The sequence below is a fragment of the Triturus cristatus genome, chromosome 11, assembly GCF_964204655.1.
Source record: "Triturus cristatus chromosome 11, aTriCri1.1, whole genome shotgun sequence".
In the NCBI taxonomy this organism is placed as follows: domain Eukaryota; kingdom Metazoa; phylum Chordata; class Amphibia; order Caudata; family Salamandridae; genus Triturus; species Triturus cristatus.
Window position 1 is genome coordinate 1149380057 of NC_140594.1, and position 72089 is coordinate 1149452145.

Below are 72089 nucleotides of genomic sequence, written 5' to 3' on the forward strand. Positions count from 1 at the left end.
TGCATCCTGCTGGCAGCAGGGACATGTGTGTAAACTGAGGGACCGCTAGCCATGGCCTGTGGTACTGCACCCTGCTGGCAGCAGGGACTTGTGTGTAATCTGAGGGACCGCTAGCCATGGCCTGTGGTACTGCACCCTGCTGGCAGCAGGGACTTGTGTGTAAACTGAGGGACCGCTAGCCATGACCTGTGGTACTTACTGCAGCCTGCTGGCAGCAGGGACTTGTTCGTAAACTGACGGACAGCTAGCCATGGCCTGTGGTATTGCACCCTGCTGGCAGCAGGGACTTGTGTGTAAACTGAGGGACCGCTAGCCATGGCCTGTGGTACTTACTGCAACCTGCTGGCAGCAGGGACTTGTTTGTAAACTGAGGGACCGCTAGCCATGGCATGTGGTACTGCACCCTGCTGGCAGCAGGGACTTGTGTGTAAACTGAGGGACCGCTAGCCATGGCCTGTGGTACTTACTGCAGCCTGCTGGCAGCAGGGACTTGTTTGTAAACTGAGGGACCGCTAGCCATGGCCTGTGGTACTGCACCCTGTTGGCGGCAGGGACTTGTGTGTAAACTGAGGGACCACTAGCCATGGCCTGTGGTACTTACTGCAGCCTGCTGGCAGCAGGGACTTCTGTGTAAACTGAGGGACCACTAGCCATGGCCTGTGGTACTGCACCCTGCTGGCAGCAGGGACTTGTGTGTAAACTGAGGGACCGCTAGCCATGGCCTGTGGTACTGCACCCTGCTGGCAGCAGGGACTTGTGTGTAAACTGAGGGACCACTAGCCATGACCTGTGGTACTGCACCCTGGTGGCAGCAGGGACTTGTGTGTAAACTGAGGGATCGCTAGCCATGGCCTGTTGTACTTACTGCAGCCTGCTGGCAGCAGGGTATTGTTTTTAAACTGAGGGACCGCTAGCCATGGCCTGTGGTACTGCACCCTGCTGGCAGCAGGGACTTGTGTGTAAACTGAGGGACCGCTAGCCATGGCCTGTGGTACTGCACCCTGCTGGCAACAGGGACGTGTGTGTAAACTGAGGGACAGCTAGCCATGGCATGTGGTACTTACTGCAGCCTGCTGGCAGCAGGGACTTGTTTGTAAACTGAGGGACCGCTAGCCATGGCCTGTGGCACTGCACTCTGCTGGCAGCAGGGACGTGTGTGTAAACTGAGGGACCGCCAGCCATGGCCTGTGGTACTGCACCCTGCTGGCAGCAGGGACTTGTGTGTAAACTGAGGGACCGCTAGCCATGACCTGTGGTACTGCACCCTGCTGGCAGCAGGGACTTGTGTGTAAACTGAGGGACCGCTAGCCATGGCCTGTGGTACTTACTGCAGCCTGCTGGCAGCAGGGACTTGTGTGTAAACTGAGGGACCGCTAGCCATGGCCTGTGGTACTGCACACTGCTGGCAGCAGGGACTTGTGTGTAAACTGAGGGACCGCTAGCCATGGCCTGTGGTACTGCACCCTGCTGGCAGCAGGGACTTGTGTGTAAACTGAGGGACCGCTAGGCATGGCCTGTGGTACTGCACCCTGCTGGCAGCAGGGACTTGTGTGTAAACTGAGGGACTGCTAGCCATGGCCTGTGGTACTGCACCCTGCTGGCAGCAGGGACGTGTGTGTAAATTGAGAGACCGCTAGCCATGGCCTGTGGTACTGCACCCTGCTGGCAGCAGGTACTTGTGTGTAAACTGAGGGACCGCTAGCCATGGACTGTGGTACTGCACCCTGCTGGCAGCAGGGACTTGTGTGTAAACTGAGGGACCGCTAGCCATGGCCTGTGGTACTGCACCCTGCTGGCAGCAGGGACTTGTGTGTAAACTGAGGGACCGCTAGCCATGGCCTGTGGTACTTACTGCAGCCTGCTGGCAGCAGGGACTTGTTTGTAAACTGACGGACCGCTAGCCATGGCCTGTGGTACTTCACCCTGCTGGTAGCAGGGACTTGTGTGTAAACTGAGGGACCGCTAGCCATGGCCTGTGGTACTTACTGCAGCCTGCTGGCAGCAGGGACTTGTTTGTAAACTGAGGGACCGCTAGCCATGGCCTGTGGTACTTGTCGTGCCCCGCGGTCATGCCCCTGCAGGCAGTGAGTATTTAAATGGCGAAGGGCGTGCAAACGCCGCTTCGCGTTCTAGCATTGAGCCCCATTTCCGTCCCGAGTGTTCTTGCCTGACTTCCTGTTTGACGCATTTCCTGTTTCCGGTTTCGAGTCGCGGACGAGTCCCGGCTGCTGAGTTGTTCGCGCTGTTGGTCCTGGTAAAGCGTGGCACTGGCGGTGTTCTATCCCCCAGGAGCAAACTGCGCGTATTGAGCCCGCTATCTATGGTTGATGTAGAAGCAGATGTAGAAGCAGCCGAAGTTCTATTCAAGTAAGGTCTGCTTGTCAGTTAGTTGTGCGGGGGTCTCCAGTCTCTCGTCGCTCCTTACGTGAGAGTCAGAGGTTGGTAGGTGGTTCGTGGGTCCCCCTCTCTCCAGCACTACTTTTCTTGGTGTATTCAGATTAAAGCCTTATCAGGCTTGTTTGTTGTTGTGTTTAGCCTGCTGTTAAGGCGACTCCGAATTTGTGTATGATTGGAGTCTTTCTTTGTGTTCTTACAACGCCTTGAGTACCGTTTACCTCCTTTTGCCTATACCCAGTATAAGCACCTCCGCTTCATATCCCTCCCCTACGTCCTCCTGAGCGCATATCAGGTATCAGGTGGTGATTACTGCGAGGACCATTGAGCATTGGGTTAGGTTTTCCATAGATCTTCATAATAAGCAAGGTACTTGTTCTTTCTAAACTTCGTCTATGAATGTGTGGAATATAATCCCTCCTTTGTTCATGATCCCTTCCTATCTGTTTTCCGCAGCGGCCCTAGAAAGTAACTACTTATATAGATTAATACCTACATATTCCCGCTGACTATTACCAGAGAGGCTGGCGATAACCCTGGTAGGTGCCTGGGGTTTAAAGAGCAGAAAGACCAAGGGTAGTGATACATAGATATTCCTATAACCATCTTTGTGTTGCAGCTGGGAGGCCCTCTCATTCTTCCTGCCAAAGTCCATCAAGTTCCTGCTATTCCTCCTGCCGGAATCATCCGTCAAGACCTACCTGTTCCCCCAACTATCCTTGTTTTGTTTCCCTGTTTTCCCCGACGGGTTCTCTGCACTCTAGAGTTTGATAGAGTCGGAGGAGCGTGGGGGACGACTGCGGACTTTCTCCACGACTCCAGACGCTCCTGCAGAACATCTGCGATCATTACAGTACTGCACCCTGCTGGTAGCAGGGACTTGTGTGTAAACTGAGGGACCGCTAGCCATGGCCTGTGGTACTTACTGTAGCCTGCTGGCAGCAGGGACTTGTTTGTAAACTGAGGGACCGCTAGCCATGGCATGTGGTACTGCACCCTGCTGGCAGCAGGGACTTGTGTGTAGACTGAAGGACCGCTAGCCATGGCCTGTGGTACTTACTGCAGCCTGCTGGCAGCAGGGACTTGTGTGTAAACTGAGGGACCTCTAGCCATGGCCTGTGGTACTGCACCCTGCTGGTAGCAGGGACATGTGTGTAAACTGAGGGACCGCTAGCCATGGCCTGTGGTACTGCACCCTGCTGGCAGCAGGGACTTGTGTGTAAACTGAGGGACCACTAGCCATGGCCTGTGGTACTGCACCCTGCTGGCAGCAGGGACTTGTGTGTAAACTGAGGGACCGCTAGCCATGGCCTGTGTTACTTACTGCAGCCTGCTGGCAGCAGGGACTTGTTCATAAACTGACGGACCGCTAGCCATGGCCTGTGGTTTTGCACCCTGCTGGCAGCAGGGACTTGTGTGTAAACTGAGGGACCGCTAGCCATGGCCTTTGGTACTTACTGCAGCCTGCTGGTAGCAGGGACTTGTTTGTAAACTGACGGACAGCTTGCCATGGCCTGTGGTACTGCACCCTGCTGGCAGCAGGGACTTGTGTGTAAACTGAGGGACCGCTAGCCATGGCCTGTGGTACTTACTGCAACCTGCTGGCAGCAGGGACTTGTTTGTAAACTGAGGGACCACTAGCCATGGCATGTGGTACTGCACCCTGCTGGCAGCAGGGACTTTTGTGTAAACTGAGGGACCGCTATCCATGGCCTGTGGTACTTACTGCAGCCTGCTGGCAGCAGGGACTTGTGTGTAAACTGAGGGACCGCTAGCCATGGCCTGTGGTACTGCACCCTGCTGGCAGCAGGGACTTGTGTGTAAACTGAGGGACCGCTAGCCATGGCCTGTGGTAATGCACCCTGCTGGCAGCAGGGACTTGTGTGTAAACTGAGGGACCACTAGCCACGGCCTGTTTTACTGCACCCTGCCAGCAGCAGGGACTTGTGTGTAAACTGAGGGACCACTATCCATGGCCTGTGGTACTTACTGCAGCCTGCTGGCAGCAGGGGCTTGTTTGTAACCTGAGGGACCGCTAGCCATGGCCTGTGGTACTGCACCCTGCTGGCAGCAGGGACTTGTGTGTAAACTGAGGGATCGCTAGCCATGGCCTGTGGTACTGCACCCTGCTGGCAGCAGGTACTTGTGTGTAAACTGAGGGACCGCTAGCCATGGCCTGTGGTACTGCACCCTGCTGGCAGCAGGGACTTGTGTGTAAACTGAGGGACCGCTAGCCATGGCCTGTGGTACTGCACCCTGCTGGCAGCAGGGACTTGTGTGTAAACTGAGGGACCGCTAGCCATGGCCTGTGGTACTTACTGCAGCCTGCTGGCAGCAGGGACTTGTTTGTAAACTGACGGACCGCTAGCCATGGCCTGTGGTACTTCACCCTGCTGGCAGCAGGGACTTGTGTGTAAACTGAGGGACCGCTAGCCATGGCCTGTGGTACTTACTGCAGCCTGCTGGCAGCAGGGACTTGTTTGTAAACTGAGGGACCGCTAGCCATGGCCTGTGGTACTGCACCCTGCTGGTAGCAGGGACTTGTGTGTAAACTGAGGGACCGCTAGCCATGGCCTGTGGTACTGCACCCTGCTGGCAGCAGGGAATTGTGTGTAAACTGAGGGACCGCTAGCCATGGCCTGTGGTACTGCAACCTGCACCAGGAAAGAGCAGATTGCAGATTTTCAAAACTGTGAGGGCAGGTGGAGCTCTCAGTTGGCTGATATACTTGTGTTTTTCTATTAATTTACAGCGTATGTCTTTGGCAGCTGCAAATAACGAAAACTGTAAATAGTGGGCCCAGCTTGCACAATGAGCTATCTCTGTGAACACCGACAGATCTGGTGTCTATGTTCTGTTACACGCCAGAACTGTTGCGTTGGCAATGTTTCCAGCTGCCACTAGCTTTGCTAATGCTTGTTGCTCAATTGCTCTTAGCAGGATGAGTCCTTTACAAACCATACCTCCAGTGTGGAAAGTAAAACTACAATTCCCAGCATACCGGTGGCTAAAAAGCCAGTTGGCCACCATGAATGGCACTTTTTGAGAATTGGTCCACTCCGAAATTCACTTCTTACAAATCCTAAATGTCAAGAAAAAAACGGAACAGAGCACTAACTACAGCCGAAAACAAGAAAGCACATTGCTCTGGCCACACAGTAAATATGGTGAAGTATGGAAGTTGTTTCTCATATTCAGACAACACAAGGCATGTTTTTTTATCACATCTGTTTATTCTAACTGCAAGACTCCAGAGTAAAAGTGAAAAGTCTCCCATCAACAGGCTGTGCGGCTCCCTGCTTTTATCTGCTACGGTCTGTGCGTGTTTACCTGTAAAATAAGATTTAAGGATAGATGGGGGGGGTTTCACCACATTTAGTGCTTCCTCCTCAAATTAGTTTTCAGTTCTCTCACATTCCAAGTTCCAAAACACAGAAGCTAGCATGTGTGCTCATTATTGCGTAACTCCTAAAAATTCATCATCTCAAGCAGGTATTGGCCACCAAAGCCCACCAAGGGGAAAACTAAGAAAGTGCTGGGATGTGTTATCCCTCCCCCCCCAATAAACTATGCTCTGAATATTTACCTGAATCTTCTTGTCTTCATGTGTATATTCTATTCCAGTAACAACCAGAGGTTGCTGTGACGTTTCAGGTTGCTTCTAAATAAAACACATGAAAGAAATAATATCTAATTAGGCACTTTTTATCAAAATCACAGCTGGAAATTGAGTTTTTGGTTTAGGTTGGTGAAAACGTATTCAATCAGGAACCACAGTCTCTGTCAGGGTGGACTATAAGTAAACCTCAAATTCACCTGTGCTTAATCCTCTGGTAGCGATGCACAAATGCAGTCAAGCTTCACTTAGAGACAATGCATAAAGTATTCATGCTGCAGTTCTAACAATAACAAAGTGAAAACAAAAAACAGGAAGAATTCCATACCATGTTAGAATGAATAGAGTAAAATGTAGTTAATAATTTGACACCAAACCAACAAAAATCCAATCAGTATAATCGGCTATATGCAGTTTTAAAGATTTTATGCAAGTAAACTACCTAAAAGCACAAAGCGTCACTCTCGGTTATCAGGTCATGCAAATCCGGGTGAAAGTCACAAGTTCAGGCAGACCATGATGACAGACCATGATGACAGACCATAATGGAGTGTGAGCTGGATACAGGGACCAGGTTTGTACCAGTGGGAGAGTTACCTTCAATGCCCAGCACAAAGAGTTTGGTCTGCGGTAGAAAAAGCCGTGATGAGCAGGGAGAACGTCTCCGATGATGTTGATGTAGCGTGAAGAACCTGTTGAATTATGGGTGGTTGTGCTTGAGCTTCACATTTGTGGTTACCGCAAGCTGATGATTCTGCAGTGCTAAGTGCAACCAAGCATCGCTGGTGGACGCTGTGGAGCAAAGAGTTGGGTTCACCGGAACTGGTGGCATGGGTGACAAGATCTTTGTGTGAACCGGCCTGTTCACAAGGAACCAAAAACGTCAGGCTCAATTGAGGCCACGACAAGGTTCCAGGACCTGAGGGGCACCATTTGGCAGTCAGGAACTCACTCCAACAGAGGCCAGCAGGGCTCATGAAGGTCCAGTAGCAGGTCAAGGCAGCACTTCAGCTGGGAAGTTGCAGAGGGTCTCTAGAGCTTCGTATGGAGGTCAGCTGGCTGACTCATGGAGTCTCCTCAGCCTGGGGTGAAGGGTACAGTTCCAATCTTCCTTCTCAGCAAACAGCCATGGCGTAGCCGAGTAGAAGGTCAACAAAGTGGCAGTCCTTCTGGCAGCAAAGCAGCTCAGCAGTCCTTCTTCTGTAGCATCAACAGGTCCATTTTTTATAATTGGTGCCCAATTTGAAGTGGGAGAAGTTTCTAGAGGTGAGGTTTCCCCTTTGAAGTCTTTGAAGTTTCATGCCTCCACTGACCTGGCTCCAAGCTGGAAGCATGGACAATGCAGTGGTGACAAGTTCTTTTGTGAAGGCAGGACACAGCCTATTCAGTTGCAAGTAGGACTGTGCCCACTCCGCACCCCTCATCCTGCCGGTTGATGGTCCATCCAGGCCCACCTAAACCCTCTATTGTGTGGCTGTCTGGGAGGAATAAACAAAGTCCAACTATCAACTACACCCAATCGTGTGACTCAGGAACAAGCTTTTAGCACCAGATAGTTAGGGCAGGAAAATGCCAACTTTCTAAAAGTGACGTTTTTAAAATTGTTACTTCAAATCTACCTTAACATCCACCTTTTTCATCAAAGAGGATTTTTTTATTACAATTTCTAAGACACCAAACATGACATTCTCATCTGCTCCCAATTGAAAGTTATCACTCATTAAGTGTAATACGTTAACCCAATGTTATCCTCTGAGAGAGGTAGGCCTCACACAAGGGAAAAAAGGATGGGGGCCAAGACAGTGCAGGTATTGCCTACGGTATATCAAGCCAAATGCATCCCAATGGCGATGTATTGGTGTGATGTGTGGGGTTACAAGGACATAAGTGCACTTCAAATAGTAGAAAATAATTTCCTGAGAAGATTGTTAACTGTCTCACAGGGAGTCCCCGCATACATGTTGCATGAAGAGACAGGTATGGGCCATATTTCTGACCTTGTAACTCTGTCCCCTGTACTGCGATGGATCAGGATATGGGTGAAACCTGAGTTGGAATTTAATCAGGCAGTCATTGGGGACAGCCGTACCTCAGAGGGTGTTGCCCGTGTTCCTTGGTTTAACCATATTAAGAATATAGTATGCACTTTGGGATGCTCATAACTATTTGGAAACACAAAATCTATTGTTAAAGAAGATGTAATGGGGATAAAAAGCGCTTTCTCAAACATAAGATAGTAGAGAGATAAGTGCTTGAAAGTGTGAAACCCTAGGTGCGGGCTCATAAGTCGAGAACATGAACAAAACATTAGAGCCTTATCTAGTGATGGTTTCTAATCCACAACATCAATTTCTGCTGTTAAGGTTCAGGTTTAACCTTACATTTACACTTTTGTCAGTGTCACATGGTCATTTTAGAGTAGAAGAGATGGGTCCATGCTCATGTGACAATTTTTCAAAAGAGGATAGTTTACATTTTGTAATTTTCTGTGGCCATTTTAAGGCAACAGTATATTGTGCCCTTGGTAAAAGAAAATGATTTTTTCCTAATGAAGTTGGCCATAATGTATCTGCAAATGCTTTCAATCTTATTGGTATGTTATGGAGTGGGTAGTTTTTGGGCGGGTGCATTGAGACTTTGGATAAAGCTGGAAGGCTAATTCAGATTTTAAGTATTTATGGATAAAAGACCTGTGTCATATATGAAATGGCAGTTATTTTCTATACTGCTATTTGGTTATATGTTTACTGTAATAAATTCCCTATGGAAGGACCTTTTATGGTGTTTTATGATTAATTTTCGGTATTTTATAATGTGCAATCGTTTAAATGGTGTATTTTTATGGTGATTTTATGCCTTTTTACTAGCTGAATAAAGTATTTGTTCACTGAATTGAAGACTTCTTCATTACCAGAACATGTAAAACTTAAAAGTACATGTTCAAATTTTTATGTACATTGCAACCTGCCCCATGGGCTGTTTAGGACCTAACCTAGGGGTGACTTATATGTAATAAAAAGGGAAGTTTGGGTCTGGCAAGGTTTACCTTCTAGTTCGAAATGACAGTTTCAAACTGTAAATATAGGCTGCATTGACAGGCCTGAAACATGTTTAGTGGGCTGCATAAGTGGGTGGCACCAAAAATACTGCTGGCCCAGTAGTGGAACAAAAAAATATAGTGGACGGAATGCTATACATTGTCAAACTTTGACCCCCACTACAGACATATGGATCTAAAAGAACAAATTACTTAGCTTCGGTAATGCATTATCTGGTAGAGACAAAGTCTAGCCTCAGATTCCTTAACTTTTGAATTCTCCCAAGGCATCAGACTGTAACCGGAAAATTTTAAGCAGTACCTCTGTGTGCCGGGAGACAGCGCCCTACAACTTTGTGATGACGTCGACTCCGGTTGTAAGTTCCGTGGAGACATATGAGTCCCCTCCGGCGCACGACCATTAGTTTCTTCTGTGAAACCTTCCACGCAACAACGCAGATTTACAATAGTAACTGGTTGTGGAAACAATGTGCCAAAAAAGATCAATGTATTCCTGAAACAATAACTAAAAAACAGAAATGAATGGTATGGTGATACGAAGTCAAGATCTACAAGGTAAGACCCAGAGAGGTGTTAAGGCATGGGCAAAGAGGGCTCTGGTACAGGGATCCAGCCTTTCAGAAGGCCCCCTGATAGAGCCAGCTCTGTTCAGCAGAAAGTATTGCCCTGATGACCTTTAATAATTCCTAAATAGATTAAATACCATTTTCCTTTAATTTATTTTTTACGTGGGTGATGTGTGAGAGTCTATTATAGACATTTTGCAGAGAAAGTGAGTTTGTCCTGTGCAACATCCATACAAAAATATTTTAAATCAAAACAGGATTGCACATATGAGAAATGGGAGGATTATGACAGAGATTATTTGCAGTAATTTTAGTGAGTTGCTGTTGTGTTACAATATTAGAAACGCACATCTCTATCCTTGACTAAGATGTAGACACATTTAGGATTTGGACAAGTATGCCTGTGCACTGTCAGTGACCTGGCCAAAAAGGACATGAAAGAGCTAAAATTGGATCATAAGTTCCAAGCTATTCTGAACAGGGGCCCCCAAAATTAGTTTGGCCCAGGGCCACCAACATCTTTAAGATGTCCCTGGTAAGACCAAATGGTTAGTTGAATCACACAACTACATAAAACAGTGATCATTGATGTATACAACTAGTGCTGAAAAAGGGTTTACTCTCAGATAAGGTCCATAAAGAAAGATCAATTGATTAGATGAAGAACAAAATTACTTGAAACACTGACTACTGGTGTATAAACAGGGTTGTAAAAGGAATTACCTCTCACACTATAGATCGTTCGCGGAATGGGGAGGATGGGTAGGGCGTTAAGGACTCAGCGACTAGACTATGTCTCTACTAGATAATGCAATACTGAAGGTAAGGAACGTGTTAATCTGATAGAGACATCTAGCCACAGATTCCTTAACTTTTGAATTAAATACCATAGCTATTCCCATCCGGAGGAGAGTCTGTGAGCTAACCAGCCGATCAAAATTAACAATAGGCCAGACAAATGTAGGAATTAGATGAAAAGGGAAACAGCCTTTAAAATTAGGTTTTCACCATTTTGTACCTTTACCACACATTTTTCACCAGGCATGTTTTTAGAAATCATATGCGTTTACATTGTATGCCTTTACCACGCATTTAAGGTAAGATCAGGGGTGTTGGTGGGTCTCCCCCACACATACATTGTTCAGATATATAAATATATAACGACCAAGGCTCCCCTCACGGAAAGACCGGGCACACACAAAGGCTTGCTTGGAACGGCAATTTTATTGGAACGGCATAATGCATTTCGGAAAGTTCCTTCTTCAGATGCCTTCCCCCAACAAACAGTGCTGTTAGTTTCCAAACTTAAAAGGTGCCTGCTTTGCTATGATAGGCGAAAATCACATGGTGGGCGTGGCAGGAGTAAGTGCACCTCTGGTAAGTACCTCCTCCCCTTGTGGGTGGCGCTCACGTTCCTGCCTATGACACCAATGTTCCAAGCACTACACTACCGTTCCCACAAGCCAACATCCTGCCGCTTCTGAACTCTTCGGGAAATCCCGATCTGGCATCTTGGACTGGAGTCAGTCCCAACACTTGTTGCTGGATGTTTCAGGCAGCGGCGGTACGGCAGTTTTCCAAGCACATTGAAAGTAGGGGTGGGCGGACTTTGCGTAATCGCGTTACGTAAATCTCCTCGAAATGGTAAAAAATCTCCGCGAACACGCAGAAATTCCGCGAACACGCGGAATTGTTTGTTCGCGATGCTTTTTTCCTGTTCACAATCGCTGTTTGCGTGCTCGGGGAGAAATATCTCACGAACACGCATTTTGAGAACGCGAACAAGCAAAAATTTCGCGAAGTCGCGGAAAGCGGAATTTTGGGCAATTTCGCGTTCTCCGCAGAACGCGAAATTAACCAAATTCCGCGAACGGAACGGAATTTACCGCCCAGGCCTAATTGAAAGTCACCACAAATTACCACTAAGTCCTGCCATACTTCTTATGGATGGGGTGCCCAAGGTGCTTAGTGGCCACGCACAAAAATACAACGACCAAGGCTCCCCTCACGGAAAGACCGGGCACACACAAAGGCTTGCTTGGAACGGCAATTTTATTGGACCGGCATAATGCATTTCGGAAAGTTCCTTCTTCAGATGCCTTCCCCCAACAAACAGTGCTGTCAGTTTCCAAACTTAAAAGGTGCCTGCTTTGCTATGATAGGCGAAAATCACATGGTGGGCGTGGCAGGAGTAAGAGCACCTCTGGTAAGTACCTCCTCCCCTTGTGGGTGGCGCTCACGTTCCTGCCAATGACACCAATGTTCCAAGCACCACACTACCGTTCCACAAGCCAACATTCTGCCGCTTCTGAACTCTTCGGGAAATCCCGATCTGGCATCTTGGAGTGGGGTCAGTCCCAACACTTATTGCTGGATGTTTCAGGCAGCGGCGGTACGGCAGTTTTCCAAGCACATTGAAAGTCACCACATATTACCACTAAGTCCTGCAATACTTCTTATGGATGGGGTGCCCAAGGTGCTTAGTGGCCACGCACCAAAATACAACGACCAAGGCTCCCCTCACGGAAAGACCGGGCACACAAAAAGGCTTGCTTGGAACGGCAATTTTATTGGAACGGCATAATGCATTTCGGAAAGTTCCTTCTTCAGATGCCTTCCCCCAACAAACAGTGCTGTCAGTTTCCAAACTTAAAAGGTGCCTGCTTTGCTATGATAGGCGAAAATCACATGGTGGGCGTGGCAGGAGTAAGAGCACCTCTGGTAAGTACCTCCTCCCCTTGTGGGTGGTGCTCACGTTCCTGCCAATGACACCAATGTTCCAAGCACTACACTACCGTTCCCACAAGCCAACATCCTGTCGCTTCTGAACTCTTCGGGAAATCCCGATCTGGCATCTTGGACTAGAGTCAGTCCCAACACTTGTTGCTGGATGTTTCAGGCAGCGGCGGTACGGCAGTTTTCCAAGCATATTGAAAGTCACCACAAATTACCACTAAGTCCTGCCATACTTCTTATGGATGGGGTGCCCAAGGTGCTTAGTGGCCACGCACCAAAATACAACGACCAAGGCTCCCCTCACGGAAAGACTGGGCACACACAAAGGCTTGCTTGGAACGGCAATTTTATTGGAACGGCATAATGCATTTCGGAAAGTTCCTTCTTCAGATGCCTTCCCCCAACAAACAGTGCTGTCAGTTTCCAAACTTAAAAGGTGCCTGCTTTGCTATGATAGGCGAAAATCACATGGTGGGCGTGGCAGGAGTAAGAGCACCTCTGGTAAGTACCTCCTCCCCTTGTGGGTGGCGCTCACGTTCCTGCCAATGACACCAATGTTCCAAGCACCACACTACCGTTCCCACAAGCCAACATCCTTCCGCTTCTGAACTCTTCGGGAAATCCCGATCTGGCATCTTGGAATGGAGTCAGTCCCAACACTTGTTGCTGGATGTTTCAGGCAGCGGTGGTACGGCAGTTTTCCAAGCAAATTGAAAGTCTCCACATATTACCACTAAGTCCTGCAATACTTCTTATGGATGGGGTGCCCAAGGTGCTTAGTGGCCACGCACCAAAATACAACGACCAAGGCTCCCCTCACGGAAAGACCGGGCACACACAAGGGCTTGCTTGGAACGGCAATTTTATTGGAACGGCATAATGCATTTCGGAAAGTTCCTTCTTCAGATGCCTTCCCCCAACAAACAGTGCTGTCAGTTTCCTAACTTAAAAGGTGCCTGCTTTGCTATGATAGGCGAAAATCACATGGTGGGCGTGGCAGGAGTAAGAGCACCTCTGGTAAGTACCTCCTCCCCTTGTGGGTGGTGCTCACGTTCCTGCCAATGACACCAATGTTCCAAGCACCACATTACCGTTCCCACAAGCCAACATCCCGCCGCTTCTGAACTCTTCGGGAAATCCCGATCTGGCATCTTGGACTGGAGTCAGTCCCAACACTTGTTGCTGGATGTTTCAGGCAGCGGCGGTATGGCAGTTTTCCAAGCACATTGAAAGTCACCACAAATTACCACTAAGTCCTGCCATACTTCTTATGGATGGGGTGCCGAAGGTGCTTAGTCGCCACGCACCAAAATACAACGACCAAGGCTCCCCTCACGGAAAGACCGGGCACACACAAAGGCTTGCTTGGAACGGCAATTTTATTGGAACGGCATAATGCATTTCGGAAAGTTCATTCTTCAGATGCCTTCCCCCTACAAACAGTGCTGTCAGTTTCCAAACTTAAAAGGTGCCTGCTTTGATATGATAGGCAAAAATCACATGGTGGGCGTGGCAGGAGTAAAAGCACCTCTGGTAAGTACCTCCTCCCCTTGTGGGTGGCGCTTACGTCCCTGCCAATGACACCAATGTTCCAAGCACCAAACTACCTGTCCCACAAGCCAACATCCTGCCGCTTCTGAACTCTTCGGGAAATCCCGATCTGGCATCTTGGACTGGAGTTAGTCCCAACACTTGTTGCTGGATGTTTCAGGCAGCGGCGGTACGACAGTTTTCCAAGCACATTGAAAGTCACCACAAATTACCACTAAGTCCTGCCATACTACTTATGGATGGGTTGCCCAAGGTGCTTAGTGGACACGCACCAAAATACAACGACCAAGGCTCCCCTCACGGAAAGACCGGGCACACACAAAGGCTTGCTTGGAACGGCAATTTTATTGGAACGGCATAATGCATTTCGGAAAGCTCCTTCTTCAGTTACCGTCCTCCAACAAACAGTGCTGTCAGTTTCCAAACTTAAAAGGTGCCTGCTTTGCTATGATAGGCGAAAATCACATGGGGGGCGTGGCAGGAGTAAGAGCACCTCTGGTAAGTACCTCCTCCCCTTGTGAGTGGCGCTCACGTTCCTGCCAATGACACCAATGTTCCAAGCACCACACTACCGTTCCCACAAGCCAACATCTTGCCGCTTCTGAACTCTTCAGGAAATCCCAATCTGGCATCTTGGACTGGAGTCAGTCCCAACACTTGTTGCTGAATGTTTCAGGCAGCGGCGGTACGGCAGTTTTCCAAGCACATTGAAAGTCACCACAAATTACCACTAAGTCCTGCCATACTTCTTATGGATGGGGTGCCCAAGGTGTTTAGTGGCCACGCACCAAATTACAACGACCAAGGCTCCCCTCACGGAAAGACCGGGCACACACAAAGGCTTGCTTGGAACGGCAATTATATTGGAACAGCATAATGCATTTCGGAAAGTTCCTTCTTCAGATGCCTTCCCCCAACAAACAGTGCTGTCAGTTTCCAAACTTAAAAGGTGCCTGCTTTGCTATGATAGGTGAAAATCACATGGTGGGCGTGGCAGGAGTAAGAGCACCTCTGGTAAGTACCTCCTCCCCTTGTGGGTGGTGCTCACGTCCCTGCCAATGACACTAATTTTCCAAGCACCAAGCTACCGTTCCCACAAGCCAACATCCTGCCGCTTCTGAACTCTTCGGGAAATCCCGATCTGGCATCTTGGACTGGAGTCAGTCCCAACTCTTGTTGCTGGATGTTTCAGGCAGCAGCGGTACGGCACTTTTCCAAGCACATTGAAAGTCACCACAAATTACCACTAAGTCCTGCCATACTTCTTATGGATGGGGTGCCCAAGGTGCTTAGTGGCCACGCACCAAAATACAATGACAAAGGCTCCCCTCAGGGAAAGACCGGGCACACACAAAGGCTTGCTTGGAACGGCAATTTTATTGGAACGGCATAATGCATTTCGGAAAGTTCCGTCTTCAGATGCCTTCCCCCAACAAACAGTGCTGTCAGTTTCCAAACTTAAAAGGTGCCTGCTTTCCTATGATAGGCAAAAATCACATGGGGGGCGTGGCAGGAGTAAGAGCACCTCTGGTAAATACCTCCTCCCCTTGTGGGTGACGCTCACGTTCCTGCCAATGACACCAATGTTCCAAGCACCACACTACAGTTCCCACAAGCCAACATCCTGCCGCTTCTGAACTCTTCGGGAAATCCCGATCTGGCATCTTGGACTGGAGTCAGTCCCAACACTTATTGCTGGATGTTTCAGGCAGCGGCGGTATGGCAGTTTTCCAAGCACATTGAAAGTCACCACAAATTACCACTAAGTCCTGCCATACTTCTTATGGATGGGGTGCCAAAGGTGCTTAGTGGCCACGCACCAAAATACAACGACCAAGGCTCCCCTCACGGAAAGACTGGGCACACACAAAGGCTTGCTTGGAACGGCAATTTTATTGGAACGGCATAATGCATTTCGGAAAGTTCCTTCTTCAGATGCCTTCCCCCAACAAACAGTGCTGTCAGTTTCCAAACTTAAAAGGTGCCTGCTTTGCTATGATAGGCAAAAATCACATGGTGGGTGTGGCAGGAGTAAGAGCACCTCTGGTAAGTACCTCCTCCCCTTGTGGGTGGCGCTCACGTCCCTGCCAATGACACCAATGGTCCAAGCACCAAACTACCTGTCCCACAAGCCAACATCCTGCCGCTTCTGAACTCTTCGGGAAATCCCGATCTGGCATCTTGGACTGGAGTCAGTCCCAACACTTGTTGCTGGATGTTTCAGGCAGCGGCGGTACGACAGTTTTCCAAGCACATTGAAAGTCACCACAAATTACCACTAAGTCCTGCCATACTACTTATGGATGGGTTGCCCAAGGTGATTAGTGGACACGCACCAAAATACAACGACCAAGGCTCCCCTCACGGAAAGACTGGGCACACACAAAGGCTTGCTTGGAATGGCAATTTTATTGGAACGGCATAATGCATTTGGGAAAGTTCCTTCTTCAGTTGCCGTCCTCCAACAAACAGTGCTGTCAGTTTCCAAACTTAAAAGGTGCCTGCTTTGCTATGATAGGCGAAAATCACATGGGGGGCGTGGCAGGAGTAAGAGCACCTCTGGTAAGTACCTCCTCCCCTTGTGAGTGGCGCTCACGTTCCTGCCAATGACACCAATGTTCCAAGCACCACACTACCGTTCCCACAAGCCAACATCTTGCAGCTTCTGAACTCTTCAGGAAATCCCAATCTGGCATCTTGGACTGGAGTCAGTCCCAACACTTGTTGCTGGATGTTTCAGGCAGCGGCGGTACGGCAGTTTTCCAAGCACATTGAAAGTCACCACAAATTACCACTAAGTCCTGCCATACTTCTTATGGATGGGGTGCCCAAGGTGCTTAGTGGCCACGCACCAAAATACAATGACAAAGGCTCCCCTCACGGAAAGACCGGGCACACACAAAGGCTTGCTTGGAACGGCAATTTTATTGGAACGGCATAATGCATTTCGGAAAGTTCCTTCTTCAGATGCCTTCCCCCAACAAACAGTGCTGTCAGTTTCCAAACTTAAAAGGTGCCTGCTTTCCTATGATAGGCAAAAATCACATGGGGGGCGTGGCAGGAGTAAGAGCACCTCTGGTAAATACCTCCTCCCCTTGTGGGTGACGCTCACGTTCCTGCCAATGACACCAATGTTCCAAGCACCACACTACAGTTCCCACAAGCCAACATCCTGCCGCTTCTGAACTCTTCGGGAAATCCCGATCTGGCATCTTGGACTGGAGTCAGTCCCAACACTTATTGCTGGATGTTTCAGGCAGCGGCGGTATGGCAGTTTTCCAAGCACATTGAAAGTCACCACAAATTACCACTAAGTCCTGCCATACTTCTTATGGATGGGGTGCCGAAGGTGCTTAGTGGCCACGCACCAAAATACAACGACCAAGGCTCCCCTCACGGAAAGACTGGGCACACACAAAGGCTTGCTTGGAACGGCAATTTTATTGGAACGGCATAATGCATTTCGGAAAGTTCCTTCTTCAGATGCCTTCCCCCAACAAACAGTGCTGTCAGTTTCCAAACTTAAAAGGTGCCTGCTTTGCTATGATAGGCAAAAATCACATGGTGGGTGTGGCAGGAGTAAGAGCACCTCTGGTAAGTACCTCCTCCCCTTGTGGGTGGCGCTCACGTCCCTGCCAATGACACCAATGGTCCAAGCACCAAACTACCTGTCCCACAAGCCAACATCCTGCCGCTTCTGAACTCTTCGGGAAATCCCGATCTGGCATCTTGGACTGGAGTCAGTCCCAACACTTGTTGCTGGATGTTTCAGGCAGCGGCGGTACGACAGTTTTCCAAGCACATTGAAAGTCACCACAAATTACCACTAAGTCCTGCCATACTACTTATGGATGGGTTGCCCAAGGTGCTTAGTGGACACGCACCAAAATACAACGACCAAGGCTCCCCTCACGGAAAGACCGGGCACACACAAAGGCTTGCTTGGAACGGCAATTTTATTGGAACGGCATAATGCATTTCGGAAAGTTCCTTCTTCAGTTGCCGTCCTCCAACAAACAGTGCTGTCAGTTTCCAAACTTAAAAGGTGCCTGCTTTGCTATGATAGGCGAAAATCACATGGGGGGCATGGCAGGAGTAAGAGCACCTCTGGTAAGTACCTCCTCCCCTTGTGAGTGGCGCTCACGTTCCTGCCAATGATACCAATGTTCCAAGCACCACACTACCGTTCCCACAAGCCAACATCTTGCAGCTTCTGAACTCTTCAGGAAATCCCAATCTGGCATCTTGGACTGGAGTCAGTCCCAACACTTGTTGCTGGATGTTTCAGGCAGCGGCGGTACGGCAGTTTTCCAAGCACATTGAAAGTCACCACAAATTACCACTAAGTCCTGCCATACTTCTTATGGATGGGGTGCCCAAGGTGTTTAGTGGCCACGCACCAAATTACAACGACCAAGGCTCCCCTCACGGAAAGACCGGGCACACACAAAGGCTTGCTTGGAACGGCAATTATATTGGAACAGCATAATGCATTTCGGAAAGTTCCTTCTTCAGATGCCTTCCCCCAACAAACAGTGCTGTCAGTTTCCAAACTTAAAAGGTGCCTGCTTTGCTATGATAGGTGAAAATCACATGGTGGGCGTGGCAGGAGTAAGAGCACCTCTGGTAAGTACCTCCTCCCCTTGTGGGTGGTGCTCACGTCCCTGCCAATGACACTAATTTTCCAAGCACCAAACTACCGTTCCCACAAGCCAACATCTTGCCGCTTCTGAACTCTTCGGGAAATCCCGATCTGGCATCTTGGACTGGAGTCAGTCCCAACTCTTGTTGCTGGATGTTTCAGGCAGCGGCGGTACGGCACTTTTCCAAGCACATTGAAAGTCACAACAAATTACCACTAAGTCCTGCCATACTTCCTATGGATGGGGTGCCCAAGGTGCTTAGTGGCCACGCACCAAAATACAATGACAAAGGCTCCCCTCACGGAAAGACCGGGCACACACAAAGGCTTGCTTGGAACGGCAATTTTATTGGAACGGCATAATGCATTTCGGAAAGTTCCTTCTTCAGATGCCTTCCCCCAACAAACAGTGCTGTCAGTTTCCAAACTTAAAAGGTGCCTGCTTTCCTATGATAGGCAAAAATCACATGGGGGGCGTGGCAGGAGTAAGAGCACCTCTGGTAAATACCTCCTCCCCTTGTGGGTGGCGCTCACATTCCTGCCAATGACACCAATGTTCCAAGCACCACACTACAGTTCCCACAAGCCAACATCCTGCCGCTTCTGAACTCTTCGGGAAATCCCGATCTGGCATCTTGGACTGGAGTCAGTCCCAACACTTATTGCTGGATGTTTCAGGCAGCGGCGTTATAGCAGTTTTCCAAGCACATTGAAAGTCACCACAAATTACCGCTAAGTCCTGCCATACTTCTTATGGATGGGGTGCCGAAGGTGCTTAGTGGCCACGCACCAAAATACAACGACCAAGGCTCCCCTCACGGAAAGACTGGGCACACACAAAGGCTTGCTTGGAACGGCAATTTTATTGGAACGGCATAATGCATTTCGGAAAGTTCCTTCTTCAGATGCCTTCCCCCAACAAACAGTGCTGTCAGTTTCCAAACTTAAAAGGTGCCTGCTTTGCTATGATAGGCAAAAATCACATGGTGGGTGTGGCAGGAGTAAGAGCACCTCTGGTAAGTACCTCCTCCCCTTGTGGGTGGCGCTCACGTCCCTGCCAATGACACCAATGGTCCAAGCACCAAACTACCTGTCCCACAAGCCAACATCCTGCCGCTTCTGAACTCTTCGGGAAATCCCGATCTGGCATCTTGGACTGGAGTCAGTCCCAACACTTGTTGCTAGATGTTTCAGGCAGCGGCGGTAAGACAGTTTTCCAAGCACATTGAAAGTCACCACAAATTACCACTAAGTCCTGCCATACTTCTTATGGGTGGGTTGCCCAAGGTGCTTAGTGGCCACGCACCAAAATACAATAACCAAGGCTCCCCTCACGGAAAGACCGGGCACACACAAAGTCTTGCTTGGAACGGCAATTTTATTGGAACGGCATGATGCATTTCGGAAAGTTCCTTCTTCAGATGCCTTCCCCCAACAAACAGTGCTGTCAGTTTCCAAACTTAAAAGGTGCCTGCTTTGCTATGATAGGCAAAAATCACATGGGGGGCGTGGCAGGAGTAAGAGCACCTCTGGTAAGTACCTCCTCCCCTTGTGGGTGGCGCTCACGTTCCTGCCAATGACACCAATGTTCCAAGCACCACACTACAGTTCCCACAAGCCAACATCCTGGCGCTTCTGAACTCTTCGGGAAATCCCGATCTGGCATCTTGGACTGGAGTCAGTCCCAACACTTGTTGCTGGATGTTTCAGGTAGCGGCGGTACGCAGTTTTCCAAGCACATTGAAAGTCACCTCAAATTACCACTAAGTCCTGCCATACTTCTTATAGATGGGGTGCCCAAGGTGCTTAGTGTCCATGCCTGCTTTGCTATGATAGGCGAAAATCACATGGTGGGCGTGGCAGGAGTAAGAGCACCTCTGGTAAGTACCTCCTCCCCTTATGGGTGGCGCTCACGTTCCTGCCAATGACAAGGACGTGTATATATATATATATATATATACACACACACAAACAATGCGTGGTAAAGGCATACATTGTAAAAGCATATGCATTCTAAAAAAATGAGTGGTAAAAAATGCATGGTAAAGGCATGCAGAGTATTTCCCAGCGTTGTTCCGTCATACAACCAATGAAAAAAAAGCATTAGCTCCGTATTGAAACTATGGCAAAAACAAAGACCACGTAATTAGAAACAAACCCACAGGCACTGAAAAAACCATGCCCCAAGGGCAGCTGAATAATACTGTGTCAGAAGACAACAGTCAACAGTAGGACAGTAGTACATGACACACACCTAAAGAATGACTCAAGCCTATGGGCCAGAAGGGATAAAGGCACTAATGAATGTCCTGTAAACTACAGTTCCCAACATCAGTAAGGAAGCATTCAAAAGGACCTGTCCCAAGAAATCCAGAAAAAATGATCATCCAGAACTCAACCACAATAGAACATTGATGAAAAAACACATTCATTGAAAAGTCGGAAAGACCAAACCAAGTTAAAAAAACTAATGCAAATCAAAGTCTGTCCTTGAGGAAAACATCATTAGATAAAATGACCACTACAAGGGTCCCCAATGCATAGAACCCAGGAAAAGGCAAGATGGTAACTATACAGCTAGGATATCTGCGATAAATATTGATAAAAAAATATACAAATCTTATAGTCTATATATTTGTCTGCAAGCTATGACACAGTCACAGAGTTACAGTGAAGAGAGTAGCAAAGTGCAACTCATATTAAGATTTGCAAAAAAATAATACATATCCTGCCTTAATGTATATAGGAAAGCTATATCTAAATATGCACAACACAGATACATTACACCTGTGTATACATCATATACCTGTACATATAGGATGGACCTCAAAACCTAGTCCATGATACCTACACAATAGAAAAACGAAATAGAACAGAAGAAAGGAAGATCACACCTTCCATAATACACCCTGGGTGACTTAGCATTAAGATAATGCAGACTGCCCAAAAGTATCCTGAAAGGCGGTTACTACCATCAGCCTCCAAGAAAACCCAGGAAAATGAAACCCCGCCAACAGCAAACACTTATGACCCCACTTGAGCCCAAAGGTCAAAACAAAGTACAACCTGACCTATGGAAGCCTTAAAAAGAGTTATACAGTTGGAATATTTGACCACAAGGTATAACAGATAGACCGAAATCTCACCATAAATCAGCAAGGGCTCGCTGTATATAAATATACAACCTTAAGAACACAAGAAGAAAAAGCCCATATTCTTAAAGCTGAACCCTAAAAGGACTAAGTAGCAAGAAAAAGCAATTGCAGATTAGAGGAAGGAAGAAAATGTCCCCAAGGAGACAGAGGACATTCAGCCTCCCTACAGGAAAAGTGTAATTATACCAGCATATCAAAGTATATGGAAAGGAAAACTCAGTGTGTTCTTAGAGAAGAAAAGAACCATTGAAGTAAACATTCTTCTTAGGAAAAGAAGAATTCCCTTCAGAAAATGCTTGACATGGCCGCATAAGCTAACTCACTAGGGTTAAAATATTCTGACATTGTATCCAGATACCATTACAAGTTGTGTTCACGGAACAACCATATTTTAAGACTGAAAGTATGAAACCATTAAACCTCCACAAACTGAGCTAAGTGTTATTAATGCAAACATTCAGAAGAATACCAGAACAGAGACCCTGAACCTGCCATATTTAGCCTCTACAAGTAAGGTAAATATATATCAAGGGACAAAACCCCATGCACAGGCAAGGAACAGAAAACATGGTAATGTTGGCATAACCCGTCATAGGGTACCATAACCTTTGCTAAAACTACCTAATGCAAAAGCAATCTGTGCACCACCTGAACTGAAAGCAAAGTGCATCACGCCAAAACTAGCTAAAAGGACTGCAATCCAATGAAAAAACGATCAACCAAGAATGTACTAGTGGAAACCTTGGCCAAATCAGACCCACAATTGCACTGAAGTGGAAACTCAGACTAGGTGTAAAGAATAAGCATACTCTCTGAAGAAAAGGTCTCCCATAAGGCATACGCATAAGAGATACTTAAAGTCAAAAGTAATGCATACCAGCATACCAAAATGCTTCCAAAGGGGCAGATGACATAGGTACACTTCCCAAGCCGAAGAAACATCACCATCAAATGACCTCCTGAGCATGAAGTCCATCATCAGAGGAAAAAAGGGAGAAGGGTAAAACCTATGCAATAAGCGCCCTTGTACCATAGCCTATTAAAGACATTGTTGAAATATTAATATCTGATGACCTTAGGAACACCACGTTGTGTGTCACCAACAGGCAGAACTTATACCACCATGGCACTTCCATAACATGGCCAGCTGTGTTATATAAACAAAAGATTAATGTCCCCCATGCAACCCTAGTATATATAGGGAAAAAATCAGCTAGATATATAATTCGAAAAAAAGAAGTTAGGACTCTGCCTCACTTCTTCTATCACCGAAACACCGTAAAGCAGAGTTGGCCTGGGCACCAAAAAGATGGGGGCTATCAAAGGGCATATCGACCAACGCAGCTTTAACAGCCTCTGAACAGCCTGAAGTACTTAACCCAGGCATGATGACGTAATGCCACAGAGGATGCTTTAGCCTGACCCACTGAACCGCTTAGCTGCTTCTTGGCCATCCTGAATCATCTGTACTATATTAGAATGGAGGCCATCTGAGAGCTATAGCAAAATAGTCAGCAAGGAATCCTACATAGCATGAGACAAACGCCCAAGAACAGAAGTTGTGTTAATGGACCTCAAAGCTGAACTAGTTGAGGCAAGAATATGTGTTCCACATGAATCTTGCCACCTGGAGTCTCTACTCAATAGAATGTTAGGTAGAGAATCCATCTCCTGTGGGGCTGAAGCCACCTGAACTACCAAACTATGAGAGGTAGGATGCTTGAGGAGACAAGCTGGATCTCCAGGAGCAGGCAAGTGCCTGCAAGATATAGCATGATCCATGGAGACCCCTGTCAGGCCTAGCCCAAGTGCCCAAAAATAAGTTGTACAAGGCCTCACTATATGGAAGAACAGGCTCCTCCCATGTCTGACCTTGATAAAGAACATCAATCAGGGGATGGGTAGACTTCTCCACCATAAAAAGAGATGACTTCAAAATCATAGCCACTCTCCTTAACATATCTGCAAAAGAGGAAGTCACCTTAGTTGAAAGACTAGGAAGAGACAGTAGTCTTGAAGGCTCCAGCCCACTAGCCTCACCAAGTGCAGAAGTAGAGTTACTTACCTTCGGTAACGTAATATCTGATATAGACACAGTCTAGCCACAGATTCCTTAACATTTGAATGCTCCCTAGGTGCCAGTCTGGATCCGGAAAAGTGTCAGCAGACTCTTTGCGCATCGGAGGACAGTGTCTTACGGCTCTGTGATGACATCGACTCCGGTCATGACATTAGTGGAACCAAATAAGTCCCCTCCAGCGGGCAGACCTCAGTTTCTTCTGTGAAACCTTCCGTGCCAGAACACGGAGCCACTATAGAAACTGGTTGTAGAAACAGTGTGCCAAAAAGACCAAAAATCTTTTAAATATTAATAAAGAAGAAAAACATCAAATGGTACCAGACATGGATTTTAAAGACAACCCCAAAACAATCAATGAAGTTCAGGGCTATGTGAAACGCTGCACCCTGCTGAATAACCATCATGTAAGAAAAGAAAACCTTACACCATATAGACCATTCATCAATGGTAAAGAATGGCATGTTATTAGCAAAACAAAACCTATAAAAACAGCAACCTGTTTGTTGAATCACACCATTACATGTCATAGTGATAGTACCTATGCAAGGTATGATAATACTAAACAAAGACTTTCAAAGAATGAACAAATAAATCAATACTGCTCACTGGTGTCTAATCCAGTGTGAAAGAGAAAACACCCCTCACCCTACCATCCACTCACATTTGGAAATGGATGGTATGGCAATATCTAAACAAAACCAATGTGGCCAGGCCAAGTGGTTTGTTGAGTCCCAATATTAGTTGAGACAGTGATCACCAGTATATAAAACCAGAACTTAAAAAGGGTTGCAGCCTCCTCTTTAGTCCATGAAGAGGCTGTCCTTTTTGATGAAAGACATGCCAAGAGGTATTACAAGTATTGGACACTCCAGTCTCCCCATTCTCCTAATGCTGAGTGCGCACTGCAGGGGATTGGTATCTCCTCACAAGCTCCGTGAGTATTCTTTCACTGGGCGCCACCGCCAGTTGGCGTGGTATCATCATGCACCATGAGCAATGCCCCTGGCATTGACCAACAATGGAGCAATGTCATATCCACCTCCAGTACAACCTCATCCAATGCTGCTGGCATCACAACTGGAAGCCGCACTGAGCTGTGTACTGATGCCATAACGACTCAAGGCATGGGGTCGATGTCTTCGACCAGCGCTGAGGGTGAGCGTGTGTGTGTGTTTCCATTCAGATTATCCCCTACCGCTTTATGGACCGAAGGTGCTCCGGGGAAGGCATAGACCCAAAAATGACAAGCAGGGCATGATAATATGCCTGTATCTGGGTCATAGTCACCCCAGCTCCAGGATAAGGATGAGGCTCAGGGTTGACTCTTGTGCAATGTCCTCTGGTAAGGAACGAGTGGAACCAGCAGTCCCGTCACGACGTGGTGAGGCTGAAGGCCGCGTGACCTTGATCCCTTACAACAGGATTTTTGTGACTTGGGTGAGCGGCGCTCACGGGAACGGCTCCTTGAACGACCCCAGGCAAGAACCTCAGAGCGGGAAGGAAACCGATGCCGCCTGGACTCTGACCTAAAGAGCCACGCCGTCAACAGTTTAATCTGCCTTTCCCGTAAAGCCTTAGGCTTCAGCCATTTACAGTCATCACACTCCTCGGTGTCGTGGCGCTCTCCTTGGTATCCATTGCCGACATCTATTGAGTACAGGTTTCGCACAACTTAAAACCCGAAGTCATATTCACACTGTTTCCCGATGCAAAAAGGCATTGAAGAAGGCCAAAAATACAAATGGCACGAGGAACCGCTTTTCCGGATCTGCACTGCAGCGCTGAAAAGAAGAAACTGACGTCCGCACGCTGAAGGGAGCTTATATGGCTCTACTGACATCATAACTGGAGTTGACGTCATCACGGAGCCGTACTACACCGTCCCCAAACACGCAGAGGTACTGCTGAAAAATGTCAGGATCCAGACTGGCGCCCGGGGAGAATTCAAAAGTTAAGGAATCTGCGGCTAGATGTCTCTATTGATAGCCAACTCTCCCCTACAAGAGGCAGAATAGTGTCAGCAATAGGATTTAATATCCCATATTCTTCCATATTACCTCTTTCAGAAGCTTCACCATGAGAAGAAAGTTGAAAACCAATATTCCCTCTAGTTGTCTCCATCGACTTTGCACCCGATGCCGATCGACGCCGAGTAGGTGACACCAAGAGGAGGAAGAGAAATGGCTCCAATCTACACCACTGATGTCAATGCCAAGGTCCGTTGATAGAGAATAGATGCCAAAGGTGGAAATTCAGAAAAGGCTGAGCACCAGCTTCAAAGTGGAGTTGGCCAACACGAACCTGTGCTGATCCAATGACTCAAATTGCCCAACCAACGTCCAGGGCAAACCCACCGGCATGGCTCCTCTCCCATTCATGGGACCTGGCGGTGCTACAGTAAAAGGAGGAGGAGCCATGAGGAATGTAGTCCCCATTTAACAAAGTCGAGAGATGCCACGACTTTAACCGCTGATGGAGAACGTCTTCCTCTTGACCAGCTCCAGCTCCTGGAATGGCCCATGCCTCCAAATGAGAAGTAGACGACTGAGGAAAAGTGACGTGTCCAAAGACCGCATCAGCCACGCCACTAAGATTTTGATTTGGCGTTCTTAGAGTGCCTTTGGCTTCTGCTTTTGGCGGGAGCCCCAATCTTCAGAGTCATGGTGTTCTCCCAAACACCACATACACAAAGAATGCAGGTCTGTAGCCGACAACTGTCATACACAAGACCCACAAGCCTTAAAGCCTGAAGACATGAGAAAAGGCCCACTGTTCCGACTGCCAAACACTGTTGAAGTAGACCAGAAAAGGGCCTATGGAACCGCTTCTCTGGATCTGTTTTGCAGCGCGGAAAAGAAGAAACTGATGTCGGCGCGCCGGACGGTGACTTATGTGACTCTACTGATGTCATAACCAGAGTCGGCGTCATCAGGGAGTCATACGAAGCTGTACCCCGGCACACAGAGGTACTGAGGAAAATATGCCGGATCCAGTATGACGCCTGGAGAGAATTCAAAAGTTAAGGAATCTGCGGTTAGATGTTTTTATAAGATCCATTGTTTTTTTTTATCACCATGCCATGCCAGTCCTGACCCAGCCATATACAAATCAGTCTTGACCCTGCTCTCCATGGGTACAGTTCAGCTCAACCTGCCCGACCAGGTCCTCCCTGGACTGGAAACAAGCATTCTGGGACTGGTTTGGGGTATCATCCCACAACAGCTAGGCTAGCTTGAATCCAATGGCATCGTGAGCATAGGACCCAGGTCCCAGGATGCTTGTTTCTAGTGCAGCGAAGACCTGGCTGGGGTTCGGGATGGACTGTTCTTATGGGAAGCAGGGTTAAGATTGATTTGTATATGGCTGTGTCCAAACTGAAATGGCAATGGGGGTGGCGTTTTGATTGACAACTTCACTACTAAGTCTTGTGCTCCTTCGTCCTCACTTAAGCCACAATTTGTAACACGTTCACTATTTTAAGGCTTTTTTCTCTCTTCCACAAATGACAGCTGTGCATGAGGAAGCCAAGTAAAACCCTAGCTATTTGTTTACGCTGTCACGGCCATGCTCTGTGCTGGTCATGGCGTAGGACGAGCAAAGCAGAGCAACCTCTGGGACTTATTTGAATGAGGTAATAGAACATTTTCAATTATGCCTTTTCATGTGAATGATCAGAAACTGCTTGACCATGACTTAAACCCCAAATATGCATTCTTGGGGAAACATCCATTACAACGCAGTCATTACAACGACCTACCTTTACAACGCAACTGTTACAACGCAACTGCCTTTACATCGCATGCCATTACAATGAATGTCATTACAACGCATGACACTACAACTCATGCCATTACAATGTATACCGTTACAACGCATGCCATTACAATGCATTATAAGGTAAGTAATAGAGATTTTTTTAGTATTAGGGTGGGTATGGGTTTTGGGGTACATGGGAATAGTAATTTTTACCTCTACACTATCCAACACTTTCCCTACTGTTGCACTCACTGGAGTGGGAATAGTAATTTTTACCCCTACACTATCCAACACTTTCCCTACTGTTGCACTCACTGGAGTGGAAAAAGTAATTTTTACCCCTACACTATCCAACACTTACCCTACTGTTGCACTGACTGGAGTGGGAATAGTAATTTTTACCCCTACACTATCCAACACTCACCCTACTGTTGCCCTATAAGTATTAGGCCTTGTAATGATATGCATTGTAATGGTATGTGTTGTAATTGTATGCATTGTAATGGTATGCTTTGTAATGGTAGTTTTAAACAATCCGTTGTAATGGCATGCGTTGTAAAATCATGCAATGTAATGGTAGTTGCGATGCTAAGACTGCATTGCAAAAGCATGTGTTGTAATTGCAGGGTTTGTATTGTCATATTTTCTCATTTTAGAGGAGCATATATTTAAATGGAAATAACATGCGATTGACCATTCTATGTTTATGGAAACCCAAAAATACCGGCTTAAACTATTCTTATTTGGTAACCCTTAGCCAAAGGCAAGCTGTACATGACAGGCAGCTTCCACTGTGCCAGAGGCAGCTGCAGGTAACAGGGGTAGTGGTCAGCAAGACAATGGACTGGACATGTGCCCTGATGTCAATTCATAGGAAGTTTTATTGGGCATGGTAACATGCCAAATATGTTGAAGAATGGATCATCAGTAGGGGTGGATAAGTACCTACTACTAGCAACAAGGTTACTCATGCAACATAAGGTCCAGACAAGCTCTCACTGCATTAGCCCCTGGCTCAACCATTAGTTGCTGGCTGCGAGCAGGCAGGCTTAACTCAGTAGACAGGTATGTGAAGCATTAAAAAACACCAATCCATTAAATATGGACAGAATGTTGAACAATGTCAAACATTCACCCCAGTACAGAGATCGCAGCCTTAAATCCATTGTTTTTTTGCTCCCAATGCCATTCCAGTTTAAGCCCAGCCACATGCAAATCAGTCTCAACCCGATGCAAAAATAATAATTCCAATCAGCATAATTTCACTCCCAACCACAGAGTTCCATGCAACACAATTCCACTCCACACATTTCCATTCCACAACATATAATTTGGCAACAAACCACATAATTCAACTCAACACATTTACACAACACATCACATACATCAACACACCACATATGTCCAATGCACACCACAAAATACCATTCATGCAACAAAATTCAACAGCACATAATTAAACACTAAACTATACCAATAGACAACACAAAATACCATTCCACATAATTACACCCCATGACACACAATCCCACTTCACATAATTCCAGTACACTCAAAATCACCTAAATATTATCCACATAATTCCGCTCTACGCCATGCCACATAATTCCACTACACACATCCACTTCAGACAACAGAGTTCCACGCTACACAATTCCACAACTAACAATTCAAATCCAATCCACATTATTGCACTCCCCATCATATATATCCACTCCACTCCATAACACATGGGTAAAAGACATTGGGTCTGATTTAGATCTTGGAAAACGGGTTAATCCTTCACAAATGGTTTCGGCTATCCTGTCCGCCGAAATATAAATCTCACTTTGTCCTATTGGATTTATATTGCAACGGACAGGGGATCCATCAGCGTTATGACAGAGTAACCCGTCCGCTCAGATCTAAATAAGGCCCGCTGTCATTTACAATGCCAATAGCTCTAACGCTCGCAAATGCAAGACCTATTGGCATTGCCAAAGCTTGTTTAAAATATACTAACACCCATGCTTGCTCCTATGCTTGTAACTTTTCCAATAAAAGTATATTTACAAAATCGATAGAAATCTTGCGCAACTTCAAAGATCTCACAAGATCCAGAGACAGTTATGTGACTTGGCGGCCATCTTTGATGCAGGCGGGTATAAATGCTGCACCCTTCAGAATTCAGTAGGATCCCTCTGTCTATATTCTCCTGAGCCCCTGAACTAACCCATGGGGAACACTTTTTCTCACCTGTGGACCCGAACTGTGCAGCACCTAACCTTAATTTGCTCGCAGACGCATCCCAGTAAGCAGAGCGTACTACCATAAAGTGATGTGGCCCATTCCACCCCTTAGATCAGACTACTGTCCCCAATGCAAGGAAAACCCTGCCCATAGAGGGCACTGATGGCTGTCAGTGTCAATAACCAAGGCCCAGGCCATAGAAGGGCATCTACCCTCTGTGGCTTCTCAGAGTGGGGGAAACAGCCCCAGGTTTTTGACACCCTTTTTCCACTCAGAGGTGGTAGCCTGAGATTGGTCACTCATCCCAGGATCTGTATCCCGAGGCCAAATAGGAGTCAGGGGGGATTCCTTCCTCCCCTGCCCCTCCATCTGGGGCTCTGAGCCCTCAGTTTGGGAGTGGTACACTAGATGTCTGAGCTTTCAGGGCGCCATGGGCAGCTGCCCCTCTTAGCTCTTCCATCACTGGTGGCAACTCATTCTCCAGACTGCACTCAGTCGGCATCTGGAGACTAACTATGATCCTTCTCTAGGCCATCCTCCTTTCCCCACTCCAGGGATACCAAGGCCACAAACACCTGCCCCGGGTCTGAGCTGCCCTACACACTTGAGGGGTATAATGCTCTGGGGAAAACAGGCTTTCAACTACCACAGTCTGGCTGTCCCTGGTGACTCTCAAAGCAGTGACACGGACTCCATTCACCTTGACCTGGTGGAACTAATGTCTTCCACCCTCAGGGATGATCACCAATCTCCCCTCTGAGTTCACCCCCTAACTAAGGGACATTTATTTGGGCATGATCTATATCCTGTCCCTGGGGACTACCTAGACCTAAGGCCATATTTTCCATCCCTCTAAAGGTCTCAGTGGTGGGGGATTCATTTGGACAGACAGAGTCCCCTTGCTTGTGTCCTAGCTAAGCACAATCAAAGCAGCAGGGTTAGAAATGGGATGCCATAGGCCACCGCCCTTCAGAAGCTCCGTCCTTCTTCTTAGAAGGGGCTTGGGAACCCTTTCCTTCCCTCTTAGTCTGAGACTTTTATGTGCTCCCTTGACCTCTCCCTCGCTCTGCTGGATGTAACCCGAACCACCCTATTTAGGGTCACCCCCAGGTATGGAATGGAATGGAATGGAAAGTACATTTGTATAGCGCAGCTATCACTCCAAGGAGCATCTTGGCGCTAAGTGTCAACATAGATGGAACATGTTGGCTAACTGATGTTGTTCGAGGGGTCCTGTGCATATTATACTAGGGCTTTGTATGCAGTGTCTGTAAGGGAGAAAACCCAAGTCTTCAGTGCCTTGTTAGTCACTCAAAAGCTGACACAGAGGTCTGCCTCTTCAGCAAGCTTCCTGGGATAAGAAAACTTGCTATCTACCTGTTGTTAGCGCAGCTCTGTAAAACAGGAATTGAGCATGTGCGCCCTCAGACTTAGGTTGTATAGCCCAACAAAATCATCCACTTTTCTGTTCCTCGCCCAGCCCTTCAGTGCCTTGCTGGAACAATCTAAGAAGTTCACTCATGCCTGGTTTTGGAGATTGTGGCTGTCCCTGAACCTTTGTCTGCAAACCTCAGGGGTCAGCCCAAATTTGGTCAGAAGAACGGCCTTCCTGTGGGCATTCTTGGTTTGGTCTTCTACCTCAAGCGTGAGAAGTCTGTCCTTCCCCACCGTGCACATGTACCTCCATAAGCTACCTGCCAGAACTTCTCTGTGACTTGTGTACCCTCAGAGCTACCTCGTATGCTGAGAGACATTTATCTATATCATTTACCACCACATAACTGGACACTAGGTCCTTGGGTGTGCAGACCCCCACTTCTTCAGTGGGCTCTGTTGGTGCAATACCACCAATATTGCTGGAATCCATCTGTTTTTCTATTAGGTCCAGCTCTCTGAGACTGAGATCATGGGCCATTCTCCTCTCTACCATTGGCAGTCTCTTTTCTTTCAAGGCTCTTTCGGCCTCCTCCTACTCTAGTTTCAACTTGGCTATCTCCAGTTTGAGCTTCCTGTCCTCTAGCTCCTATGGGGTTAGGACCCTGGCAGACATAATGCTCCCTGCTCCATCCTAGGTATTCAGGACATCCTGGCCATCTGCTGGGGGCCAAGTTGGGCTATCCTGGCAGCTCAGAACCCTGGACTAGGTCCTCTCTCTCTCTTCATCCTCGGTTTGTGCTCCCTCCTCCTCACTGTCATCCATGTACTGCTCTCCTGAGGTGGACTGCCGTCTTTGCACCCCCCTCAAAGGCCCTGAAAGCTACCTGGAGAGTCAAGGCCATGTTTATCAAGGGTTGCACCTCTTTTGCACTGCGTTGCATGGTGCAAAAGTGAAACAATCCTTGAAATGAAATTTATGAAGCCACACAAGACATCCTTGCATGGCCCTGAGTGGCTTGAAAAATCCAGAGTAACACTATGCAGCACAAATCGCTGCGTTGCGTTACTCTGCCCCAGGGTATCATTCCATGGGTAGTGCGTGGGTGTTCCTATGCAAAACCAATAGGTATTGATCCATTCCCAGGTTTACCATTACTGGAAGACCTGGGAATGTGCCAAAATGCTACGGCTTCCCAAGGGAGGCATAACAAGGAGAAATATATTTATTTACTTATCCTCGTTCTGCAGCACATTTAGAAAGAGGAAAATGCCTCCGGTGCCCCTCCCTGCACGAAGAGCAATCCTTACAATTCAGGCTCGCTTGTACCATTGTGGGAATGCTTAGCAGTTTTGGCAAAGTCCCAGGTCTACCCTTTATTGTGAATCTGGGAATGCATCAAGATCCATGGGTTTTGCATGGGAACACCCATGCACCTCCCATGGCATGCCTTCCTGGGGCAGAGAAATGCAATGGCGGGATTTGTGCTGCGTAGAGTAATTCTGGATCTATCAAGCCACTCAAGGCCAGACAAGGTGGCTTGAAAATTTGCATTTAAGGTTTGTGTCATGCATGCAGCACATTGCATAGTGCAAAAGCAATGCAACCCTTTCATAAATATAGCCCTCAACATATTTCTCTTTGTAGCGCTTCCCTTGGGGATGTTTAGCAGTTTGGGCACATTCCCAGGTCTATCACTTATGGTAAATCTGGGAATGCATTAAAAAACCCATGGGTTTTGCATGGGAACACTGGCGCACCACCCATGGAATGTCTCCCTGGGGCAGAGTAACACAACACATCGATTTGCGCTGTGATGCATTACTTTGGTTTTATCAAGACATTTAGGGCGAAGCAAGGGGGCCTTGCGTTGCTTGATAAATCACATGTTTGCCTTTGTGCCAGTTGCAGGGTGGTGCAAAACCCACACAACCACTTGATAAATATGGCCCTTAGTACTTCCTCTACAAATTAGACACTTGTCAGTTCTCCAACATTCCAAGTTTCAAAAGACAGAAGTTAACATTTGTCCTTCATTATCATGTAACATATGAAAACGTGTCATCTAAAGCAGGTATTGGCCACCAAAACCCACCAATGAGAATCCACAAGAAAGAGCTGAGATCTGTTGTTTTCTGTGTTACCCCATGAACTGTGCTCTGATTATTCACCTGAATCTTCTTGTCTTCATGTGTATGTCCTGTTTCAGAAACAACCTGAGATGGCTGTGATGTTCCCGGTTGCTGATAAATAAAACAAATTAAAGAAATAATATCAAATTAGGCACTTTTTGACAAAATCATTGCTGGAAATTGAGTTTCAGGTTCTGGTGGGTGAAACCCTACTCAATCAGGGACCACAATCTCTGTTAGGGTGGACCACAAACAAACCCCAAATTAACCTGTGCTTAACCCTTTGGTAGCTTGGCACAAACGCAGTCAGGCTAAACAAGAAAAACCCTACACCAATTTAGAATAAATAGAGTACAATTTATTATAACAACAAGAAACTAATCAGTAGAACCGGAAATATGCGGTTTTAAAGATTTCATATCTTGTCTAAATATGTATACCTTGTTCCAAAAACCCTCTGACATTCTTGTGATGTTCCAATATGGCGTTAATAAAACAAAAGGAAGAAATAATATCTATTTTTCCACTTTATAAACAATAACATCAACCTCTGCTTTTTCCCTAAAAGTCCAGTTTTCAGTCTTCTCTGGCAATGGCAGGTGGGGGAGAAAGGTTGAGAACCTGGACAGAGGAGAGCAGCGATTACTTAAGAGTCATGGACTCGAGGTCTGGGGGACATACAAAGAATCCAGGCCAAGAAATATTACCTACAGGAGAATTCAAAATAGTAGTTCATTGCGCTTCCGGAAGAAGAGTATTACAGTGGTCTCCTCCATGACCAGATGGCACTTGGTACTCAATACAAATAGGGATCGGAACTTTCTGAGGCTTTCTATACCCATAACTGATCCCTCAAATTAGGGGTGCCTTAAGTGCAGATGACGTTACGTCCGCACATTGATCAACCATGTCTTTTATAAACTCAATACACTGATTGCAGAACTGAGGATTAGTTTGGGTAGATGTATTAAAATGTCACGCAACGTAGCACAGCAAGACACCTTGCTGGGGTGCGTTGCATGACACAGAGAGAGCAGGAGTGCTCCTTATTTAACATATTATGGCACATTCCTGCCCTCTCTCTGCGCTGGTGCAATATGTACAGTCTAGCGCCAATGCAGACCCCCTTGAATTATAGTGCAAGGGTGCTTGCCTTGCAGGCAGTATTGTTTTTTGTGCAGCAAGGTACACCTTCCTGTGCAAAAACAATCCTCTGAGTCTTTTTCCTCTCTCTGTGTGCTGCAGAATGCAGCACATGTAGTAAGAGGACAAAACGAGTAAAAATAAACATGTTTCTCCTAACTACACATCCCCTGGGACAGCATTGCATTTTTACGCATTTGCAGGTCTTCCACTCATGGTAAATTTGGGAATGCACCAAAATCCATGGGTGGATGCTTGAAAACACCCACTCTTCCCCCTTTGAACGCCTCCCTGGTAGAACACAACATAAGGCTGCAACTTGTGCTGCCTTGCGTTACTCCAGATTTACCAAACTAGACAGGCCACACAAGGTGGCCTTGCATGGCTTGGTTAGTCTCATTCTAGGTATTGCATTGCCCTGCATCCCCTTGCATGGTGTAAGGGCGACGCATAATCTTCCTTCTGTTTTCCAAGCTGAGAGCAGGTGACCAGGTAGACAGAAATATTTTGGAGCAGTCATAATATATTCTATGTGGAGGACAATCAAGAATCTAACTTGAAAAAGCCACTAACAGGGCTAGAATTCAAGTCAATGTGGTTGACAAAGAGCAATGTCCGATAGTTATGCAACACAAATGTTTTTTGCTCCTTCCACTCAGGATGGCTGTAGATTAGCATAAAAAATCACTCAGAGATATTTTATCCAAGTTAAAAGCTTTTTTTTCTGATAAGCTTCAAAATGTTCTCATCAAATTTCAAAGAACAAATGACAATGCATTCAAGTGGTTGAAGAACCACTGGGGTAATTACAGGGTATTCGACCACTCAACCCAAGGTGGTCTGCCATACTTGTTTAGAATTCCCCTAATGACTGCCTTGTCTGTGCTGCAACAATATCAGAAAACTCTCCCTTTCCCTTTGTTCAGCATATTAGGATCCCCTTTGGTGGCAGTCTAAAAGATGGCATAATTGCTCTGAACGCTTCTTTTTAATGTATATTGTCCCCAATGATTGCTCTCAATTGCATAACCTTTCCAATATTCCAAATTATATTTTCAAATGTGCTCGAAATCTTGTGACACTTGCAAAATCTCGAGAGAGATTCACGTTCTTTGAATCCATCTTTGACGCAGATGGGCATAAATATCGCGCTCAACGAAAGAGCATTGCTTGGCTTCATCAACAAGAAGTTGAGAATAAACAGCCTTTCTCCTGGATTGCCCCATCTTGAGAATTATCGATAAAGGAAAACCTGATTTACCTGAAGGTGAGTATAATCCCATATCCCCCAAAGAGGCCCGTTCTCTTCCAATTCTTCATCCGAGTCAACCTGTAAAGGAAGGAAAAGACAAGCGAGGGTCATTCAGGAAATTCCAACATGCTCTTCTGTGCATGCTGCGAAAAAGGTTAGTGCACCAAACCTAGAACAGAAAGCAAGCCTTGCAAAATCATTCAATTTTGAACCCCACAATCACCAATAAACTGGTCTGGAGACAGGGTGCATTTGTAGACATTGTCCTGAGTTGATTTTAACCTCATTTGTTCTTGAAAAAGTTTGCAATCCAGACAACCAGAGCAGAGAGGCATCAAGAAATTGTCAAAATAACTCAACAGCAGGGATTTAAGGACATTTTCTGAAGTGACTGAATTCCAGGTCCCCAAATGTAGAAGTACCTGACCTGTAACTTTACTAATTATTGGTTAATGTTTGCAGTGAATAGACATTCATTGTTATCTAAGTGAGCTGAAGACCATCTGAAGACTAGACATATCCAATCCCTGGAGACTTCAGAGAAACCCTATCATCCAGAATGCCATTCCACATTTGGTGTCTCTTCTCTCACCCAACCCCCATCCTCCTCTGGAACATCCTCCAGCTCAATATCTCCAACCCTTGAGTTGAGAGTTGTTCTGGGGTGGCATGGGTGGACTATTATTGTTTACCATCGCTCCTGAGAAATACCACCCAACTTTAAAACAGAATCCTTTGTTTAGTTCACCAGTCGGAAAGTGGTATTCATGTAGGATGCACACACTAAATTGTTGAGATAAGAGCATTGCTTTACACAATGTTGTAGATTCATGGCCTCTAGTCATTTTGTGATAAAATTATTAGGAGAAGATTTACTTGGTATAGGAATTTACCCTGTATTCACACACATTTTCTCCCATGAAGAAAATGCGCATGGACATTGGCCCAGGGTCATGGAAAACATACAGAATTGGATTCACTAAACCCAATTCCCACATGTTTTCAGCAATTCCAGATTTAAAACAGTTCAAGGCTGGTAATTGGGGTGAAGGTATGGGCTAGAATCTGTATCTTTACTCAAAGTATCTACACACCTAATTCCCAGTCAAGTGGTGAGTAGCTTACTACATTCTCACTACACAATATCCCTACAGGAGAGACCTCTCTACTGAAGAAATGTGAGGTGACCGGTGAAGCATCACCTTGCTTTTTTGTGTGATTTTGAACAAAATGCTCTACATCTCAACAGGCTTCATATCGGGAAGAATTTTCTATCTATACTTCTCCCCTACAGGTCCTCGGACAACATTTTTATGAAGGTTTTTCTCATTTTGGAAATGTAAGGCCTTATTTAGAGCTTCACAAATGTAGGACATCCTCCAAAAAGCAATAGATTTATCGTTGTGTCTATTTAGAGCCTATATGGCCTATATGCACCGTATGTAACAAATGTCCTGCATCCATCAGCCTCTAAATAAGGCCCAAGGTGTGCAGTAATTGGCAAGGATTCCCTAGTTGTGATTCATTATCATGTAGCAGATGAAAGCTCATCCTCTCAGGCAAGCTTTGGCCAGCATAGGTAAGAAAATAAATTACTTACCTGTAACAATGGTTATCCAGTATTGGTATCCTTCATAGATTCACATGCCTGAGTCATTTCCTGTTGTTGAGATGAGAGTCCCACGGTAACATAATCAAGCAGTATTTAAGTAATGCCATAGGTTATAACACAGGAAGGACCGAGGCACCGACGGAGAGGGCGGGGTCTCAATTACCTGAGTTGTTACCGGGTGAGGTGAGGTCTGACGCTCACACAAGTCAGGAGTGAAATACACCCTACTTGCCGTGAGGTCGATAGGTACCAGGTTGTATTACTGAACAACTTGCCACTTTTTCTTCTTTTTTTCACTTGCAGTAGCAATTATGTATTGGTCCTGAAGAAAGCCGGGAAAATAGCCCCATCTGGCTGAAACTAGTTGACCCCTATATGATGCAACCTATTTGCTAAAAGTTGCCGCTACATATCTTTTTAATAGGATTGGAACAGAGATATTTAATAAACATAGTTTTCCCTGTCCAACTCCCTTTTTAAAAGTTTTTCACTTGCACTGCACTCACTACACATAGTACCCTTCAACAGGAATACATATGGCCACTCTTGGTCGATTTCTCCTTGGAACTTGTACTCTGCTCTGATCTTGCCTACTACACCTGCCTCTTGGCTAAGAGGAGTAGTGACAGGAAGGAAGGATTACCAAGTGATGACACTGGCCTCCCTTGGCAGTTGATGGGAATCCGCATCAAGAGTACATTGTTCTATTTCTGTCAACCACACTTAGAATAGTTGATTATAGCATCTTTCTATATTTCATCTGTTCTTTGCATTCATTTCCTCATTTTTACACGACCACCAGTTCACTATTTGTTTTTTGTATGATAGGTTATAATGGCCCTGAGCCATGTTTAACATAGCCTATCTATGCTCTTTTTAAAAAAATGACCAAATGTTGAATGCAGTCAATCAGCTACTAGCACCCTCTATAACTCTCCTAGCAGAAGCGGTTTCCCTCAGATTCTCCCAGCAGAAGTGAGAAGTGAGTATCTTATTGTAGTAAAGGCCAGTTTAGTAAAGGTGGATTCCCAAGATGGAGAAGGACAGACCCTGGCCAGGATAGAACATATACATATAGAAAGGTTGGAAGTTGCACAAATGGGGGACCAAAATGTGAGAAAGGGAAAAACAGATGATAACATAATAAAGACCATCAATTCAAGACACGCCATACATGATAGGATTAAGGATAACTGGACTATCACTTTTTGGAATATTGCCGGATTTAGGACCAAGCTGGATAATCCGCTTTGGTTTAAATTAATTGAAGGTCATGATGTCATATGCCTGCAAGAAACGTGGGCAAAAGATGTGTACCATTTGAATGGTTTTAAAACAGTTTTTTTCCCGGCAATAGGCTCATTACATGGCAGAGCCAAGGGCGGGCTCTGCACCTATGTTTCTAATTGTTTTAAATGTAAAAGTATTGAGGTTTTTTATAATAACTGCTACTACCATATTGTCGGTCTACATATGAACAACACACTCTGCATTCTGATTATACATTTTTACAACAATGTTCCCTCGGCTGACTTAGCTTCAGTATTTAAAAAGCTAAGCTCTGAAATTAACTCTATAATTTGCACTGAACAAAAGGAGTTCGTTGCGATATGGGGGGGTGATTTTAATTGCGCAATCTGCAATAGAGTTGGAAAAGGAAACTGCAGATTAACCTTGGACAGGGAGTCCATATCGACACACTTTGAACATAATGGGAAGGGTGACTCCCTGAATGAGATCCTCTTTATGAATGACTTAGGGTTTGCAAACAAATTATGCCAACCAGAGGTCCCGTTCTCTGCAACTTTTTGTGGTAGGGCGTTCTCGTCTGTAATCGACTATGTTTTGATTTCCTCATGTTTTAGGGGAAGTGTTGGTAATTATCGTGTACTAGAAATATCCCTTAGCGATCATTTTCCCATCAGGGTGGAAATTATAGACCCTCGTGCCATCTTTGATAGCATTCCCAGGTTGCAGTCAAGAGATATTATTATCTCCAGGCAGAACGGATACGCCCTAAAGTGGTCTAAAATTGTACCTGCCGAGTTTCTTTGCAATCTAATTAAGGCCTGTAATACATGTTTTAATACTTGTCTGGACATGGTGTCTAAGGACATCGACGTATTTAATAACTTCAAATCAATTATAACATGTATAAAGGAAAGTTTGTGGATCAGTCTGAAAAAACATAATAATAGTAAAAAGAAGGGATGGTTTGATCAAGAGTGTACTAAGGCACACTCTAAACTCAAACAGGCATTGAACAGGCATGTTAAAGACCAGAAACAGATCAGGGAGCTTCGGAAATCCTATAAATTGGCCATCAAGAATAGGAGGGCTAAAATAAAGAAGGAAGCATGGGAGGATCTATTAGGAGCTTCTGAATGGAGGGATATGACAGCTTTTTGGAGGGCAGTCAACGCACCACACTTTAAGGATGATACTAAGGCACGGGTTGAGATTGCTATTGCCGAGGATGAATGGGTGAATCATTTTGAGTCCCTTTATAGTCCTGTAGACCCCCTGAGGGACTCGATCGAGCAGGATATGCCCAAAGTACCTACAAATACTAAAGGTTTGAACCTCTCTTTTACACTGGGTGAGGTGACGAAGGGCATTAGTTCGAGTCAGGGGGGCAAGGCACCGGGCCCAGATGGTGTACCGGTAGATGTTTTAAAAATAACGTAACATTTTGGGCACCATTACTAACAAGATTCCTTAATGCAGCTTGCACGGTGGGCCTTCCTAACACTTGGTACGAATCAATTATAGTACCCATTTTTAAAAAGGGCGATAGGGCAAGCTGCAAGTGCTATCGCCCTATATCCCTGCTCGATTCAACTGTTAAAATTGTGGGTAGGGTTATCTTCGACAGGCTGCAGTCATGGGCAGATGAGCATAAGATCATTAGCGACCTGCAATATGGTTTTAGAGAAGGGGTAGGGACAGTAGACCAAGGACTTCATTTATCCATATTACTGGAAAAGTATACCAAGGCAAAGGGTGGGAGTTTGTTTTTAACCTTTGTGGACTTAACTTCCGCCTTTGACTGTGTTAACCACAGTAAATTATGGTCAATTTTAATACGATTGGTTTTTTAAGGGAGCTGTACAATGGGGCTAGGGCAACAATCAGATATGGCTTGAATGGAGAGTGCACTAGAATGTTTAACATTGTGAGGGGAGTAAGACAAGGATATGTCCTTGCCCCGTTTTTATTCTTTATCAACGAGTTAGAGGATATCTTGTTGAGGGATTGTATAGATATGCCTACGGCATCACAACGTCATATACCGGCACTAATCTACGCTGATGATGCCGTTCTGATGGCAAGGACTCCCGTAGCAATGCAATCCATGATTACTTCCTTTTCCACCTTCATGACCGGTTTGGATCTGAAGGTGAATTGTACCAAAACCTTTGCTATGAACTGTGGCACCAAAACAAAACAGAGGAAAAAAATCATGTTTATAGATTCTAATCCATTAGATTACACCTCTACCTTTCCTTATTTAGGAATCCTGTTTGAATGCACATGCCAGTGGAACATTGCAGTCAAGGGGAGAAATATGTTGTTCACCAAGTCTATAATGGCCCTTAAACTTTTTAGCAAAAAGATGGGAAAGAAACCAGTTAATGAGCTTTTGCGCATCTACAAAACTAGTTGTGTGGCAGTGGCAACCTATGGTGCGGGAATTTGGGGCATTTCAAATGTAACTAGTTTACAGTTGACAGAGAATAGCTTTTTGATATATCTCCTAACCACGCCTGAGAGTACATCCACCCACAACTGCCACGCTGAACTTGGTATGTTATATATTGAGGATATCATTAGAATCCAGCCGGTTCTTATGTGGCACAGGGTTTGGACCACAAATGAGTGTCATTTGAACCGTCTCATACTGAGGGTCGCCCTAAAATTGGAGGGTGCCCATCGAATGAAATGGTTGAGATATATCAAAAGCTTTTGTGGTTATATTAATCACTGAGAATTTTATGATGATCCCGAGTCAATGGTGAAAATCCCGAGAAAGGAGTTGAAAAGGCTATGTATCATGTATCTTGTGAATTTAAGAGATCAAACTGAGTTGACTAAAAAAACAGTGATGTCTCATCAACTGACCTTAATCTCGCAGGCTATACAACCATACCTAACCCTTCGGTTGACGGAACATGAAAGGTTTTTGCTGGTACGTTTTAGATTTGGGATTCTTTTTAGAACACTGAGTTTTCCTGTTAACAACGACTGGTCAGCCGGAATAAGCAAATGCCCCTGTGCCGATATATCCACCCAATCGGATATTCATATTTTATTCTTTTGTAAATATTATACAGTACCCAGGGAAAGGTGGATTAAGCCAATTTTAAAGTATATGAATTTTAGACAGTGCCGCCCTGCCTTTCTGGCAATTCGGAAACTTGAAGACATTTTCACGGTAGCATCTGTCTCTGTATTTCTTAGAAACGTTTTTTATTCAAGGAAATCGATAATGTTTTAAAGGGATTGAGTCTATGAGTTTTTAATAACCTATATATACCTCACCTGCTTTTACATTGTGTAAATTGTGTTTAATATGTGTCTTATGTACTTTTATGGTTATCAATGTTTTATAACCGAATAAAGTTTTTGAACTGAACTGAGTATCTTATTGAATAATATGGAAACAGCCTCTACGGGGAAGACGGTGGGTGCATGCAAATCAATGAAAGATACCACAACTGGATAACCGTAGTTACAGCTAAGTAACTTATTTTCTTATCCAGTATTGTGGTATCTTTCATAGATTCACATGCCTGAATCAGAGTAGCAAGCAGTCATATCCTATTTTATCTTGTCTGTTGTTGATGGTGGGTGACTTCTAAAACATAGTGAACCCCAAAAAGTTGATGGAAACAAGAGGCACCAAGAAGGCTATACCTGTGCCTACTGTATTGTATTTTGGGATAAGGGGATGCAAGAAATGAATTGCACGTAATATAAACATCAGAAAACCTAAATTATCGCTTGTATGTTGGTATTTACATATACAAAGCATTAGCGAAAGGCAAGGAAAGAAAAAACTACGTCACTTGTATATACTTTACCTAGTTATGTTTTACATCATTAAGAACATGTAAGGATTTGAACTCACCAAGAGAACATAAGACTCATTCTAAGGGTTAGAAAGAGGCTTTCCTTAATGGAACAGATGGCAAAGCACCGCCTGACCCGCTGCTGCATCTGCATCCTGCGTGGACTCTATGCAGTAATGCTGCATGAAGGTATGAGTGGTCCTCCAGGTTGCAGCACAACAGATTTTTTCCAGAGTCACTCCGCGAAGAAGGCAGCTGATGTGGCAACTGCTCTGGTGGAGTGAGCCTTCGCTGTCCTTTCCAAAGGTATGTTACCTTTGACATGACAGAATTGTAGTCTTGTGATAGTGGCCTTTGTTATTGCAGTCCCTTCTCTGCCTTGGCCGTAGGCAACTTATAATTCATAAGTTTTCCAAATGTCCTTTGTTCTCTGAAGGTAGAACTTACAGCAACGTTTGAAATCCAGCGTAAGTAGTGTTTGCTCTGAAGGCGTTGATGGTTGCGGAAAAAAGGACAGGAGTATAACCGGCTCATTGAAGTGGAATTGTGATGACACTTTAGGAATAAATGTAGGATTAGCTCTTAGAATCACAGCGTCTTCTTTAAATATTAAAAAGGGTTTCCTAATGGTGAACGCTTAGATTTCGCTTAACCTTCTGTCTGAGGTGAGGGCCAGCTGAAGAGCGACTTTCCATGTTGGAAATTTGAATTCAGCCTTATGAATGGGTTCGAATGGCCTTTTCATGAGTTGTGCAAGGACCAGGTTGAGGTTCCAATCTGGTAAAGTTGCATGTACTTGAGGAAAGGTATGGAATAGTCCCTTCATAAATATTTTGATCAGGCTTGAGGCACAAAGAGAACTTGAAATGGATGCAGGTCATTTCATTGGTGCCAAAAACAGAATCTTTTCCATTTCATGTTGTACGTTTTATTGGTACTTTACGCCCTTGATTTCTAGAGGATCTCTCTACATTCTAGCGAAATGTTCATGTCCCTAAATTCCAGGAACTCAGCCAGGCATGCAAGTGGAGAGATTCGGGATTCCAATGGCACACCTGTTCGTATTCCCTGGTCAGAAGAGAGAGGGACATCTGCAGACGTATGGGTCTGGCTTCAGAAAGATGAAGAAGTTCTGGGAACCAATGTTGCCTGAGTCACCTGGGCGCAATTAGGCGACATCTCTCCAGCGTCATTTTGGTCAGTACTCTGGAGATCAATGGGATGGGAGACCGGTATAGGCATTTATCCCTGACCATCGCATCGAAAGGGCATTGACCTGAGACCCCGGGAGGGGGTGCCTGCTGGCATAGGACCGGCATTTGGCATTGATGTCTGTGGCAAACAGGTCCAGCACTGGCTTTCCCATAGCGCAAATACTCCGTCCAGCTGGAATTGGTTGAGTTCCCTTTAATGGCAATTGTCTGTACCCCTGCTGACAGCATCTGCTAGCGTGTTGTGCAGACCTGGAACATGCTTGGCCCAGAGAAATCCCATGCTCTGTCGCCCAGCTCCATAGTTCTTGTGCTTCCTGGGAAAGCGTGAGAGATTTGGTTCCTCCCTGTTTGTTTATGTAGAACATGCTGGTCGTATTGTCTATACGGACCAGTACAGAGGCACCTGCAATTCTCTGTAGAAAAACCTGTAAAGAGAGGAATATAGCCTTCAACTCCAGGCTGTTGATGTGACTTTGCTTTTGAGAATTGGACCATTTGCCTTGGATTCAGTGATCTGGTAAATGTCCTCCCCAGCCTTCCATGGAGATATCTTTCGTCAGTATGTAGTTGGTAGACCTGGCACATTGGCGTGAGTCTCCCTTCCATTTTTTCATTGTGCCTCATATGTTTTTGTTAGTCTTAGTTGCTCAGGGCACTGTGTCACTGCTGTCCAGTGCCACAGTGCAAGTGCTCCCTATTGTAAATTCATGTATAATTTGTTATTCCATGATTGGTTGGTTTGGTTTACTTGTCAGACCCTAGTACAGTGCACCAGGAGTGTCCAGGGCTTGTAAATCCAAATGCTGCTGGTGGGCTTGTAGCACTGGTTGTGCCACCCACAGAAGCAGCCTGTAAACACGTGTCTAGGTCTGCCATTGCAGAGACTGCGTGCAGTCTGGTACTGTCATGCTGACTGGGCAGGTGCACCCACTTGCCAGTCCCTAAACCTTCCCGTTTCTTCATATCAGACACCCCTATGGTAGGCCCAAGGGCAGGGTGCATTGTAAGGATAAGGTAGAACATACCCTGGTGTGTGTGGCATGTTCTAATAGTGAATTACAGCCATTTTCGTTTTTCACTATTGCAAGGCTACCTGTTCTCCATAGGCCAGAATGGGCAGTTTGGTTATTGACTCAGGGAACATGGTAGAAATTCGAATTTAGTATGCCTGAACCCAGGATGATAAAATACATCTTTTAGTGAAGTTGGTTTTAACATTCTGTGTTTGAAAATGCCACTTTTAGAAAGTAGGCATTTCCTTGTCTAACCATTCAAACCTGCCTCTGCTAGGCCGTGTGTATTCCTTTGTCTGGAGTTTGAGTGACAGGGCAGGGGAATTCCAGGAGACAGGGTGAGGTGTCCCAGTGGTGAATAGGGGGATCTACATCCAGATGGGTGGGAGGAGCTGCACCTGGGACCTGAATAGGGCTGTGCCTGCCTTCCACAATGCTGGCTCCACCTCCTGGGGAGCAGCTGATGTCTCTGCCCTGTACAGTAAATGAAGAGAAAGAATCCTGTCAACAGAGTGCTCCAGAGCTGTACTTGTCTTCCACAATGCTGGCTCCACCTCCTGTGGGGCGTCTAATGTTTCTGCCCTGCACTGTGAAAGGAAAGGAGAAGTCTGGTAAACAGAGTGCTCAGGAACTGGTTTGAACTGGGCAAAGGCCCCTCTACCTTCAGAGGACAAAGGATTTCTGGGTATAAATATTGGGACCCTGATCCCAAGAATTTAGATCACTTTGGGAAAACAAGAAGAACCTCTGCTGAGGGAGGAACCAGATGAGGTTGAGGAGGAAACTATCCCTGAACCTGGGGGATTGGCCTGCAGTGGTTGCCTTACTGCCAAAGAGAGGAGAAATGAACTTTGTGTGTACTTTTGCTCAACTTGTGAAGGATCTCCAAGGGCTTGGAAAATATCTTACCTCCTGCTGAAGTCTCAGGAACAACAGACTTCACCCCCCAGCTCCCCAGAGTTCTTTGTAAGTGCCTGCTGCTGTTGTTGGGCCTTCTGAGGGACTGCGTATCGCAAGGAGCTGGAAGCGCGACTCAAGAAGGAGAAGCGTGCCGCCGTCGGAGCTGTTGTCGTCACATCTCGTAAAGTGTGTCGCCGCTGCAGCATTGCATCGAGCAGAAGCGTCTCGCATCATCCAGGAAGTGTCTCGCAACGCCGAAGAAGCGTGTCACCATCGCAGCCATCGTAGCTGACGCATTGCACTGCATCAAGAGAAGAGTCTCGCATCGAGGAAGAAGCGTGTCGCCATCGCAGCCATTGTAGCTGACGCATTTCACGGCATCAAGAAAAGCGCCTCGCATCTACGGAGAAGCGTGCCGCCGTCGGAGCCGCTGCCATTGCATCGCGTAAAGGGGCGTCGCCGCTGCAACATCGCATCGAGCGGAAGCGTCTCGCAAACGTCTCCGAGCTGAGCCATCGAGTCGAGTCTTCTCGCAACATCGGAGAAACGTGCCGCATCTGGAAGATCTAACACCCGGAGGACAAAGTTCCTATGGGCGGGTGCACAAAGTCACCAAGCCCTAAAAAAGAGAAAAAAGAAGGAAAGCAGAGTGTGAAAATTTCCTAGATTAGAAACCCACTCAAGAAACTGGAAGACCACTCTTTGTCCTCTATTGCCCTCACACACCCCGAAGGGTGTCATGCTTCATCATCGGGCGGTTGCTCCTCGTAGGGCCGGCGCTGCAATTCCCTACGGGCCCCGCAAAGGGTCTCTTTGTCTGGAGATCTTTTGAGGACCGCCGGATGGTGCATGTGGGTGTGTGGGGAGTGGGTTGTTGATGGAGGGTAAATGAAGTGCGTGCTAGATGGTGTGAAAAATATGTAAAAAAAGGGTCATCATGCAGCAAATTTTATTAGATGTACCCTTAGCAGGCTTTGGACTGCTGAGAAGTTATGACCCCAGAAGCACACTATGCCCAGGGGTCATGGGTCATAGGTCAGTCATAGGTCAACATGTTTCGCGCTTCTTCCGCCTATAAGAGGTCGATAGCGCTTCGTCAGGACCAAATTATTAAAATTAAGTGCACGTGAAGGTTGGTGAATCATAAAAAGATAATACCCTCAATACCGCTCTGGGCCACAAACTGTGTTCCTCGGTATGGTCACAGGTTAATGATGAAGAATAGGCTCCAGGTCAGTATCTAGGAAAACGAAAAAGAAACAGCAGTGGGGATGTCTATCAGTAAAACTTGATACAACATATGTGTGCCACAGTCGTGTGCACATCTTACCCACGTAAAAGCAGGCACTCAAATCCATAAAATATATGTGTGGGCATCACAACCGTACATGGCATCTTACACAGTTCTTCACCTCACAGCACCCATATTGTAAGTGATAATTGAGTTCCTATCTGATGGGCTAGTGTGAGGGAATCTAACTTAGAGTGTAGAACACTAACATCGGCAGCGAACCTCACCCGTAAAAATTACTACTCCGCACGGAGCAACCTTAGCTACTCGGGAGTCTTACCTAACTGGTCGGACACAGATACTTCTTCGGCTAGGTGCATGGACCACCCATACGTTACTGGGCTGAAACAATAAATGTATAAAGGTAGTTCCCTTATCATACCTACACACGAGTTCTAGCTACTCTTTTAAGAGGCGTATTTTGCCGTGGGGAGTCCTTTACTGGCAGCCGCATGGATAGGGCAGGTACACTGGCGTGACCATCTAGGCTGAAATGTGAGTATCAGTGAGTAGAGGGGATTTACGACCCTTACAGCTTGAGAACAATGATATGCATCTTTGCACAGAGTCACCAAACTCCGTTTGTACACATTTATTGTTTCAGCCCAGTAACGTATGGGTGGTCCATGCACCTAGCCGAAGGAGTATCTGTGTCTTTATAATGATTAATAATAGTATTGTGGAATTGTTGATGAATTTGTTCCTAAACCAATGTAATAAGGCGATAGACTTTTTGATCGGTGTCAAATACTGTTAGTGAGTTTTTAAAACTATTTTTATATATTGGATCTTTGTGTAGTAGCACACTATATGTAGAGGAGTGTATACACTGATGTACGCCCTCCGTTAAGGGGCGAATACATAGGTGTATGAATGGAAGTATCATGGCAATGAGTGGAAGTATGATATAAATGATGGAGTTTTAAGTGGTTTGTAAAAGAAGGAATTTATATAAAAAACTTATTTTTTTAAAGACATATATAGGCCATGTTAAACATGGATCAGGGCCCTTATAGCCTATGGCATTACTTAAATACTGCTTGATTATTTTACCGTGTGACTCCCATCTGGACGGTAGGGAATGATCCAGGCATGTGAATCTATGAAAGATACCTCAATACTGGATAAATAATGAAAAGTATCAAAGAATTACCCTGAACCCTTTTCTAGCACACAGACTAGGAACTGTAGCTGCATCTTGGTATCATCACATATATGTCTTTCTCCATGAATGCTCCGTAGTTGCTTTGAGGCAGTGTTAATAGTGCTAAATAAAACAAATGAAAGAACGAAATGCATGTAACATCTTTGCTTAACATAGTAAGTTAAGTAGAGACTCAGGGCCATCTAAAAGCAGGGGAAAGACAGGTAATAGACCACTTGAAAATCAAGGGTTATATTGAGGTCTTGAGGATGCCAAAGAATCCAAGTTATTAATTGTTCTGTAAAAAATTAAGCAAGTTGGTGATTTGTTGAGTTCTGAAGCAGAGCATTAAAGAGCATACTCCTAGACTACATGGCCACTTTTAACTTTTCCACAAGTTAGCCTAGTGGCAACATGTACTGGATGGAGGCAGAAACTGGCAACTCTGGGCCCTATTTGCAGTTTGGAAGGGCTTCTTCACAATTGTAGGAGCCATGCCATCCTCTGTGTTCCAAGCGCATTATAGTCAATGGCACTTGCAATGCAGAGGACTTCACATCTCCATGTTGTTGGCAGAGTTTCTGTCAGCCAAACTATGAATTAGACCCTCATTGTAGCCCTCCATGCCTAAATCGGATATCTGATATATGCTGCTCTTAAGTTCTAGATGAGATTATATATTAAACAACATGTCCCCGATTCATCACGTCTTGTATTGAAACTCAGTGGATTGATTGTTTAACTTAGGACAAATGGACTCCATGATGAGTGCAGGTGACCAGGTCATGGAAACTGGGGAGCTTTGAGGCTCCCCAGCTTTGGAATTCGCTCCCGTTGGCTCTACGCAGCACTGTTAACTTGCTGCAGTTCAGGAAGAGCCTGAAGACCTGGCTTTTTAACCTTTAGGTTTCTCTTTCCCTTGCTGCTTGTGCTTTGTTATTTGTTTGTTGTGTTATTTTTCACTGAGCCGCATGTGGAAAGCGCCGGGACACTCTTTTGGAGTAGCCGTGCGCTATATAAACACATTATAACATAACATAACATAACATAACATGGAAACATATTGTACCAGTTGGAATCCTCTCATCAATTCTTTCGGTAATTATCTGTGTAAAGCATTCAATAATCTAGGCCTGAAATAACAGTAGTATGAACAGGAATCATTATGTTGACACATCAATCAAAGGCAGATTATGATCTGATCTGAATATTTTGCCAATCCTTTAAGGTTAGTTTAGCTTACAATGTGTGATAAAGGATTACACACATGTGATCTTTTCTTTCTTTCAAGAGGGCTATTATATTTGATTCAAACACAAAAAACTACTCAATGAGAGAGAATTTTTCAATGTTTAGAGTTTTCTTTCTCATTGAGACAGAGTTAATTGCATTCCACTGTTTATGTCAACAAATGAAAGCTATACCAGTAACTTCACTGACACCAATTCACAAATTGAGAAGCTAAAATAGATGTTTGAGGAGGGTTGCGAGCTGCCACAGAAGATACTGGGTTTTCTGTGGACCTTCTGCCACTAACACTGTTGAGAGTTTGTTGCATTTGATGACATTTGCTGGGTTTAAAATTCCCTATATTCATTCAAGGTTTTTCAGCATTTTGAAAAGTAATTATCATTCTACTCAAATCCAATCAAATTCTCCACAATGGCATGTACGCTGAATTTTCTTCAGCAAGTCTAACTAATGTGTGAGAAAACAAAACTTCTCATTTTGGGAAGTTGTAAACATTTTTATAGAAGTTTGTGAAGACCGGGAAGATCTTTGCAATTCAGCACACCATTAAATGTGGAGGGTGTCTGCAGCAATCCTAATGAAGAAAGATCAAAGGATGAGAAAATAACCATTTATACCTCCAATAAACTCAATAAGATTCTACAAGGCACTCCAAAACTGCAGAAAAGATCAATATAGACTATTTGACTCATGGAATCCAAGATACCACATGATCTTGATACTCAGCAATGCCACACCTTTCGGAGAAGTATTAGATAATGAGGCGCCTGGGGAACAAAGGAGACATCTATGGAAGTTTGACATATAGCTAAACTCAAGAAATCTGGCATCTGCCAATCTGTCTGCTTTAGGAGAGCCGGCTTGAGGTGCGAAGTGGAATACCCTGCAACTAAACCCATGTTGGCTCTTAAACAATTTAGGGGCTCATTACGATGTCGGGCGGAAAGCCTCTGCCCGACACTGTCTCGGATTCGGGACCGACCGACATGCGGTCGGCGGTTCCGACTGCCGAATTACAATGCAACCGAACACTGTTCGGTCGGATTTGCATTGTTTCCAATGGGAGCTCATGTTACACCCAAGAATCGGCCATTACACAATCTTCATGGGTAAATGGGCTATGTGTGAAAAACCCTGTACCCTGTCGCAGGCACCCCATGGTGAGTGCCAAACAGTGCGGGGTTTACAGGGGGGTACCTTAGGTACCCCCTCCATCTCCAAACATAAGCTGCGGGGGCTAGGGGGTCCTGCCAGGGTGCCCCAAAGTCCCTTATTGACAGCCTTCCTGTGTCGGAAAGGCCGGCAAGGAAAGGCTGTTTGAAACTGACATTGTAATCCCGACATCAGAACCGCTGTCCATAGGGGGTTTCGGTGGGGTTCTGACTGACAGGAATACTCAGTGAGTCGGTCAGAACTGAGTCGGAATGACTGGCCATATCACATTCTGACCGTGAACATCGTATTCGGGCGGTCAGAATGTAAACCGACCGATTTGGTCAGAAGGGCTCCAACGGGTCAGGAAGATTCCGACTATCAGGAGGAAGCTTTCCGCCCGACATCGTAATGAACCCCTTAGTGTTAAATGTGGTGAAAAGTCAACAGGCATAATTTGCTGCCAATGCTGTATCCATGGAGGAGGAATTCACACAGGTGGGTGTGCAATTAGACTCAGCATTCCCTCCACAAATAGGAGGAATGGCCTCTATCACCTGGCTCTAAATCAGGCCTCAATGTTATCATTTACAGGGCTGGAGACATATAAGGGGTAATGACTAATGTGTTAAGATAAGAGTGTAGTTTTGCAGAATGATCCAGCTGCCTAAAGTACTGCATGTGGATGTTCTGCATGGCCTCACTTAATTGCTCAGTAAAATGATTGAATGACTCATGTGTTGGCACGCATTGTACCCTGTAAACTTAATCTAGAGTACCTCTTCCTAATATACCTGACTATTGATGCCACGAGTGGCCAGGTGGTGCAAAGTTAAGTTTCTGTGTGACTTTGAGGAAGCTCCTCTTCTTCCTAAATGAGTCAATATTAGGGAAAGGCTTAAAGCTATTTAAAAATCTACGCCTTTCCCCAAAAGGCCCTCAGACACAGCACAGGGCGATTGATGCCCTAGTTTTTACTTTGGGCATTTACGATTTAATCACTAGCAAGGTTCACATAGTTCTCTTTCAAGCAGTAGATGAAAACTTACCTGGATCTATAAAATTTCACTTGAACTCCCCATATAAAGTATTTCTTCATTTACCTGTGTCATCTTGTCTTCCGATGCATGCCTGGTTCCATAAACAGGTTGATGTGGCCAGAATGCAGCATTATTAGGCTAAATAAAATAAAAATACATCAAATAGAAGACATAACGTATATTTAGCCCCTTCCTCAACACAAACATTTAAGTACATTTATTTTCCAAGCTCAGCTTTCAGTCCACATTTGAAACTCCAGAAGGAATGTAAATAGCTGTGAAGGGCTGGGTAGAAAATCGATCCAGTGAGTGTGAGACCACAGAGTCAAGGCTTTTTTTCTTTACATAATGAAGTGAATTACTTCACATTCAGCATCATTTGTGTCAAACTCAATGGACTGATCGTTGAACTTAGTGCATGCATACTTCACTCTGAGTGAAGGCGACCAGGAAAGGACTGCATTTTGTACGCATTGGAATTTTTTGCACTGATTCTTTTGTTAGCCAGTGTGGAGGACATTCAATAAGATATTTATATATTGTCTACCCATGATGAAGAATTGAAAGAGAAAGATGAATCTTATAGATAACCACCAACAGAAACATTAGAAAGATTGAAAACTAAAAGGTCAGTCCAAGGCTGCACAAAGATACTGAATGAGAAAAAGAAAGCACCAGAAGTGTGTGAATGGTTTGGAGCTGGGTGATGGTTAATCTGTATACAGGTGTCCTTTGTCTAGACAGGCACAGCAGGAAAAAAACAATGGACTGGGATGAGGTCCTGGAAAATTGCCTAAGGCTGAGATTAACTCAAGCACTCCACCAAACATTTATTTTTCACAATTCAATGCCTAAGTGTGAACTGTACGCCCAGATAGGGGTCCTGTGCTCTTTGTGCTATAGGACTCAAGCTATACCTCTGTGATGGTGCTTAAATATGCTGAAACTGGTATAGGGTTGCTTGTATACTCATCTGTAGAGGCCATTGCTGGACATTGAGCTTTACATATCCTACTGGAGCAGGGTCATGGTTATTTTCCAAATGGCTGCCCTCTGTCTATGGTAGCTTAGTGGGCAAAATACTGGAATACAGCCTGAAAAATTGACACTGGCTAAGATCAATTCAAGCATTCCATCTATCACTTTTTGTTTTTTGAACGGTATAACATCAAAATATCTCACCAGAAAACCTAGGCTCAATTCAAAGTCAAATCAAAATCAACTTTATTTGGCTGGTTAGAGCCATAAAAGTGCAACATAAAAGAGCAAATCAACATAAAACATCATGTAAATCCAAGCAATTCATGTCTTAATGTGCTTAAAACCCATAAAATATTATACAAAAACAGGATTAAAAAAAACACATTTATGGTTGTAATGTTGCAATAAGTGGTAATAAGCATAAACATACTGCCAACTTGTTCAGAGGGATTAACTCTGCGTCATCCTATTCCTATGTCTAATCGCCCCAATTAGGAAGCTTGCTACCCCAACACAGACTATAGAGAGAGCCTAGCATTTGTAGATAAACCAGGGCTGGCCTTACTTGCACAAAATTTTGACCCCTTAACAGTGGAAGAATGTACTTTTTGCGCAGGGGGTCATAATGAGTGCAGAAGAACATAACATGTAAAGTGTCTTGCTCTGAGAAGTTGTCACATGTGCACAAATTTGTTGAGTCCGGTTTAAAATAGCCTTTAGGAAAGGCCAGTAACCAGGGAACCATGTTCAATCGAAATCTTGTTAGAACAAAAAGATGGTAAGCTTTATTTATGTATGTTAAATATGGTTGCATCTGCTGGCCCAGGCTCAATGTGACATACTTTCTCACTGAGGGCTTAATTAGTTCTTTTTCCTCCCTTATGCATTGGCATCTATCTAAGAACTTCAGTTTAACCGCTCTAATGGCAGACTTAGTCAAGGGAGTAGGAAACGTAAACTAGTCGGGCAGCCAAGGTTCTCAGTCTGGTCTTTAATGTATTTGAGCCATGGAATATTTAATACCTTCTCCAGGGCTATGCAATCCTGAATTATCAGTTGGTTTAAGTTTGGGGTTGGTTGAGCCGTTAGAAGTGGAGCAACCGCGATCATGTCTGAGATATAGCCCGCTCCTAACTCCTCATGTAGGTTAAAGATTGGGGTGGATGCTGGGACAGAGAGAAGTTTATGCATAAAATTATTTTCTGCCCCTTGTATTTCTTTTGCATCCTTATATCCCCAAATATCGCTGCCATAAGTGGTCATGGGGATGCACTTAGCATTATAAACTTGTAAAATCGCAGGAAATGGCTTGGAACCTATTGTTTTTGCCAAGTCTAGGGTTGCCCCTGCTGCTCTAGCTAAAACGTTCTTTTTAAGTGCGCGTTGTGCACACCACGAAAGCTGGTCGTCAAAGAGTGCCCCTAGATATGGGAAGGTTGACACTTTATTTAGCTCAGCCCCCTTACAGTAAAATGTTGCCTTTGCTGCCCTCCTAGAACCTTTTGCCATGGCGTGTGATTTTTAAAAAATTTGTGATTAGATCCAGGCAATCCATAATATCTATAAAACAGTTTAAAAGCAATTCAGCCCCCTAGACACTAGAACCGCATCATCAGCATACAGGAGTGCCGGAATCATTTTGGTGCCGGCTCTTGGAATATCTTTGCAGCAAGTTGTTAAGGAGTCCCCTAATTTATTAATATAGAGGGTGAACAGCAGAGGGGCCAGTATGCATCCCTGCCGCACCCCTCTTTTTACCGCCCAAGAATCGGACAAGCTGCCGTCTTCATTGAAGCGTACAGCGGCCGTGGTATTATCATGGGCGGTAGCCAAGAAGGAGATCAAATCAGCATCTAGCCCCATTTCCTGAAGAATCAGCCACAGCTCGGACCTGTTGACAAGATCAAAAGCCGAGGAGAGGTCCATAAAGGCCAAGTGCAGATTCCTCTCCTGGCGACAGTATACTTCCCTATCACCAGGTGAAGGTTAAGGCACTGGTCCAAAATCCCCCTTCTCGGCCTAAACCCATACTGGAGGTCCGAAACAATGTTGGCGCTGTCAAGCCAGGCTGTTATGCACTCCAGGACTACTTTCCTCATGATTTTGGCCGAGGAATCAAGAAGCAAAATGGGCCTATAACATGCTGGGTCATCCCTGGCACCTTTTTTAAAAATGGGGATGATCACCGCCTTTGCCCATGATAAGGGAAAACCAGACACACAGGCTGCATTAAAAACATGTGTTAAAATCATAGCCCAAACTTTTGAATCTGCCTTATAGAAGTCAGCCGGTACTACATCGTGGTTGGGCACTTTTCCTCCTGAAGTTGTGATGATAGCTTTGTAAACCTCATCTGTATTAAAAACAAGCGGGAAACCTACTAATCTGGGAACGGTTTGTCCCACGTGATTCCCAAGGTTATCATCACTGTAGATTTTGCAAAAGTGCTGGACCCATATCTCTGCAGGCACTAAACACTCTGTGCAGGAGTTGGATGAATCGTCAAAGAGAGGGCTATTAACAACAGACCAAAATTTGAAACTGTTTGCCAGCACACTGACTTGGCTGAGCTCCTCCCAGGCCATCTCCCTCAGTTGTTTTTTTTCTAGTCTGTACTGCAAGTTTGTATGCCTTTCTGCTGTTTCTAATTAAAGAAACCACCCTCGGTGTTTGCTTAAGAGCCAGCATGAGCTCCTTATGGGTAGTCATACAGGTATCATCAAACCATCTGTTCAGCTTTGGGCGTCTTGCTCTAATCGTAGTGGACAAATTAGAGGCAACCTGTTTAGTGATTAACTCAAAGCATCTAGAATAGAACTGGCATGAGATTTCTGATCTAAACACACTTTAAGATCTGAGGCACAAGTAATATACAGATTATCCATAAAACGTTCGGGGGTGATCATATCCCATCTCACTCTACGTGCTTTATCTTTGGGTATGATGTTTGTATTGGTAAGTTGACTAGCAATCCTACCCTTAAAAGCGACTCGTAGATAGAGGTCCAGTGTCAAGGGGTTATGATCACTAAACGGATTCTGAGTAACACTTAAGTTTCCAACAGAAGATATGAGCGGGGAGGATACCAATATGTGGTCATTTACACTTTGACAACCTTGGCCAGTATAGGTAGCTACAGTCACAGGTCTGGCTGACTGTTGTAGGCAGTTTAAGTTATGGGCTGATAGAATGCCTTCTAAGACGGTACCAGAGGTGGAATGTTCAAAATGGTTTTGCCCTTGCAGACCTACCTCCTCCTCCAACGATGCCAGACAATTAAGAGGGTAAGTATGAGTATTAAAATCTCCCAGGATTAGCATGTTGTGGTAGGCTTGGATGCTTTCCCCATAAGCCACTAAAAAGCTCTCCAATGCCATTAAATGCTCAGTCTCATTAGTCCTGGTAAAAGAGCTGTAGAAATTGACCACGAGAAGGGTGGGTAAGTTCTTCCCTGTCAGTTCTACAGCTAACACATGGGGTGAGCAAACATCAATCAAGCTGGTGTTATAGGAGAGGTTAAGACTAAACAACAAAAGAAGACCCCCTCTGGCTCTGCCCATGTTTGACTTTATAGCGGGTTTCCAGAATGATATATAGCCATCCAAAAAAAAGTGGCCAGTGGGCTCCCATGTTTCCTGTAAGGCTATCATATGGTGAGTGGTCACAAAACGTAGCCAAGCAGTATCACCCTTTTTTGACCTTAGCCCAGCTATGTTCCATGAAATAACTTTCAACCTGGCTTGATCAGTTATAGGGTCAGTGGAACCAGATTTTACTTGTTTAGCACACATTGACTGTATTGGAGAGCAGGATGTTGTAGAATTATAGGGGCCAGTATCAGAGTCAAGTGTTTCCGCTTCCATTAAATGCTGAGAGTTTTCAATATGGGCAGGTGCTGCCGCAAGAGATGGTAGTCAATCTTGCGTATCCAGACCTGAAAGGGCTTCAAACCTATTCACGGAATAAACAAGAGGGGACGCATTCAAACCTGGCCCATTGTGTGTTTTATAAAAATAGCCAAGAGGTAGAGGGGAAATGTTAGTATTCATAAAAGCTTGGAGCTCACCAGGTCTCAATAGAGATCTCACCAGGGCTGGCCTGTGGAAATTAATTACGATGCAGTCCCCTTTAATGTTTTTTGTAGAGGCGCCAACCCGCCCAACTCTGCATACCATAATAATGTCCCTCCAATCGGGAGCTTTAAACCTCCTGAACCTTGATAGCCAATCAGTACATTTGTTACGCAGTTGTTCCCATGTCTCCCGCCGGTCCTGCTTTAATGTTGGCACCCCTGCCAGGACCACAACTTAGGGGCTAGCGGCCGGTGGCAGGCTCAAGGTATCTTGGTTAGCTGCTGGGGTGTTACTATTTGGGTGAGATGATACATTACACCTTGAACTGCCAATCGATGGTTTCTGGGCATCTTCCTTGGGTCTGCTAGGGCCACCTGCATTCTCCTGCCGACAGTGAGTGCGTGTAATGATGGCTGGGTTACTGATGGATTCGGATCTGGTTCCCTTAGTAACTAGAACTGAGTTTGAGTTGGGGGGGACAGAGTTTGGTCTGATGACAAACAAGGCTTGCTTACAATGGAGATATCACTGGGTTTGGAGGGTTGTGTTCCAAATGGGGTATCAATCGATGTGCTCGGTATATTTGGTGTACCTATTATTGCCCCGATGTTACCCCCCTTCCAGCTTTAAGTTGGTGGGCACTTGTGTATTCCTTACTAGGTAATCCCCCCCCCCAGTGATTACAGCCAGGTTGTCAATGGATGCCTTAAGTAAAGAACATTTTTCCTCAAAAAGGACATTCACTTGATTGTTTAATAAAGCAGCAATGGCATCACCACAACCCCCAAGACAAAATGATGGCTCAGTCTGTGTGCCAATTGAGCCGTTCAAATTCATGGTGACTATAGGTGATATCGAGGGGGCATCAAGAACCTCAGTGTTGTCGGTAAGGTTAGTTGTTGGTGGTTGTATCCAGGCGGTGAGACAATTTTGAGCAGAGGTGATACGAGTGGGCTGTTTCCTTTTAATACTGGTAGGTTTCCCAGTCTTTCTCTTCCGTTTGGCTGCAGAAATTCCAGCAGATGGGATAGAATTATGAATTGGGGGCTCCTCGGTTGTCTCAATTGTGTCCAAGCTACTAGCACTCCTGTTTGTGATGGAAGATTTTTCAGCTTCAGGGCCATTAGATAATGACGGAGGTAATTCTTAAGTACTATCTAATGGGGTATCTCTATGATAAGTAATAGCCGCCCGCCCTTCGGCATCCAGGGACAGGCGTCTTTCAGTGAGTGCAATTTCGCCCGAAACAATATTGACAACCCTCTCAAGCATGCTATTAATGCTGGTTTTAATAGGGCGTGCTGGTGGTAGTGTGGTGCGTTTTCCCATGTTTACAAAGATGCTGAATCAGCTCAAGAGTCAAGACAAGATGTGTCCAGTAAGATTGTGTATAAGTAATGGGACACTCACCCGCCTTGTTCAGTTCCACTTCAAAGAGGTATGGCCCAGCCCAGGCTCGACCGGTCTCGGATGGGGACAGACGGGCCCGCACTTGGCCCGGGCTGCGCCCGGGCACACCCGCGCACGACTCACACAGCGGGAGGGCTGCTCGCAAGTTATCGCGCCTCCTGGCGCCGTAATGACGCCCTCAGCGAGCGTCTGGCAGTGCCTGCTGGGGGTTGTAGTCCTTGTGCCCGGTGCCGTTCCCCTCACGGCGGGACCTGCGGGCAATTAACCGATAAGCCGTTCCCCTCATGGCTGGTATCAAGCTGGTATCAGAGAGAGGAGCAAGAGTATGGAGAAGCCGTTCCCCTCACGGCAATGTCAATTCATATATGTCAGACTAGAGATTATTTCAGCCATTAAAATGATCTCAAAAACTTTTGATACACTACAAAAAAGAAAATCAAACCTTCTCACTTAAATCTTATCAATATTCTGTATGAACATTGTAGTAGATTCCTTAAGGGAAAAATTAAAAAATAAGCGCTCCTTTACAAATCTATTTATGAGTCACACTAGCTATTGACAAGTCAAAAAAAATTTAAACTTGACTTGGTCATCTTTCAGAGTAGAAACCTTCAATGAAGTACAGAACACCAGTGCCAAATCAAACCTTCTCGCACTTCTCAAACCTTCTTGCCTCTACAATCCCCAGGCAGGTCCCATAGAACTTGGGTGACCAAACACTGTTGAACAGTGAGAGTGAGGCACATGTGGGAAAGCTAGGGATTAGTTGAGGGAATCCTGCTAATGGCAGGCTACCCAGTCCTCCTTCAAATCCAACACTGGGCTCACTGATCTTCAGTTCAAGTCTGGAAAATGAAAGAAGGCAGAATTTCTGCTTCACCTGACGGAGGAATATATCAAGGACACTCCTTCACCCTCTACTTGTAAAATTTGTATCTCTGAGAACTGCAGAAGACAGATTCATGAACGGACTTCTAGGATCACTGGACTGTTAGTTTGCTTTTGAATACTGCAACAGGTTTAGTGCCTGCCTCTCAACCCCATAAGTGCCTGAATCCAAATTGTCTTTGAACCTATCCACAGGAAGATTCCCACTTCAATTTAGAACCTGTTGTTTTGCTTGAGGTAACCCCCCAGCAGCTATCTTTAAGTAGAATCGTTTTGTTGGAAGCTGTCTTCAATAAGGGTATGCTGCGGTAACAAGTTGCCGGACAAGTCATATAGCAGAAATTCTAATTAAAATGACAAGATTCCCATGTTGAGACTAGACTATGGAGACCATGTTTCTTAAAATCTATTGAGTGTTTGGTATGCATGAGCAGTCATTAGTAAATGGCAATGATCACTGGATTATTAAACAATACAATGGAGGAAGGTCAAACTAATCCTAATTGTTCAAAACAAATGCTGTGCATGATAAGAACATAAGGTCCACAATTCAATTCTCACGCTAAGAGGCAACTGTACCGGACTTGGCTTTACAATACGTTGCAATTCTGAATGCCATCTGAAGTCATTAGAACAGATGTTCACAGGTGTTTCCTTCAGTCGATGTTTATCTGAAAATAAAGTCAAGAACAGTCAAGGAGCTGTCGCTAAAAGATGATTTGTGAAAGGGATGGGGAAGTATACTATCAATGCAAGATGCAGAAGGTAAAGTTGTTCGAAGAGGTCTCACAGGTGTGATGTCGCTGCTCCGCAAAGACATGTTTTACCGAAACTAATGTACTGCTGGAGATACTTGCATAAAATGTAATGCTCACAAATTTCACCCAGTCATATTTTAAAAAAGGTTCAGGGAGCCATTTCTGCACAGAGGAGACTCATCACCCAGCTTTTCCTATTAGTAATTATGATTTACTTGCAACTTAGGGTTGACTTTTTATGACCATCTGGATCTAAAGGCCAGTTGCTCATAGAAGCAAGCTCCGGGAAGAGGGGCTTGACATTGCCCTACTATCCCATATAAATGTATAATACTCCAAACGTCCAGGAGAAATATATTATGTTTTTTTAATATTCATATTCATATTCATACAAAAAAAACATTCTTTAGTTCGATCAATATTTAGAGTTCGGAACATCTTCGAAATTTGTGAAGTCATTGACTTTGGAATTTTTTTAAAAGAATAATGCTGATAACAACGCAAAGTGAAATATTATCATACAACTTGCATTCAATTGACATTAATATTTGTTTCTATAATAACAAATACACAATACAACACACCGGCCACTGGCGCCCAATGGGAACACTGCATGTATGCATTTACGTCACGCACTTGATGATTTAATACCTGTGCTAATCAGTAAACAAGCAATCTCAGTGCCTCCTGAGCACAATGAAGAGAACATATAGTATAGTGTACGTGTAGGTGAGTAAGGTGCAGGGATGAACGAACAATACGTCAGCAGCCAATAAATCTTGACAAAGTCATTATTGTATACGAAGAACATTGGGTCAAACAGTGTCTTCACAACTTTTTACAATAGATATATTTTATTGGTATTTCTCTCACCGTGTTTACTGTAGGGTTTTCTCTTGTCCCATCCACCTAAAATAGTACCATTTATGGACGAGAAACTAGTTCTGGCTTTTAAAGTGTAGAAAACATTCACGAGCACTGAGTGAATTTGCAATGTCTTACACTTGGGTTTTGCATGTCATTTATTGGAAATCTTTTCCGTTTAAGAATGATCATGCCATTTGGTTTATAGTTATTTTATAGGCATTTTCAGGTGTTAGATTGTGGAAACAAACTACATAGCGAGTAGATCTATGCATGGTTTTTACAAATGTGTTTGCAAACACTAGTTTAGGAATAGGGCGGGTACCTAATAATGCATCGGTCCATACGAAGGCCACACACCCACATGGACAGTAGCTTATGGCTGAAACATGTTGACTATCAATAGGGATGTAGAGTAAAAAAGTTTCCCTGAACATCCACTTACCAGTGCAGCAAACATGGTCTGTGGCTCAGAAGGAATGATTGGCTACAGATTGGGCTCTGAGGAGTCATTGACCTATAGATATTTCAGACTCCTGGCTACAGTGCCTGGGTTTGGCAGCTGGATACTCCTGAGGTTATTCACTTGCGCTTCACTGTTTTAGAGTCTCTGGAGAGCACAGATCTGGAACAGGAAAGTCAATTTTGATGGCCGCTTACTGATCTAGATTAAAGTACCTGTGTCAAAACCAGGCAATCCTAGGGTATGGACTCTACTAAGTCACCTCTCGTTATGGACAAAGTGTGAAGACAAACCAAGCATTAAGCATCTGAGCACCGGTTCTCTCTGAATTATGTTCTCCTTCCAGTGTGTGATATTTCTTTGAGCTTGAAGATGTCCTGAGAGTGGGGCATGGTCTGAACCATATCTGGCCTTCTCCATGACCTGGATCCCAGACGCACCATCGAATCCCACCTAACCATGGCTTATGACCTACATTGGCCCACCTTGATCCCAGTGATCACAAGCTGAGGGCAGGCGATAAATCGAGAAAGACAAGTCTCCATAGTCCATGGGGTCCATGTGGAAATATCTGAGTCCTCATGGTTATTCCCCAGACTGAAACTCACATGGTTCAGATATTCAACTACCTGGTGGAATATGAGACTCTGTCACAGGTAATTTGGCACCCTGCAACTTGTAATCCGGCCCTTAGCAAAGATTGACCTTTATCTTAAATAATCAGAGTGACCTGGTGCAAGAAACAGCCACCCCCCTTAAAAATTCAGTCACACAACACATGTGTTGTACCTGCTGGGTGGGCTCCCTGTCTTCTCTTCCAGCAGCAATAAGCAACTAGGCACAGACACAATATGAGAAGCAGCAGGAAGACCAGGACTCCAAACAAGACGCCGTAGAAAGCAGAGAGGGTGACACCCAGGTATTGGCACTTTTCTCCATAGGGTGAATAAATAGCATATGGAACACATCTGTAAAATGTAGAAACACACAGACCAGTGGATTCATTGAACTAACCACTCAATATTTCCACTAGGTGCAAAGCAGGCTTCAAGTGCATCCAACAGTGATAAATGTGGAAATCACAAGTTTGAATCGGATAAATTATGAACGCATCTCAACTACTAAAACAAGAGGCACTACTTGAGTTTGTATCTATCATATTCATCCAACTTAACCTACACACATCTGTACATTGGCTATACATACAATTCTGTATGTTTTTTTTCTTGAAAAAAGAACATTCTAACATGGCCTGTCTGATCTCTGAACCTTAGTTCTGTTTATTACAATGCAAAACAATTCTTCATGAGTAGTTTATTGAATGTGCAATAAAAGTGTTCACTTGACTCTTTTCTCTCGGTATAGGCTAATACTTATGAGGTTTGCCAATTTCTTGATAGGAAATGTACCAGATACGGGGAACACCAAAGTCCATACAGGAACTACAACCCTCCTGGTCCAATCCATTGGTGTGCATTGGGCAAGAAACAAGAAGACAGAGTTGCACACAAACAATGAAAAGGGTGCATGTTCATACTGGGATGCTTTTCAACTGTCCAGAATTGTCCAGTACACCAAACAGATTAGTGAAGTGGGTCCAATGTGCACAGACCCACTTGCCTTTTAGAGAAGCATTAGGGCTCTGCTATAAAAGTGGGACAGGAGCCTTAAGACCAGTGGTTAATTTGTAAAAAAAAAAAAAGGTGCTGTGTCTCTCATCAGGTGGCAGCTTGCAATAGCCCATTTCTCCTGTTAGCGCTGCCTAAAACAGAACCAACTGCTACCCATGAAAGTGGGGAGAGGATGTGGGGTGATGGCCAGAGCTGCCCAATTCGAAGCTGGGGAACAAGGTTCAAGTCTTGGCATCAGCTCAATATCCTGTGATTTTCTGGACAAAGCCCTTAATCTCCCATGCCTAGCATGAATGAATGTGCCCTTAATTGGTGCTCATTAAAGGCGCAGGTGGTTATTAAGTGCCGGTACTCAGCAATGGAAACCACCGGCTCAAATTTAGCAGTGCTTTACACCATTCATGATTCATCTAATTGAATGCCTGGAGAGTTGCAGATAGTGCAACTTTTCAGATGCACTATTGCTGAGTTTTGTGAATGAAGAAAAACTATAAATCTGCAACCTTATCCGAGTGCAGATGTATGATTCGCTTTCAGAATCAAGCCCATTGTATTTAATTCATGTTTTTTCAACAAAGGATAGAGATATTTGTGGTATTAGAGTGATCTCACAATTAACCTTTCTTTGGATACATAAACCACCCCATTGACAAACTTTACCCCCACATACCCATTACCTCAATCCAGCATGACTTCAACATGTGGACACTATTGCCATGTCGTGGTCATGTCAGGGAAGAAAGGAACGCATATGGCATCAGCAGACATTACTACATTTCATACTTCCTTCACTATGGTCGTTTACACCAGTTCTCACCTGCACGTTGGTCCGGACTCATCATGCTTGCACACGCCATAATTCTGGCAGTAGGCCCTCACGCAAGGAGACGTGCAAACAAAGCCTACACTGGTATACTCCAGGAGGTAGCCTGAGTAGCCATAAAGGCTGCAAATGAAATACTTCTTCAAGTCTTCCTTGTACACTGAGGAAAAACAAAGCATGATCATCAGTTTGAGCCTAAATCTTGCCAAATTCGCTATAATCTGGCAACAGCAAACTCTTTCTTTAATTGTATCAACTTTGGCTATGATTATTGTGCAGAAACAGTGGTTTCAAGACTTCTCCTCTGAACCAGAACTCAGGCAAACCCCAGACCTGAGGTTTTGTTCCCATAAAGTGGCATAATGGGCAGAAAAAGATGAATTGTGATCAGGCCAGACTGGGAACCCAAAGCAGCCCTGGCAATTTGGTCAGGCTAGCCCCCGGAGGGGGGAAGAGGGTGCAAGTGTGAAACACAGCTGCCTTTGTTACTGCATCCAATATTGCAGTATCGCTGCAAAACTGGTCCCCACCGATGCAAAACCTGCCCCTACCCTTCCAGCCTACCGGGAAAATGGCCAATGCCTGCTATTGCCAGTCCTGCCGTGACTGTGATGTTGCTTGAGTTATTACCAGCGACTGAGACTTCTGCAGATATTCAACCCATAACTTTTAAGTTTTCCCTACTCAGTCACCCTAAGTGTGACTGATGAGCCTGGATGATGGCACTTGCCTCAAGCTACACCTCACTGGTGAGGCCCACGTTGTACAGAATCTACTAGTATTGCTGTTGTGATGTTCCTGTTTGGATGGTTTATGGCTGGCAGTTTGGCTGGTGTCTTCCTAGTGGAGCAGGACCAAGGATGATCTGCATGTGGCTGGGCTTTGTCAGAAGTGGTAAAGTGGGAGTAAAATGATGGCCTGGAATACAGTATAACAATGGTCACGGCCTCAGGATACATATCACTCCAGGCATTCTTTGCATCATTCTGTCTCTCCATGGCATCATGATGGTACTTACCTAATAGTGCCCATCCCTGACATAATATGGGCATTTACGTATATTTGTGGCCCTTCATTGCATAATGGAAGCCCTGGCTAAACTATGCCCATCCATGACATATTGTGGGCATTATTGGTATTGTTGTGGATAAGCATGGCACAGTGGTGGTCCTGGCCTAAGGGTGCCAAACAAACTGTGGCCATTCTTGGCATAATTGTGGTATTGCTGGCATAATGGTGGTCTGGATCCAAAGGTCCAAAGGTGCCCATCCCTTGCACATTGGGGGCATGTTTATATAATTGTGCTCATCCAGGGCAAAACTGTGACACCTGGCATAAGGGTGTGCATCCTTAGCATAATGTGGGCATTCTTGTATAATTGTGGAGGCTGGGCCCATTGGTACCTTCTCCCACTATAGGGTAGATTAGGAGGACAAGATGATGACACGGATATTCAGACAAAGACCCAGTTTTTACGAACCAAAGCCACCGATTTAATTACTATATAAAGAAGGAATAAGGTATGTGTTCACTCAATTAGCTTTATGCATTAGGGGCATAGGTAATAGGGTCTGTACAAAGAGCAATGTTGTTTACATGTAACCCTGCCATTGTTATGGTAATATTTAATTTGTTTTTAACAATGTCACCTGTAGCCAAACTATTTTGTGGTTTTAGCCAAGGATTGGCATTACATCATAAATTGCCGCTCATTGTATTGTTACTCGTTGTATTAACTGTCATTTGTGTGAAGGAATGAGACTCTGTACTGCTATTGAAGTACTCTCTATGAGTTTTGCCTGTTTTGAAGTTAGCACAAACATTGCATCATTAGTTACAGTTTTGGCGCGTTTAGAGTTATCATCCAGGGGTCTTCATCTGGAAAAACCAGGACAAAGAACCTTTAAAAACTGACAAAACAGAAAAAAATATTTATCAATAATTCAGCCTGTGCACTCTAATTTTACCTTTATGTTTACTCTTGATTTTCCATTCTCTGAGACAACTTTGAAATTGAAAGTGGATAAGTCTACATTCTGGTGTGTACAGATATTATCCATCGAATGTGAAAGCACACAAGGACAGGGGCTGCTCCTCTGCTATGGCGGAAGAGTGTCACCCCACCTGATGAAATAACAATAGCCATAAGAAAAATAAAATGGCAATAAAACTATTTATTGTCATCTTATTCATTACCAGAGTCGCTTAATCTAGTGCAGGACGGGGACAGGAGGCAGCGTCTGCAGCAGGGGGAGAAGGGATGGTAGACACTGAAAGAGCGCATGTCAGTTTAGCAGGCCATCTTAGGACGGCCAAACCGACATGCTCACTTGGATATTTCCAGCCTGTTCCTTGAAGATATACGCAGTGCTCAAGGGCTCAGGCTCAGAGTACCTGCTGGAGCGTGAATAATAGCATGAGAGAAGAACGGGGATTGCGTGGGGAGTCGGGGAGCCTGTGCCAATGGGGACTGCAGTGAGAGCAGAGGACCAGCGAGGTGCGGCGCGGGCGCAGAAGATTGGGGCATCCTGCAGTGACAGGTAAGTCAGATTTTAAATGATTTTTTACCCGCACTGACCCCCAACATCAGATTGGCTGCAGGTGCTGCTGCGCAAGTATCACTTTCTGGTGGATAAAGTGGGGTGGTGGAAGAGATTTCTTGGCAGAACATAACAAGGTAAACATTACTCATGACATAAGACCAAGGGAATCAATTAACCATGAGACCTTCTGTGTTGTGGGTAAGTTGTGAAACCAATACCATAAAAATTCATGAAATTTGTGAAAAGTCCAATGCATTATTCTACTCACATATTCTTCTGGTAGTTATGTCATCTCTAGATAAGGGTGCCAGGGCGACATTCATCAGTCTTCTTTTCTGAGGTGGGGTTTTGTTGAAGGTGTTGACAATGGATGTGCCCAAGTTCTCATTTAAGAAGTTGATGACATTATGGCTGTTCTCATAGATAAATTCAGATGTCACAAAGGCAACTTCCTTGCCCTCTAAGGTACTGCCAAGAAACACACACCATTTAGAACTTCAAATCCATCCAGGCCACTTTTGAAGGTGCAGAGCAAACAGAGACAGACTGAAGTTCCTTTAGAGAGAGTGGATGAATGAGGGAGTGAGTGACTGAGTGAGTGAGTGAGTGACAAATCCCAGGTAACCATGGAAAATTCCCATAATAGTTGCCTTTAGGTGCATTGGTGTTTGACATGTACAGTAGTATGAGACCTACTGAAACGGATAGAGCCACTATGGATTCTCCTAAAAATATGTTTGCTTATTCCTTACTGCAAACCTTGTTTTTAAAGTACAGGGGTAATAATGCAGCAGGTAACCAAGTAAACAAATTTCTCAAGCCCCACCAATGTTGATGCAAGACATTGGCTCTTTTTAGTTTGTATGTTCTGAAAATATGACTTTCTGTGGATTGGCAGTTATCAGTGAGATAAACTCCTGCAGGTCTATAGTGGATGAAACCCCCAAACATGAACTCAAGCCTGACTTTTTCAGTCCAGCGAAACATTTAGAAAAATAGAAATACAACAAGCTAGGCCACTGCACTGGCTACATCATTAGTAGTTATGCCCCAGTTAGTTATTAAAGAATCTATCAAGTACAGTGTTTAATGACCCTGTAATATGATGGGACATTGGGAAGCTTCGGTAGTGCACTTGGTTGTCTTGGAACAACTCATATATCTCTTTTATGACAATCAGAAGGAGAAAGCAGGAATTTTGTTAATCTGGGATGATCAAAACATGTCCATATAACAGTTACTAATGATCCAAAGTCCAGGTTCAATAAGCTGCCATGACACCTCACTTAGGGAAGAGTATGTGAGCCTTTCAAGGCAGAATCAATGGCTGGTTAGATGATGGCAGCCATTACAACATGTTTAGAAGACTGCATGGCCTTGTCATAGCTCAGGGGCGCCTTATCTGGTGGCGCAGTAATGAGGCATTGCTGGGGTGTGTCGGTAAACGGATGCAACTCCAGCAATGTGCCATTACACATGGGGCGAGTCCCATGTAAAAGGCCCAGCATCACTCGTTACACCTGCTTGAAGCAGGAAGAAGGATTGGGATAGAGTCAAGTCGTGGGAGTGGCGCAGTGAAATCTCATAGATTTCACTGTGCCACTCCTACAAGGTTTCTTTACATGGGAATGCCCACTCTGCATACATTATACCTGGCAAAAGTATAATGTAGCGCAGGGATTTACAAAGTGAGGCATCTGCCTAGAGGCATCTCTTTGTAAATAGGGCACAGTGTAGCGCATTGTTTACGCCTCTGCAGTGTCACAAAAAAGTGACGCGATGGCAGCGCAAGCCCTCATAAATAAGGACCTATATTCCTGCCTGCGGGTTATCACTTTAAAGACAATTGAACGTTCTCTTATTTCCATGCCGTTCATTACTAGGTCCAGCAGTCACAGCTTTAGCTGTTTGTCATTTCTTAGTAAATCAATTCTTAAGAGAGGGACAATGGGTCAGTCTCCCTCCCCCCAGTCATTGCTGCAGGCTTAGTCCATCAACATTACTGGCATTGAGTGCTGTAATTTGGCAGGACTGGTGTGAGATGTCCTTCCTGGAGCACATAAAGGCTGTGAAACAAAGGATTAAAGTGGAAGAAGGAGGAAAAAGGAAAGACAAAAGAGGAAAATTTGAATAGAAAAAAGAGAATGGGAAAGTAGTGAGAAAGGTAATGCAAAGCAAGTACTGGGGTATAATATTTATGTAGTTATCGAGGTACTATAGCTTTGGTGCATAGAACAATATTGGGTAAATATGACAACGCGCACACAGGTTGATTGCTGTTATACTTACATAAAGCGAATGGTGCTAATTTTGCTGAATACACTTAGTGGGAGATTTCTCAAGATCTGAGAAACCTGTGGAGTGAAGAAAAAATATTACATTTAGTAAAATCAGTAGTAATATCTACCTTATCATTGTGGGGCTCAAACATTCTACTGCCGCTTGTGCTTGAATGGCTCTGTCACACGTGCCTCAGAGAGACAGCCTGATCACAGAACAGAGGACCCAGGATACATCAGGTGGACAGACAAGTAGGTGGTGCATACAACCACACTGTTAGAAGACCTGAAATGAACCTTAGTTTTTGAAGCATCAATGCTCAAGCACTTAGGGGACTTGTGAACTAATAAACTCGGACAATCTGCTATGTCCTGAGGAAACTACAGAACCATTCTTCACCTGCTACAACTTCTACTTCTTCTTTGCTCTCTAGATGCAGATTCCATGGTAAGCGCAGAAGGGTATAAAGTGCCTTGGCCAGAAGGGTACACTGGAGGACACTGAGGGCAAAATGTAATAACATTTAGTCCAACCGTTTGCACTAACCAATGTTGTTGTTTTGTGTAAAAAGTAAAGAAAAAAAGGGCCATATCCAATAAATATGAGGCTGTTTTCCTCTCCTTCATGTGCCAGTGCCCTTTAGGCTGCAATGCACCAAGGCACATACCTTTGCACCATAGTACATTCAGTCAGGCATAGGTTTTGTATCAAGCCAACTTTTCCACTGGACGGGTACCTATCCAGTACAAAGACTATGCTTTGACATAGTTTACTACTTTTCCCACTTTGTACAGTGCAGCACACATGCAAATTTAGAAAAGTGCACAGACTTTTAAAGCTTGCTTCACTGTTACGCATTCCTTGAGGTATATTGTTTTCGTGCAAATCCCTTTCTACAAATGTTAGTTTATATGAATTTGTGTCTAAATCCATAGGTGGTTCCATGGGATACCCCTTTGATGAAAAGTAGCTCAAACTATCACATATTGACACTGTATTATTTTAGGCAACTTTTCGATGCAAATCATGATTTGTGTTAGAGAGAAAATTCCATACAACACTTTGAACAGGGAATGTGTCACTTTCATCATCCAAACTTGGTGCAAAGTGTTAGCAAATTTTCCCCCTAAAGCTCTACTCTTGTGCGGAGAGCCTGCAGTGAAAGAGATACCTGAGATTTCTGACAGCTATTAAAGTTAATCTAGGGTCATAACCCCTGGCAGTCAAAGTTAAATCGTTCTGGCAGGATTTAATAAACACCTATTCTCTAAATGTCTTTCTAAATGTTTCCAGTACAAGATACTTGCGTTGTAACGACCGCGTTGTAATAGTAGAGCAATGTAATGACAGCATTGTAAACGCTGTTTCCCTAAAATGACACCCAAATTACAAAAATCCAATAAGTGAACCCAGAGGTCTGCTGTTTTTAACCCCCTGCATGCTTCAGATGGCCCCCAGCCGTCCGACGTCACAGGGGGCATGTGCGGAGGATGGCTGGGGGGCGTCCGAATCCCGCCCATTAATTAAATTGCGCGCACAGCGCGAAAATGTGCGCAGCACACAAGGGGTTAAAGTTTAAATGTATAAATAGGGCCAAAAAGTGTTAATCACTAACTGTGGTCATCTGTCTGTGCTTGATCGGTATCAAGGTGCAAGCTAAGGCCAATTGCAATGGAGCGTGGGTCAGGTAGAGAAGCCAGATTCGACCCAGTTGGAAAATGTACCTTCCGACTAAGGCCCTCATTTAGGGGGATTTGGCATAGGGCAGAGTAGCAAGTCAGCTTCCTGTGCTGCCCTACACCAAAGTGAAAGGACAGGAATCCACTGCATTAATGCAATGTGGTGTATTCATGTCCTTTCCTCCTGCGCTGGTGCCGTTTCGGCAGCCTAGCACCAACACAGATACCCTTGTACCGTGGTGCAAGCGTGCCTGTGTTTTCAACAGATTTGTTTTTGTGTAGGAATGGGCACCTTCCTGCACAGAAACAATTCTAACAGGCATTTTTCCTCTTTCTATGTGTGCTGCAGAATGCAGGAAGTCAGAAACCTGTCTATGGTGACTGGCTGGTCCAGACTGGTCAGTCAACACACTAGTAGTCGGTAGCCTTTCAGGGAGCACCTCTAAGGTGCTCTCTGGGTGCATTTATTAACTAGCCAGCACTGGCATCAGGGGGGAATTTATTTAGACAAGGTGTTTGGTACCAAACACCTTGGGGTACAGTGAAACCATCATATAGCTGTGAAACTCATAATGACATGTAACCAGGCTTGTACTCGGTATGGCTTCCCTGTGTGCTGGGAGAACTTAGACATCACAGGGATACATCCACTCATATATGCCCACAAATGGGTATAGTGCACCCTGGCTTAGAGCTGTAAGGCTGCTGTATGGGTGACTTACCTATACCACACTGAATGCTGGGTAGGCATGGCACACAGGAATGTGCGCCATGTCGATTCTTCCATCTTCACAGCACAAGGACATGCTGGCTGCAATGGCAGCTTGCATGAGCTTGGTGAGGGGTCCCTTAGGCCCTAGGCACCCTCTTTAGGTCCAATGACCTAGGTGCCAGGGATACAATATACTAGGGGCTTGCATGAATCCTAAAGTGGTGCCAATTGTGGAACACAGGTAATATTTAGAGAAGGAAAATGGTGTTGGGAACCTAGTAGAAATCAAAGTTGCATCAGATACCAGGTAAAAAGTGCGGTAACCATGTTGAAAAGGGGCACTTTCCTAAAGACAGCTCTGCTGATTCATTCTCTTGATGGAAATGCAACCAAGATGGTGGATCTAAGTGCTGGTGAAATGAAATGTAAATATTTTAAGCTTGTTAACTCTTATGTTTTTAATGTTCTTCTCAGCTATGTAAGTGTAGGGTTGATGAAACACATGTTTCTCACATCTGCTCGGCTTATTGAGTCTTTATTGTTTTACTTTTTCTAATGGAAATAGCATGTCACCCATCCATAGGGACATGTTCCTAAGATTGCCAAATAATAAAGTGAACATTATCACTGCTAATTAAATATTAATTTAGCAATAATTTGAATCAAAAGCAAATTTGCAACATTGTGCCAAAAATAATGTGACTTGTCACGCCTCCATGAAACAAATTACGTTCATGCTTACGGAGAAAGAAGAGATCTTCACACAGAGGCTGATTACGATGGCGGTCGGATGAGCATCCGTCCACCATCATTTTGGGATAGGGACCACCCGACAAGTAGGCGGCAGTCCTGACCTCCAAATTACAATCCGACCACCCTGTAGGTAGTCGGAAACATGCCTTTTTTCATTGAGGCTTGTTCTGCGGCCCGGAAAAGGGCAGCAGCACAAGCTTCAATGCAAAAGGCATGTTTAGACACATTCCTAATCTGTCATCCATATGGTGCTTGGAAAAAGGGTGCATGGATGTTTTGGGGGCACCGGTGCCCCATGGGCCCCATAGCAGAGGCCAAGGGGGTCAGGGGCCAAAAGGTAGCTTTTCATCTCTATTTTCATGGTGGTCAGACCACCATGGAAAGGCAGAGGGAAAGGTACTTTGTAATCCCGATGGCGGTCCCTGCACAGGCACCACTGACATTCAAGGGATTACCTGTCCAACCACTGCCCTGATGGGATCTCCCATCCTGTCGGAGGTGCCAGTGTTTGCACCTGCTCGAAGCACTCCCACGCTGGTATTGTAATCCGGCAGTCGGACCGAGGCCCTGGATGTTGGGTAGCCCGCCACCAACAGCCTGTTGGTGGCAGTCCGTATGACATTGTAATCGGGCATTACGTTATTACGTAATTGCTTTTAACTTTATACATGAATTTCTTGCTTTTTAGTGGGTATTGATGAGATAGCTTTGTTTACACCTCTATTGTTCATCTTCCAATCCATTACTAATCCCTGAAATTCAAATGTAATGTTTATCTTTCAGTCCTCACTTTTTTAACGTTATTTTTATAACAAAATTATAATATACTAATAATGAATATGTTTATTGGATATAGT